At 43.8% G+C, this 72,089-nt stretch overlaps 1 long non-coding RNA gene across 1 annotated transcript; it reads left to right on the forward strand.

The window, feature by feature from the left end:
- Nucleotides 1-7,517: 7,517 nt before the first annotated feature.
- On the forward strand, nucleotides 7,518-33,930 carry LOC119655815. The gene is made up of 3 exons (XR_005249956.1): nucleotides 7,518-7,874; nucleotides 33,692-33,758; nucleotides 33,822-33,930. It is a non-coding gene; the product is annotated as an uncharacterized LOC119655815 (long non-coding RNA).
- Nucleotides 33,931-72,089: the final 38,159 nt, after the last annotated feature.

Raw genomic sequence — 72,089 nt, forward strand, 5'->3', positions numbered from 1 at the left:
GATAGTGGAGTATATTTTAAAGATGGTACTCAGCAACGTGATACCTATAATTGCTACACTGAATGATACCCCTTTTTATCCATGGGACAGATAATGCCCCGTTGCCAGTCATCAGGCATTGATTCGCTGTCCCACACCTTGAGCATCAGTTGATGAACCGTTTGGTGTAATTGGTCACCTCAATATTAAACCGATTCGGTTGTAATTCCATCGGTTCCTGGCGACTAATGGTTTTCAAGCCGATGAATTGCAAGGACTGTCTCTTTCAAGTTTGGTGGTGGCAGCTTTTCCCCGTCATCTTCAGTTGGCGGGATTTCCAACTCGCTGGTTTTTTGGTTGTTGAGAAGTTCATCAATATACTCAACCCATGGCTCTAATTTCCCCATTCAGTTTTAAATCAGATTACCCTATTTGTCTCAGCAGGATGGGCATCGACAGGTGTAAGGCTTCATCCTTCTGACTTGTTGGTAAAACTTCCGCACCTATTACGGTTTCTCCCTGTACTTTTCAAGTTCATAGATCTGTTGGTTCTTCCAGGCTTCCTTTTCTCATCAGTCAAGTCGCTTCTCAAAGTTGTAGTCTCCTATCCTTATTATTTATTGAAAATTTCTCTTATCTAGCGTCGAAAATTACAAGCGATAAAAGCTATGACGATGAAATCCACGCACTGTTGTTGGCAGCCTACAGAGCCTATTTTAGCTTACAAAAACTGTTTCTTTCGAAACGTCTCGCCATAGGGTTAAAGCTCTTAGTATATTCCTCGGAAACCTGGGTTCTTAGCAAAAAAAATTGCGTACTCATGGCCGCGTTCGAGAAAATAATCCTCCAACGAAATCTATGAGCAGTCGTGGATAAAATCTGGGTCAACTGGCTGCGGTGCGCAGGTCACTTAATCCGTGTGGAGGAGTATGATCCAGTCCGGAAAGTCTTTAAGGGCAATATCGATGGTAGAAAAGGAAGGCGAGGCAAACCCTGCCTAAGGTGGAGCGATGGCGTAGGTCAGGCAGCCAGACAGCATTTAGTGATACCAAATTGGTGGAACTCGGCACGGATACCGGTTGTTGCGCCGTTAATAATGCTGATGAAGTCGCTTTTCCGCACGACGCGTGCTCGCGTTCTTTGAGAATACAACATTACTCGGTATGCAGCATTCTTGCGTTTCGTTGCTAGCTTATATTCATCGTCCAACCAGCCGTTTCGACTTTTTTGCGACTGGGACCAAGTAAGTTTGTAGCCGTATCAATGGTAGCGTTCCTCAGGTGGTTGTGGGGATCATTTGTTGATGCTTCATCTCCAGGACCCCTATTGATGGCGCTTATTACGCATTCATTACCCCCCCTCCCCCTATTGTGTGTGAAAGGTTTGAGTGTTCGGCCGGTTTTGAAACAATGCGATAAGCGGAGGCCATTCGGAAAGCTCTCTGTCTCTGTACTTAAACAAGGAGAATAAGATGCACTTCCTTATCAAGGGCATCAGCCCGTACCCCCGCTGGCATAGAGCAGAACGGACTGCGTTATTTTCATAAGGAGATGTCTCTTGGTAGATGTAGGGTGGCAAAAATTCGCCATATGCCATAAGACTCCAGCGGCAGCCTTGTCAACTTCTGCTTTGATTTTCTCGAAGTAGTTCATCTTCGAGTCAAACATTAAACCGAGGTATTTAACCGCTGGTTTTGACCTTATAGTCAACTGCTGGTGTTGACCTTATAACCAACTCGCCGACCTTTATGGCAAACACGGCCGGGATTCTCTTTCTGGTCGCTACTTTGGTTTTTTCCAGCGCAAGGCTGAAACGATGAGGAATCATCCATCCGCTTGCCCTTCGCAACGTTGTCTGCATAACCTACCAAGCGCGATTTTTCAAGCATAATAATAATAATCGTCGGCGCAACAATCCATATTGGATCGGGCGGTCACTGTGGAGTGTGTTGGAGCACTTCATTCAAGACCGCAACGGTATACTACAGGATATCCTATAGGATGCAATGTGGTCAGCATGGCGCTTGCCTGAGATTATTACCCTGATTTGACTCAGGAACTCATTCATAGCTGAGTTGACTGGTATCCGACGTCAAATCATGATACAAATCCAATTGCCACCAGTAAAATTTGAACTGCGATCTTCCGTACGACAGTCTTCTGCTCAAACCACTTAGCTATCCGGACAAGCATATCGAGTTTTAACAGACTATCGGTGCCTTAGGATGAATTTCTGTGCTACTCCCGACGTGAACTCCATCCTCTTCTGGCCCTCTAGCGTCTCGTAGAGCAGGGAGCGGTTAGTTAGATAATCACTCAATATTCACAAACTACGAAATTGAAGGCGTTTCTGACATGAAGCGTGATAAGTATATAGCAAAGTTCTCACGGGTCCTCATTGACCTCGTTAACTAGGTTCCGCCAGCCACGAGCTTTGCTTTTATTTATCGCGCAGGGGGTCCCCTTTTTTGCTGATCTATACTCTGCCTTTATGGCACTTGTCTCTTCGCTGGCGTGTAAACGTTGTGTCGAACGACGCATAAGCTCCGAACTCCCTCCGTACGTCGGCAATTTTAGCCATCCATCAGTACACCAAAGGCTTCTCATGGCTGGGGCCCCTTTTGGGCATGGAAGCCTCACACACTGTCGTTATCAGGTTCCTCACTGAATTTACGACGGTGCCAGCTGCGACGTTACCACCTCACCTTGCCTATTCCAAGAGCATCGACGAATTTCCCGATATTCAGCCTCGCGAGGTTTAACACGTCCTAGGAGCGCCGGGTTGTAATGTCAACCACTTCGAACACGATGTACTGATGATTACTTGCCGAAAAGTCTTATAGGACTTGCCGTCGGTAATAGAGATTCTGACGCAAAACTTATATCAGGGATGCTTCCCAGTCTGGCCACCGAAACGTCGGCATGGATCGGTGTTTGAAACCACGAGCCCGGTTTCGTTGCCATTTCCAGAATCCATTTCTTTCTGGGGTCTGACTAAGGTGTGCCCCATTCAAGCGCACAAGCAGTAAAGTCATCTTCTACCGGGATTCGCCCCTCCGTGCCCGAAACGGCATCCTGCAGAACATCATGATGGTGCCGAAAGGTCACCTCACTCGACGCTAAGTGAGCACTAAAAAACGTTATCCTTTAACACTGAATTCAGACAAAGCGATTCCTTCGGCTTTGGGAAAGAACATGAAGTCGACCGCCGTTTCGAACTCAGATAGCAGCGGTCGATAAACCATGAAGCCGGGTCACTGATCCGGTATTGCTAATTTGTAGGATGCGAATTATACTAGTTGCTTTTTAGTTCCGTCCTAAAGAATGGACACCACCTCGACCCGGCAGTGTGTGCAACGCGTTCACCAGACGCGCCGCTATCCTTGCAGAGAACCCAATTTTCGTTTTCATTACAAGTGTTCGCTTGTTGACCTATCAGACCGCATCTGCAGCATGTTGTCCTCCTTTCGGATCTTTTGAAAGTTGCCGACGTGTGTCCGTAGTCCAGACACCTGCAGCACTTGGCGGGGTATATAAGCATTCGATTTTCCCGCTGTTAAAGAGTTTCCTCGCATATTGCTCGGGGACTTTTACAGATATTATATCTGTCTGGACATCGATCACCTCACACTTTAAGGGCTCCTCCACTTCGACCTTTTGTTTAAAGCAGTCAACATCTTGGATTTCTAAAAAGCACACTCCCAATAGCCCTTTGACTGTCTCGCAGAACGTACTCTTGCTAGTGGTTTTTGGGACTCCGCCACCCTTCCTTTTTCGTATAAAAAATGTTTTTGCTCAATTGTTTTCGGGTTTTACCATGTATCAGATTTCACTGCGGACTTCCGCAAATGTTTTGCCTACTGTCAGTTTGATGGGCAGATCCGGCGATCTAGATGTTCTTAACTTCCTTGTTTATTCTGTTACTGGTTTTCGGTTTGTAACCTCCTTGTCCTTGACCAGGTCGGGCTCTGGGTGTCGTAGCAAGTTCTTTTCTTCTGTCCTTTTTGTCTTCTTTTTTGGGCCCTAGAGACTACTTGAATAAAGTTTCTTTTAGGCGCGTCTTCCACTTTTAATTCAATTCACTTTGTAGTGGGCCATTTGCAATCCACTTGGCACTTACAGTATTCTCGGCCGGAAGTCCGACTGTTTCTGATTGCCGCGCATCTTGCGCTTGCATTTACGTTCAGCTGTAGAAGAAAATGCGGTTCATTAGTTCCCTCAGTTCCATCAGCCCGTTTTTGACGCCTCCGCTAACGTCCTTCTGAAGGAAAGTTGTCAACCACAAACACTTCACTACTGTCGCGTCCTGAAGAGTCTTTCTTGTTCGGCTCTAACTAGGACGATCTACCCCACTTCCACTAGGTTCATGCCCGAATCCATCTGCGCAGGACTAGTTTTCTCGACTGGGCTTTTTTCTGGAACAGGGACACTGTTGGGTATTGGAGTTGCTGTCCTCACACGGTCAGTCGCGCCACTTGGTAAGGCTTCCACTTTGTTTAGGCGTTCCGGTATCTCGTCAGGTGTTTCAGCCCTCGCTGCCTCTTTCGTTGGCCGCTGCGGTGAGTGACGGATACTGCGCCCAAACGCAGTCAGTTCTTCCTACTCTCCTCATATTTCGTCCAATTTTTTAGTTTTGCTATGTTTGTTCTCCATGTAAATTACGTCACTTGGTGCCGACTCGACTGTTCAACAGGTGCGAAGCAGACATGGTCAAGCGAATGAATGACTGCATACAGTTTGAGCCTTGTACTGAAAAAAAACGAAGTTGTGATCTTGACTAAAAGGAGGATTTCGACCCGTGCCCATCGAATAACGATTTACAGGGTCAAACCAATGGTTATGTACCTTGGATTGACGTTTGACTCGAAGATGGGTATTTTCCAACAAACCAAAGCAGTAACAAACAAGGCTGCAGCAGAAGTTTAAGGCTTAATTTGGCTAATGGCAAATGCTGGAGGCCTTACCTTTAGCAGGAGACATCTTATCATGGAGGTAAGGAGTCCGTTCTGCTCTGCGATGCGGAGGTATCAGTTGATGCATTTAGTAAGAATGCATGTCGTAGGAACTTTGCTCTGGGAGTTCTACGACGATGATGGTGAGAGTAAACCACTCACTTTCCTTGCTAACGAGCGCAAGAGCATCTATAAGCGGAAGGGGGTGGACTCAAAAAAGCTTGTCGCCTTTACGCTTGCCTTACTGGTAGGCATGTTGCTTGTGTTTCTTGTGGCCTTGACCACTACTTGTGGCGCTATTGGAATATAAGCGGTGCTACATTGATTTCTTCGATTACTAGGCAGGCACGATCTGTCCAGGATGAGTGTTAAGTTGATCTTATGCTGTTCTTGGAATCTTTAGCTTCATCGTACCATTTCAACTATCTTGTCCTGTGGAGCTGGTTTCCGAAACAGCATATATGTATTACAAAATATTTTTTAGAGTGCTACGGAAAATTCTTCCTTCATTTTTCTTCGATCTTTTTTTGGTTTATCTCTACAAGTTAAAGCATCTGTGAATTATGACTCCTAATTTATACTGGCAAATGAAATTTGTTTCAATGTCGAGGCCACTGAACCAATTTTCAAGCTTTTCTCCGCCACTAATTTTCGCTTCATTAACAAAATGAAACATTTTATAGTATTTCACTATAAAAACCATAAATGGGACTCTCTATTACACCCTCCATCGAACATCCACCGACACTGAAACCGCCATGCATTAACCTACATAAATGTTCGTATTTTATAAGTCTGCTTGCACTTAATTATCTCGTTTGCAGTAATCGGGGTAATTGAGTAAATTGGATCCGTTATTGGGGGTAACGCCTCATAAAAATTGGCATTTCATGATATTGCATCGACATCATATTAGCCAACATATAACGAGTCCTAGTGTGAGCCAGTTCCGTCAGGCGACCAAGGAGTAAGTTGCCTATTAAGCGCAACTGGAAATTTTATGGCGCTGTCAAAGCAAATCGTAAAAAAAATGCGAAAATGTTGCTCCTGGCTCAACTTCATTAGAGACGCGTCTAAAAGTTTGGTCAATTTGTCTTCGACAAATGTGAAGCACGTGAAATCGTTATATCCTTGTGCGGCGTGAGGCTACACACCGTAATCATTGAATAAATAAAGCAACAAAAGAAAATTTCTTCATTTCCCCGTCCACACTACTGCAGAAGGACAATTTTCGTTTGGAGGTGGGGGACAAATCCTGAAAGAACTTTTCACATCAGAGGAGACAACTTTCTCCGTCATTCGCGTAATGCTTTTTGCTATGCGGCAAACCATCTTTAGGGCGATAATTACGATTAAGGACCATGTCGAAATAAAGACATATCCTTAAGCACTTTTCCACAGGCGTCCTGGTAATTTTGGAATGGACTTTGACATTTTGATTCCTTTTTCCAGTTACAACCCGGAGTGAAAAAGAGCCGAAATCTATGGGTCTATAGTATAGATTTTCTAAACTTAAGACAGTATAGAGTTTCCTCTCGCCGTTTAAACCTTGTGCAACGAAAAAGAAACCATGGAAGGAGACAATTTATAAAAGGCAACATGGTGACCTTCCTTTTTCTAAAAAAATGGCTCCGAATGCAGTATTTCGGCAGCAACTGTGCCTGTTTCGAAGTTGAATTAAATAAACGCAAACAGATTTTTGTCTCGGTTCAGTTTCGCAGAGGAAGTTTGATCATAACCATGACCCTTAATCTAACTTTCAGCCTCCAATAATGACCAACCGTATCCTTAACGTACAGATAGACGACTCCTTGCATATCGTCATGGCATGTAATGGGGATTTGAACTCACCGACGCAATAGCGCAGTGGAATAAAGTGCGAGAATGGCAATCGGCAACAGCAGCATCTTTCGTGAGTCCTGGAGTGGGAAAGTGAAATCCCATGTGGTCTCATTAAATTTATTGCCAATTCATGTGCTTGAACTCTAAGAACTAAAAGATACGCTGCTCCACTGAATGTGCTGGTAACCCAAGGACTAAGCGAAGAGCTCGCCATATTATGCTTGACAGACATCTTTAGAAATTACTCCTGGCTGTACACGATCTCGACATCAGCAATAAGTAGAGTATTACCAAGAGTACCTATGTGAATACGAAAGTAGTTGCTCTGGGTTTCCCCGTTCGCAGGTTGGTAATTTCTGCGTGTCAGAAAGTATCGTGTAAATGTCGATAGCCAATTTATTGTAGTGGCCAGGAGCCATTGCAGCAACATTCTGAATGAATTTGCGCAGCGAATTAATGTTATGAGGCCAGGATGACTATTGACTGAACACAGGAGCAGTTGCGTAAACTGGGGCTTTCGGAGATGGAAGAGCAACATTACCAGTGGAAGGTAATAAAAGAAATACTTTCGGAGATTTGCGAATCCGGGCTCAGTTTGAGATGAGAGCAGCTGAAAAACTGTGGGGGTGAATTGCGTTTATTGATAAAAAGGAGCAGGCATTCTAAGTGTTCTAGGCTTACTAGGCTACAACGTAACAAAGGATTTGTTTGACTTTGGTTTTTACTATTGAAGTCCTGACACTGACAGTTCCTTGCAAAATTCCTAGATTGCCTACCGTAGTAACCTCGCTGATATATTCAAATTTCCTTCAAATCCTATTCAACATTCATCAAAAAATAATCCAATGAAGTGGTTCTGCATACACAGGGATCTGAATACAGTTTCTGTGTTTAAACCGATTGTAACTGGAGGACTTTCGAAAGTAACTGAAAGTTGCTGTTCCGAGTTTCCAATGTTAAACGTGCAACCCCCGATTACTAATGGAAGTCTGAAGAAAAAAGTCTGCAAGGAGAACACATTGTGTGTGTGTACGAAGCAACCAAAATGGTAGTCGACAAAATCGTAAAATTGTTGTCCCTGGGGAGAATTCAATATGCCCGAGTAATGACTTTGTTCACTTTGTACATTGCTGTTGCTGCTCCTGTTGTTTGAAGGAGCCTGTTTACTTTTTCATTTACTTTACTTTCTCTTCCATATGTTCTTCTTTACGACCTGAGTGCGTGGCAGATTGCAGACGCCACCTTAAAGTATTAAAGTCTGAGCTGTAAGGACATATTTTTATTCTGGCCCAGGCTATCTTTGGCTTTTCCGGGAGGGATATGTTTTTTCCTTCTTTTAGGCAAGATTAAGGATGTCATTTTCATGTGATGATGTCAAAAAGTTTGCAGCTTGGATTTTTTCATATTATATCATCTCGTCCTCATGGTTTTAAATGGCGTGAAGGTTCTTTGGTAAATTAAGTTGGATTGGATGGGATTTTCGGGAAGCTTAAAGAGAATGAACAGGTGCGAGAATATTTCAATAGATTGTTATTCCTCTGATTTTAAATGGTTGCCCCTTTGTAAAAGGATAAATTGGAATAGTTTGAGTATTACTTGCTTGCTTAGGATAATCAAGAATTTCACAAAATTACAACCCTTTATAGAGTCGTCAGACATTTAACTAAGTTCCGCACTGAAACGAAGAATCAGATAAAAATTGATCTGGAAGGCATATTGGGATATCTAGACACCACAAGAGAGGGACTTTATAAAACTATGAAATGGCTCAGTTGTGAAAACTTACATCTCTTCCTTGAGGTTACAGGTTCCGATAACTATTTTGAGGACGCCGCCGACCTCGTTTTCGTTCAATTTGCCCTCCTCTTCTAGTAGAGATAGTGCACCTCATTCACTAAAAGATGCAGATACATACATGATTCTTGCAATGATAGACACTACCTCACCTGATGATGGCCTATATGTGTTGCATACCTTTAGAATGATTGGCCGGAAGGCGAGCTTACCCTCCCTGGGCTAACAGTATTGACCAATGTTCCTGGCTAGACAAGAGCCGCATATACGTTGTAGGATGAATTTTACCATTCCTGCGGTGAGAAACCTTCGACCAAATCGACTCATTTTAGGCATTATCCTTTCTGAAGATATTTTATTGCCTCCTTTTGGGCATAATCCGAATACCAGGTACCTAAAGATCGATTTTGAAACGATCTTGTTATTAACAACCGGGATACTCCTCCCGGCTTACTCCTACGTTGAGAATTGTGCCCACCCTTCTGCTAACTGCACTAACTGCATTTCACACTTTTCGGGATTCGAGCATTCACAGAATGATCATCTGCACTTATAAGGGTCTTATCAAGTGAAGTTGAAGCTGTTCCCTCTCATTTGCAAATCGCGGATATATGAAGAGTATGTGCCCATGGTCCTTGTAAAAACCTACGGTATCCACCATGCCCAGTTAGAAACTCGGTCAAGTGATAGTGAACTCTCCATGGCTGGGCATAATCTAAAGCAGAATATTCGGAATCAGTCTCTAGGTCCACCTCCTCTTGTGAGAATTATCCTAACGTTCCTGCCACACCCTGATTTTGCGCGCTCTCTCTTCTCGTCGCCGATCTAGTCACTGTCACTTTCCAATTGTATAGGGTTCGCATCTCCTCAGCCAAAATATCAATTCCTGCAATTACGAAAGCTGCTTCGTCTGACGTTGTTCGGAGTGCACTAGCGACTTTTAACGCACTCAACCATATACTGAAGATACTGTTCTCCTATACGTCTGAACATTAAGGGCTTTTGTCCAAACGGGTGCTGCATACAGTAGAATGGATGGACGCACTTTGGCTACAAATAGCTCTCCAGGTAGTTTACCACTCTTTGGTAGCAGCAGCAACACTTGCCTTTTCCACTGAGTCGGGAAGGTGCCCTCTTTCAAGCAAGTATTCAAAATGGAAATGAACCACTCCGGTCTTGCTTTTATCACCGCATTCAACGCCACGTTCGTTTTCCATCCAACCCGGGTGCTTCCCTCTACCTTTTCGCAGGCAATGGTAAGCTCATCCTCTATTATACTTGGGATATTGAATTGACAATAAAACTGGGCACTTTATCTGCGGGGCCCTGCTTCCTTTCCATTTAGCCATTAATACTCTATAGGCTCCTTCCCAAGGGTTGATGTTGGCCTCTTCGCAGAATTCTTCAAAGGAATTCCGCTTACTTTCCCCTCTTCCGCAGCTCTCTTCGACTAGTTTTGCAACTCGCCTTTCTTTGAGCAATCTCCTGCTCATCATTTGCGCATTGGTAATTTCTTCTCGCTTGCAGGCATATGGCACGCAGTCGTCTGATTGCGTCATTCCACCATGGTTTCGGTAATCTATGAGCGTTATTTGAAACCTCGCTTTCCCACTCGGTAGACCATGCGTTGTATTCCCCAACGATAACAATAGGGGATCGTATACTTGCGTCTAACATCAGTTCATGTGACATTCGCTCATACTCTACGCTTGTTGCACCGTTAATTTTACCTCTTAGGACCCCTTATCAGGCGCTGCGGTAATTTCTTCGGACGGGTATCGTCTTGTCGCTCAAATGGCGCATTTTCCACTTTTGTCGGTGGCCCACACCGCGTTATCTTTTCCTCTTTATGGTTCGCTAATAATCGCCAAGTCCACATCGAGCTCTTGGACAAACTAGCTTAAAAGATCGTGTACGGCCTCACAATGATTGAGATTTATTTGAGTAAATCTCATTTACTTTTGGCTTCTGGTCCACTCCTAGAAAGCGGGCATATTCCGCCTCCTGCGGCGTTGCCTTTATCGTCAAAACCTGCATATTTACACAACATGTATTCAGGATCTTTCTCACAATTCCGTGCCAGGTGTCCTTTTTCGCCATACCGCCTGGACCGGTCAGACCTATCGTGCTTGCTTGCGTGGCTATGTGACCGTACTCTACACATTTAAAACACATAGTAGGAGATATTTTCTCCAGAATCTTATAGAAACCCCATGGTATCTTGGCTTTACCAGCTTTCAGGGACTTGTTTGCCCAAATAGCTGGCAAGCTGATGATTGCCGTTTGCGTGTCACCGTATGCTTTCCGAAAATTGTTTATTGCGTCAACATTGCCTTCTCGAATTTGAAATTGCCGCATGAGTTCTCTCCATATGTCCTCCTTCGTCGTGTTATCTCATGGATTAACTGCTTCACCGTAACTTCCTCACCTAAGGATCCACCAACCAAGTTCTGGTAGTTGAGCGTTCTTTCGTCCTGTATCTTCCGAAGCTCAAGAAGTAGTTCTCCCTTCTGCATTCTTCTGATCCGTGTGATGTTGTCTCCCAGGCTGCTTAACATCGGATCTCCCTTGATTCCCCGCAGAATATCAGCGTAAGAGTGGTCAACTCCGCTTTCGATAACAATCGCATCCGGACGCGATTTTCTTCTTTCTACCTGCTTTACAGTTGTCCAAGCATTTGCTCCCATTTTCTGGGATTTTATTTGTGGAGCCTATTTGAGGTCCAAACGTTGCACTCCCTCTGTTGCTGGGTCTTCGGAGCCTCGGTTTTTCTTTGGTGTTGGAAGTTTTACAGGAGTGTCCCCCATTCTTTGCCTGCTCCTCTTTACGCTCTCTACAACTTCCCACTTTGGAGTGCTTGAGTGGTGAGTGGCTCGTTCCATCCTTTTCGTAGCAATAGGAACCTGCTGCAATGGGGTCACCGTAGAAGTTTATAACTGTCCTGTATTCGGCGTGCATTGGTTCGTTGAAACTAACTCACCCATCGCATTTTCGTAGGTGCTTTCAAGATGCCGAACAACCACCTTAACATAGCGATGGACATTATGCGTCGGGCGGACAAATTCGTGGAACATGTTCAGGGTATTATCCATCTCCTTCAGGTTATTTTCCACCCTGAGTACTTTTGCTAGGACTGCATCAATCCTCTCGTCGTTGGCGTGCACCGCTTCTTCTATTCTGGGCCCGGTGCAACCTTTGCCATTGTCAATATCTGGTCGTCTAGGTGCATGGTGCTACTTGCAGTGCAGCGTGGTATTGTTGATGCCATCGCCTCTGGCCCCATCTATTTTTGGTCGCCAGATGATTTCAAGTTGGATGCGTTCTCTGATGGGGGCGGGATTGTGTCGCTTCGAGTAATGAAGCAATACTAGTCTGCGACTCACTGCACAGTCACGTGCGTGAATTGCGGGAAACGCTTGACGAGTCTTTGGTGCAACAAGGGGCGGTGAGATGTGATATCTGCCCCCGCCGTTATTTCGTAGTCGGAGCGAATGATGAAGAGGTTCATTTCCTCAGTCCAGTTCATATGCTGTATTCAGGAAGGAAGAACACCATCTGACTGGCAAGAAAGTACCATTGTTCCAATATGGAAAAAGAAGGGTAGTCCAGCGGAATGTTCAAATTACCGTCCGATCCGGTTACTTTCCCATACCATGAAGATTTTTGAACGCATTCTTGACAACCATATTCGCGAAATCGTTGAAATAACCGTGAATCAAGTCGGATTTGTCAAGAACTGCGGAACTACTGACGCAATACACGCTGCGTTGTTACTCATGGAGAAACACCCTCTTTACATTGCCTTTCTGGATCTAGAGAAAGCGTTTGACTGTGTACCACACGAACTCATCTGGTATGCTTTACGACAACACTTAGTGCCAGAAGAACTGGTGCGCTGGGTTCATTGCTCTACCATGATCCGAAAAGTAAAGTTCGAAGTATGGCGGGCGCCTCGGGGTCTCAGATCTAAAATTTACCGCAATGTCGTACGTCCAGTCTCTCTCTATGGTTCTGAGTGTTGGCCGACTAGAAAAGACAATGAACGGCGTCTTGCGGTAATGGAGACGAAGATGCTACGTTGGACTAGTTTAGATCACATCTGAAATGAGGATATCCACGATCGTTATGGGGTTGCACCGATCGTGGAAAAGTTGCGGGAGAGGCGTCTTCGATGGTATGGTCACGCAATTCGTGCCAACGAGAATTCACTTGCCAAGATTGGTCTGAACATCGAAGTCGATGGTAAACGACCAAAAGGCAGACCTAAACAACGGTGGCTTGATACGCTAGATGGGGATTTGAAAGCCTCGAGATTGCACCCAGATCAAGCATTCGATAGAGCCAAATGGCGAAACCGATCACGACGAGCCGCCCCTGCTTGTGAACGGGACAAAGGCTGAAGAAAAAGAAGGCTTCATATGCTGCTTACGCGTACCTGTTGAAGTGGTCGACGCAGATTGTGACGAAACAACTGCAGCAGCCACACCCTTGCTTCTGATCATCGTGGGTTTCGACACCGTGCTGTTCATTACGGGAGCCCGACCCAGTCACCAAGTCAGACGACTCCCCCCGGTTGTCCGTACCGGACCACAAATTTCTCCCTCTCCTCATTTTTGGGTTTGTCTTTTCTCTCTAACTACCAAGTGTGGTGATAGCTTCCTCATTGAGTTATGTGCAAGACTGCAAACTTCCTGCGCTTTCCTCACCCCCGGAGACGTTGCGGTGGCGTACATTTTTCACGGTGGATTTGCTTTTTTATGACGGTCCAGTGCTCATTGACATTCTGAAGCTTGTTGTTCAGTAGATCTGCCGTTCGATCAGTAAGGTAGCTCTCTTACTGTCGAGCGACAGCTAGATCATACAAGCAATTGATGTTGAACTTGCGGTGTCGCAGTTCCCCTATTGCGGAGCGTGAGGTGGTCGATATGATTGGTCGTACGGGGTCGATCAGTTGAAACCCAACTGACCTTATAGCAGGCTCTGTGCTCGAATAATGGCCGTCTTTGTCCTTCACAAAATCATATCTTTAAGGTCAGTTTTACACTCCTTAAGTATGTAGTTTTCACATCTCCTACACTTATTTGATTTGTTTTAGCCTTGAGCACATACTATGAATTCAAATTATCAGAAATACCGTTTGAAACGTGTTTGCTCCCTACCTCCCTCCCTCATCACTTTGGGCGCTGATAATTCGACTGTTCCAGTGCTCGGTTTTTGCAGCTCCGTAGTATTAGAAACTCCGGCTTAAATCATCTTTCTAGAGTTATTAGGATATCTTCGTTTATCACGGAGTTATCGCCAGATGTGCTATTTCTCCGTTTTTCAGCCACACTTCCATCTGTTGTCCTTGTGTATTGCACGATAGAGCAGTTCCCAAGTATTGGTCGGCTGTTTGGTCATTATGATTGCCAGTAAACTTGGAGTCACACTATTTGAGCGTGTGGGCAAAATGTGACGCCAAACGCATGCAGAAGAAGTTTTCTGCTGTATTCCCGGAAAATTTTCCCAGTTCCAGTAATAAATCTCCTTTCAAGAGTTTTGAATTCCCAAGGTGTTACCTTGAAGGTGTCTATCACCTTTGGATTGGATGTAGGTCATCTCATCTTTTTGGAGGGAATTATTTCCTTTGGCGCAATCTTAGTCTGAAGCTTCTTAGTTTCTGTTGACGTTGTGTGTTCGTTCGTAATGTTGAGATGGGTATCACTGCTTCCGCGATTGGGGTAGGTACCTCTGGTTTTCCAGCTTTCATTCCTTTAATTTAGGACGACTTGCAAGGACTTGCGTTTTACCAATTTTGGAATTTCGAAAAGGCCGGACTCGGTATTGTATTAAGAGCATTTTTCTGTTCACTCAATGACTCCGAACTGCTAACTGATGGTTCACCAAATTTTGCTCCTTCATTTGATTTTTTGCTGTGGGCCCTTTTTCCATTCCTCTATATTTATCGGTTTTCCGAGAACTCGTCTGGCGTTAATTTCCCGTTGTTTTTGACATCGAGGAGGATTTCTCTAGATCGCCGAACTTTTGTTTAGGAATGGACAACTCTAAGTTGAGTGTCATTTTTTTGCACACTACATAAAATTAGTAGTAACTTTCAGAGCTAAACTAACTGTTAATTTTAGATTTTAAGTAGTAAAACTGAATATTCTGAGGAAAATCACGAGTAAGGTACCTACATGCGAATGTGGCCTCAAAAATATTCTATTACGATGTCTTTTCAGGAAAAAACTAATTCGATTTGCGCTGCTAACTCAGGTTAAGCGAAGCGTTTTCGGCAGTGCAATGGTCATCTCCTTTGCCTAGGATATCACATCCTAATTTAACAAAGGACTCCAGCTGTGTGTATCCAGGATGGTAGTTCATCGCTTGTTTACGTTGTTGCACTTATCCCCGCCAAAGGACTAGCGTATTAGGGAAAATAGTAATAAAATCAAACGTAGCAAGCAAATCAAATATTAATGGAAAACATGGGCCGACACAGTCATTCGACTGGATTCCAGGAATGGAATAAAAAGTCTGCAACCGTCGGCGTCGTTCAAACACATGAAAACATACCTAAAATTTTCCCCTCGGGCAACATTTACTTTTCTTTGGTTGATGTTGTTCGACTTCTTCCAATATCCTTGTGTGTTACGTTTACGATTCAACATGGCAAAAGCATTTTGTCACAATCTTAGCGGAAGCATCACAAGTAATTTATTACACTAAAATATTCTGCCTTATTCTGCTCCACTCGCACCGTTTATGTGCATACACTTGTCCGGGGGTCGTAGCAATGCAATAGCCTCAAAATGAGGGTTGACTTTCATGTGTAGTCCCATTATTCTTAGCGTATTCCCTATTCACTTTGAAATGTCGACCGTGCAGGTCCTTTCCTCGCAGACTACCCTCCGCCTTCTGTCACTCAGGCGGTATTCGGTGTACAAACGTATGTGTGTGCCCATTCGTATCACTAAATTATTAAAGGACTTGTTTAGAGTTTCAGTTATAGTGTAATACACTACATCAATACCAGAGCCACTTGCATTCGCCGCCCTTATGGTAATCCGAATTCGCATTCAATTTGAAAGCGAACCGTTGCAGCAATGTCCTTTCCCCGTTTGGCCATTCTTGCACTATTATCTTGCAGGCCGCATTAGAACTGAAATAGGCAAATAATGGCAAGGCAGGGAAGCAGAGGGTGAAGTGACAGCCAAGCACGTACCCCGACATTTCAATTGCATTTCGATTCACTGCTAATGTGGAGCCAAAATGCAATTCTGTGTAGAGCACTCAATTAGTGCAATAAATTTGAAAAGTGCTAGAGGAACTAACTTTGTTGGGATACTTTCACGGTGTGCAGTTTTCCCCGAAGTGGGGGTTGTTTATGTTATATTATTGTGTCGGTGATGAACACAGAGTGCGAGGAAGGCCTTCGGCGACTACTTGCTGCAGAAAGTTCATGGAGAGAAGATCAAATCCAAATTAAATTTTATGAAAGACTTTCTCCAATATTTTTCACTGTTAAGAAAACTTTTCACGCACCCCCTGGTTATTGCAACCAATTCAACATAGTCAGCCGAAGTTCCATTCTTATCAGGAAACGCTCGTAAAGTTTAAACATTCAGTAAAGAACGTCATTAGTGCCTTCCTTCACTTGGCTAGACACATTGCACCACATGAGAAGGTGCAAGGAACTTTCAGTACTGTGGTATCCGCCAAGAAAGGGTTCCTTCGCATATATTACTTAAATTTCCTGGTTCCTGCTACACCGTGATAATTAGAAAAAGCCGCTTTTTAATGATAATTTACTGCTTAGTAATTAAGGAAGAAATTAGTCAACGAGAGGTGTCTGCCTGGTGGCGGTGGAATTCCGAATACCGGAACCGGGCAAGTGTAAGCAATGGAGAACGAATGTTCCAATTAAATGCTGTGGAAACTAATTGTATTTTCTAGTTGGCATTTAAGGTTTTAAGGAAGGTTTACTGATGTTTCAAATGAGTTGGAAGTTTGTTTCCGGTAAAATTTAAGGGTATCCGTATAATACACCCCCCTCAAGTGTTAAGAAGTCGTAGGTCTCGAATTGTTCTGGGACTTCGAGAAATTAATTCGCCGCCGCGGCACGGATTTTGAAGACCTCCGAGAGTAATCTGTGGAAATCTTCATTTCAATGGAAGGCTTGTACTTGATGCCATTGCCGTAGTCAACTAGGAAGGAGAATATAGCCACTTCCATAATGGGAGAAACCAAAACCGGTCTAGGAGCGGTCTGCTTGTGAAAAAGACACGGCGGAAGAATAAAGGAGAAGAAAGTACAGGCTGAATTTTACCTATCAAGAGAGAGCGGAAGAAATGAAAGCTGGTGATGTGGGCTCAGCTAGTCCAATACCGGAAACGAATCCATGCTGACAGGACATCGCAAGCCTAGGAAGGCTCCCAGCCGATAGCAGCTACTGGAGACGAAGGCGAAATTCCTAGGCAAAAAGAACATAGATGAAGCTACACATTAGCTGTGGCAACAACCAGAGAAATTGTACGTATGCATGAAAGTGGAATCCTCGGCGGAAGTTGTGAGATTTTTAGCTACTGAGACAACCCACGACTCCCTTGCATTCATGCTCCGTAATATCATCATAGGCGTGTTCAGCGTTGCTTTCAGTTCGTATCATATAACCGAGAGTTTTTCTTCCAGAGAGAACCAGACAATGTAGAACATCGGGTTATGATCCGTCGAGTTGGACGACCAAAAGTTGTTGCCCTAAAAATCTAGAGGCAGTTCTTCACAATCGGCGATTGTTGGTTTCGCCGAATACTTAGGTGTCCAGCACTTCTGAAGCATAAGTTCGTCGGTATCATACTGCTGGGTGGCCTGCAACTTCAGGCCATATCTTAAAATCTCCTGCTGCTAATAGCTGCGATATTGATCTTGATGATTCTTTCGATGAAGATCAGCGGCCTCTTTCCAGTGGGACAGCTCCCGGGCCACGCCGTCAACTAGGCTAAACACTGACAGCGGCCGAGGGTTTTTGCAGCCGCAAAAAAACTTTTGTGACTATCTTTTGGGGACAATTTTAGCTGATCCTGAGCGCTTTCGCCATTTTTTATACCGAACGTTCCAGAATTCCTTTAATTTAACATGGATCTATTGCGTATTTTCTAGAGTAGAGGAAATGTTTTTTTGGGGGCAGTAGTAGGGTAGGTGAATGCGTTCATGCACAGTGTTTGATTTCCGTAGCGGTGCGCGGCGAACTGCTAACTTAATACCTCCCCGTCATCAGAGAATGGGCCTGGAACCGTTTGACACAGTACTTCGGACTAGACTTTCTGCCCTTCCGGCTTAGAGAGTCTTCAAGTCAGGGAATTCATTTCATCAAAGGGAGGGAGTAGGAGGAAGGGAGCTCTTAGTTCAAGGAACTCCTTACTGACCTGCTCCACCGGTGAAGCTCGATCTTCTTCGTAACAAGAAGAATTCGAACGTAATGCGCAGCACGACTCCATCCGCCAGCGCTCTTCAGCGTCTTTCTAACAACGTTGTCTGGAGAGAGTTACTCTATGCCAACATAAAGCTGTTGACCTAACCTATACCGTCTTTTGCAAGAGACAAAGGTGTGTTTAGGGTCTTTCACCATTCCATTGCAGAACACATAGTCAAGAAATCGTGACTTCCCAGTCTTGTCCAGGTAAGATGGGAAATCTGCATGCCCACTTAGAAGTTGAGAAAGGAAGCAATCAATCTCACCATGCCCTCAGCTACGTATCTAAATTGCCGATGAGCTACGCAGTCCATATGCCTCTTCGCTAATTTAGCAAAAGAATATTGTCACTCAGTAAATGCGTTAATATACATTTACATTCTTCACGGGCAACCGCCTCTCTTAAGTCTTCGCTCTTGCGGTTATAGACGGATTTACGTTCCTCAGTAAGAAGGGCAACGGAGATCATTCCTGCGATCACCTTATGGCTAGTTCGGAAACAGGACGATAACCAGACATCACTCGCAAAGTTCTCCATCTCTGCAATTGGGGAAAGCGCTTACGATCACTTCCTTGGAAAGGGCATCATGGGCTGATGTTAAACTTCCCGCCGTAGAGGAAAACGGGTAACGAGATTTGCATAAAAATATACCTTCTAGTAGATGTCCATGGCTACTTTGATTTGCTCGATGAAGCTCATCTTCGAGTCGATCATTAAACCTTGATTTTTAACTTCTTCTTTAACCGCTATGGGACGCAGGGTTGGGGATTCTCTTTCTGGACAAGATGTCTACTTGAGTTATTTCCAGTGCCAGGTTGAATTTATGAGCAGCCATCCATTCGCTTACCTGTCGCATCAATATGCCAAGTCTGCTTTGTTCCTGTTCAACAGTGCGTCTGATAAAAAGAAACACAACGTCATCTGTATAACCGGCATGTTGAGTCTTAGCAGACTATCCTAGGAAGCATCCCTGAGGCTCGGTCTTAGAATGGATTCGTGTGCTACTCCTCGAGTGATCTCCATCCTCCTCTGCCCATCTAGTGTCATATAGAACACGGGGCGGTCTCTTAGATATTCCCTCAATATCGCAAGGGCAACTTGGCTCCTAGAATGGGTTTGTGTGTGTCCATCTTACAGAATTGAAGACATTTCTGACGTCAAGCGTTATGAGGAGCATTATCCGTCAAGGTCGGCGACTGTATGCCTTGCCTCCAGAACAGCATCCACCGTGGATCTCCCTGCTCTGAAACCGACCTTTCTTGTGAGCGGTAGCACGATTCAGCGAGTCAACTCCTCCTGATTAACTTTTCGGGTACTTTCCCGACCGTGTCTAGCATACAGAGTAGTCGGTATGTAACTCGCATACCGACTACTCTTCTCTTCCCTTGTTGATCAGCAAGTATTAGACATCCCACACAGCAAGTCTGGCCGATGGTGGAAGACCAATTTATAATTTTCCGCTGGAATACTATCAGGAACTGCCCCTACTTATTTTTCGTGGTGAGAACTATTTCTTCGAGCTCTTTCACTGTTAAAAGGAGGCAGTCCTCGACGCTTTCTCCGCTGTTGAAATAATGCCCGAACAATGCGTTCTATCTGGTCGGTACCAAGTTTACAGGGTTTCCGTAGAGCCGCAATTTTCCGGGTGACAAGTTTATAGCCTCATGGATTCCCATTTACTTCGTTGATTAGGTTCAGCCAATTGCTTTTATTTATCGCGCTGCGGAATCTCCTTTTAGATGATTCAGACTTTGCTTGTGATGCTTCCTTATCGGCTCGTAAACCTTGTGTCAATCGACAGAGCTTATGACATTCCTTGTTGACAATTTCCGCCGTCTAGCAGTACATAAAAGGCTTATTACGGCTGGGGTCCCTTCGGGCATGGAAGCTATGCAAGCTGTCGTTATCAAGTTTATCACTGAATGACAATATTTACGCTACCAACCCTGAAATGCACAACTCTGCGGTGATTCGGCCCAGATGCCCCGCCATCCCAGCAGGGAATGCAATTCCTTTTTTTGTTGTAGGTTTTGTTTTGGCGAACTTCTTGATTGAATCTACAACATGCTGTCGTGCTGACGGGTCCCTGTCAAGTTGCACACATGTGAATAGTCCAGACACCGCTAATACTTTATGGGGGGGATTTTCATTCGTACCCTACATACTACCAATCCAATTTTCATTTTCCCGCTGTTGCGGAGTTTCCTCGCATATTGCTCAGTGATTTCCACTACAGCGAGTTTTGCGCTTCGAGCATGATAAGTGATACCCATCCGCGTATTGGTAACCTCTCGGCATTCATGCTTGGCCTCCTCCTTTTCGACCTTTTCTATGAGGTAGTCAAGATGTTGGATTTTTAGAGAGCACTACTCATCGCTTTCGTGAAGCTATTACCTAGGACGCAGGCATCAAATACATTCTTTACATTTAGGATTCCCATCATGCCATATTTGCTGATACTACTCCTTTCGTGAACTACATCTTTGGCCAAGCTAGTAACTAATTAGATAGCACCAATGATTGATTTGTCTTTTCGGAACTTATACAGTCAAATTGAAAGGAATCCTTGGCTTCAAAAAATCGGAAGCATTCTATTCTGGGATACCCGGTCTAGCATATTCATTGTAGTGTCCAGAAGACATATGTGTGTTTAGGGGGACGGCTTACCTAGAGGTTTACCAATTCAACGACTACGTCCGGGCTGAATTTCATAGCGAATTTAAGGGCTTTATTCGGTATACCGCCCAGTCTCGGGGATATAATGTCACATATTTTACCGCTTATACCTAGTAGCTCCTCTTTCGGTACTGCTAGAAATGGTTCGCGTCCGCCTACGAGTAAAGCTGCTTAAAGCCTTCTCTCTTACTACGCTGGACGACTTCTTTAAAGGTGTCCTTTTTGGCATTGTTCGATCCTACCGCCTTCTAGTGGCTGGCTTGTTCTTTTTTGAATTCTTCATATTTGCCATTTGTTGACACACTCTCTCCTTTATCTTTTATGGTCTTTCGCATTAGCGGGGATCTCAAAGTTGACCAGTTTCACCTAAAATGGATCTTCCTCTTGGTCCTTGAATGCTGCTGTCGCTCCTCTTGAATAAAATCCGTGATAATTTTTACATTTTTTGTGATTAACCGATCTGGTGTCTTTTCTGGTGTTCTCGATAAGGTCATACTTCGCTGAAATATTTCTCTCTCCAAATTGAAACCACTTGAAGGATTAGATGTCACAGTGGCCAAGTTGTCTACCACCAAAGCACTCGAGGATACCACTTGTTCCCTCCCAAAAACCGCTGCTTCTGGGGCCCTGAGTCCCTGCACCGTCAGTTTGGTCCTTTCCTCCTATCCCAAGGTGATTTTATATTCTCTGTACCTTCTGCATGGACGCATATTAATACATCAATAGAAATGCTCTTCTCCGCCAACTGAAGTGGTGGCTGATGAAAGATCTTATAGCTCCCCACAGGAAAACTAAGGGATCTGGTAACGTTTGTCGGTTGAAGTGGTCTTACAGTTTTGATACGTTATGGCTGATTGGGGCAACGAAAACTAAAATAATTGATCTAGCAGTTTTTATTTCTAAAATTTTAATTTGAGATTGGCGGATGCTCGATAAAATCCGACTGTAGGACCACCCTTATTTAGAATAGCTATTACAGACGCAAATACAAAATCCTGGTAACAAACTTCAGTTCCCTAAGTGAATAAGGAATTTCTTGACGATGAAACCCCAATCAGAAACTCTGAATCACAAGCTTTTCAAGCTCTTTAAAGAGGTTTGCCCTGTTACTCGACACAGACTGGTTAAACTCCAAAGCTCTTAAAAAGAATAGTTCTACCTTCCTTTTGAAAGCCGGATGGAACATGAACTCCAGGGTTGAGTCAGTGTAGATTCCTTTCAACGTGGAAAAAAAGGTGAAGAAGTAGCGTGTAGATAATCAATGGTTTCTGCATGGTTTTAAACTACCCTAGCGCAGAGACCATTGCGTCTTGAAGTAGGTGTTGACCGCGTCCTGACGGCGAAAGCAACAAAAGCCTGGTCCAAACAAGATGTGATTGTCCCGCACTCTGATTTTTTTTTGGAAAAGGAGAACTATGGGGACCCCCGTAATTTTCATCCCGGGCTCAGTTTTTTCGCATCACCTTGGGTCCAGATTGCTTTTCTAGGGACCTGGACAATTTTTTGGAAAGAACCCTCTGTCGAAAAGTCCTGTAGATGTGAAGATGAAACAAACTGCTTCTGAAGACGGACCTTTGCTTCGACGTGCGGCCTTAGACCCCTTCCAGTAATCATTTGTCAATGATTGCTTATGCATTGACATTTTTTTTTGGGTTGAGTTGCGACAAAAGAGTTTTTACTCTAAGCTAGCCTTACTGTAAGGAACTGTCTGCCTGGGTATAACCACCACAATGACATAACATCGAGATGCATTACTCTTGGATATATACATATTTGAGGATCAGAGTCAATTGCCCACTCTCACCCGGGCAATAAAAACGACGTGTTCCATTTTAGTGCAACATGCATGTATTTTTAATATTTTACAAAAAGGGACTTACTAACCAGTTGATGCTCGGAACGGTTCTCGGTGGCCGTGTCCGTGCGCTCCGTTTGTAGATGTATCGTTGGTTCCGCCTCCAGGGCGTCGACATTCCAAGCTATTCTCCGTAGTTGGCTCCTTCTGATTTGCCCATAAAGGTCATTGTAGATGATCCTTGCGTGGCCGTCCCTATTTGCTGTTCGTCCAAGAAGAAGGGAAGAAGCGTGGGTCACAGTGCACTCGAAAGACGTGTCTTGCGTTGGCCGATGCAAGGAGGACTTACACTTGGTCTTCTCAAAAAAAGGGTTCTGGGGCAGGGGCTAAGCTTCAGATTAAACCAAGAATTGGGGACAATATACAACAATCTTCCAGGCTAAAGTGTATGCGATCCTAAGGAAAGCAACGTGGATGATTCACAAGCGATTGAAAGACGGGTGCATCACGATCCACAGGGATAATCAAGCCTCACTGAGGGTTTTGATGAGTCCTCTGTTCACCTCGAGAATCGCTCTGTAATGTAGAAATCGTGAGACACACTGGAACCGATAATGAGTGCCCCGACTATGGACGCATCATACATTACCTGCTTAGTGGTGAAGTAGTCCAGCTGCAGCGAGAATCATCACATCCACTGATGGAAATCCTGCAATATTGAAACGATTTTGGGATATTGCGTTAGATGGGGACGTCGAGTACAATCAACTTCTACGGTCTGGTGCTCAAAAGCTTTGACTTTTCCCCCGTACAAAAGTTCAACGACTTTGGCTTGCTAAAGTTCTATTGAAGGATGCAATCTCTCTTATTTTCCTATAAATCATGCAAAGGATGATTTAAGAAAATACATATGTCACCATATGGAAGTATTAAACCCCGTTCGAATCCAAATAAAAAGGAACTGTTTTATCTGGGAGTATCTATGCCTACAGGTTCCCATCTAACTTGAAAAAAAAAGTTATGTTAAAGTCCATTTGCTATCGCCCGGGCCATATCCTATTTATGGAAAATACAGTAAGGAAGGGCACCTTTGGTGAATTTGGATTTACTTTAGCTAAATAATCCGTGGGACATTTTAAGATATTGTAACCATCAGAAGAGGTATTAATCAATGAGGATTTTTCCGTCGCACTATTTTGCGAAAACTTAGTATTCTCCAGTTTCATACCAGGTCGACTTACCATTCAAGTGGCAACACGGAAATAGTGTTGAAAACTAACTAAGATACTCCTCTTTCCATTATTTTGCGCTTCTTCCATTCAGTAAGGAACTAAATGGCGGTTCTGTAGGGACAGAACCACAGAGCCAACAACAAGGGTATATAAAATGAAATTAGGATACATACAAAGAAGATTATAAATCATCCATCGGAAGGACATAAATTAACTATCCAGACCCTAAGCAACACCATTCGCTGACAGCTGCTTTATAAACTTGTTTCCTGGAGCAAGCGTCCCCCATATTATTATGGTATAATCCTCGGAGTACGTACACCAGGAATAGATTTGAACCAAATGGGAAATTTATTGGCATGAAGTTGTGCATTCTATGATACACAGTTCAGTTTAGCGGTGAAAGGGTAAGAAACAGGCTGGCATTGCAGTTAAAAACTGTCTTCCGGTGAAAGTAGCTACTTTCTTTCGTGTACCGTGAGCAAAGCCACCTTTCGGCAATATAAAAGGGACTCCAGTAGGCGATTAATCTGTCCAATAAAAAATTTATTGATAATTTCAAGTGTTGGATGGGACAGTAATTATAGCTTGGAACGATTTGTAGCCATTGAATTCTGAAAGCTTTCGTGACTCATATATCAAATTACTTCCTAAATGACCTGAGTTAAGGAAAGTTAAAGATCGTCATGGAATGGCCTTTAAAGTGCTTCGTATTTTTGGAAATATCCTTAGCCTTAAACATTACGATAAGAAAGTCATAAAAAAACTATCAACTTAGCACAGCGACACTCAATCAAAGTGTCACTTCGAGTGTGAATACATTGTTTGAAGTCTGCTTAATTAATTTGTTCTCAATTGTACCTATAAACCTCAAATATAAATAGGAATTTTCTCATCAGGGTGGAGCGACAGCTTTTCCAGGAACTTACCCTGTCCCGCTCCTTCATTGCCGTAATGCAATCTTAATTTCAAACGATATTAGAAAATAATAGTAAGCAAGTACTGGGTTGGTATACTCGTAAGTAGGGGATTTTTTATGCGTTGAAGTCTTAAAGAGAAAGAGAGTGTGACCTCTAGAAATTTGACTTTCTTAGGAGCCCAATTCGTTCAAAATTTCCTCCCAAACTTAGTCTTCGAGTAACACAAAGTTTCTGTAAGATGGAAAATGGTTGAAAACACAATAATATTATGCTGCGGAAATGCCCTTCAAATAGAGAAGTTCTTAGAGAAAGATTAGCACGTCACTGTTAATGAAATTACTTTTTCGTGGGAGAGTATTTCCGATAGATGCGTGGGAAGCGCGACTTTTCAAAGGTGTCAATTTCTCAGTTTTATTCTAATAAATCAAATACGCCGCTTTGAGGACTTTCTAGAGACCATTCGCGGGTAAGTGCGTTTGAACCAGCAGCATCAGGGTTTTTTTCAGAAGATTCAGTCCAGGAGCCTTCCGATTTTTTAAGAAAGAGCAAGTTCCTATGTTATTTGGACAGAATGCTACTGAGTCCCGAAGATTCATTGGTGCTTTCGAAGTTATGGCAATAGTCCAACCAAGATCGTTTTTATGGCCGGCTTGTACTTCTTCAGGCAGTCCTTATAAGGCTTGTGCTAATATTTGTGCCTGTAACTGATGTTAAAGATCTGCCTGGTCAATTTCCTGAGGCTGGACAGATCTGCACTCCAACACGATGGCAATGTGTTCTTGTTGTATTCAGCACGGCATGAGATTTTGAAGGCGGTTTGGCAGAGCCCGACCTTTGACTCTAGTTTATTTGTCAAGCTAGTCTTATCATTTTGCAAACTCGAGCGTTTTTTGTTAATAGCTTCACCAATCTGTTTCTAGTCAATCCTCTTGAGGTCTCTGAAATGGTTAGAGACCTATGTAACGAGATATAGACTAAGAAGAATACAACTGTTATCTGAGAAAGATATCTGGTCAGACACTCTCAAGTTATCAGCCCCATTGGCGATTAGTAGAGTGATATCGAGGACCTCTTCCAAACCATCACAGTTCTCCCCAGTTACTTACCGATAGATTTATGCTAATAATAAAATCAAAGAATGGCTTAATTTTTTGTTGATTTCCAGTTGAGCTGTCCCACAACGTCAAATTTGGCAGTTCTTCAGGCGGAGCCATGAAAGCCGAGGAAATATACAGATTCTCTGCTCTCCAATCTGACCAGCATTATTAGCATTATCAGCTCGTTAGTCCCCACCGTTGACCTTCATCTGCTTTAACAGCTGGTTGTCGGCGTCGACTGATTACAGGTTGTCATCCGATTTTGCGGAGCGGAACAGTTTCACCTTTGCTTTCCTAATTTCTGCCATTTGTAGTGCATCCAGACACTCTCCACTTAAACGGAGTAGAAAATGTTGACTGTTTGCCTGAGGTTCTTCTTCCTTGATAACGACCTAGTTTTCCATGGAAATTCTGCAATTTTGATGTCGCAGGAATTGGGCGGGGTTCCCTTAATCCTGCGGATCTTCGGTAAACAGATGCAAGCAAACCGTTCTCCTGGTATCATTTTGGATGACTGCAGTGGATGGAGAGCTTCGCTCCGCCATGCTATTAACATAGTATGCTGGTCCCAAGCCCAGGTAAAGGAGGAGGGTTTGAGGCAACGTACTCTGTACTATCCTCAGTAAAACAAAAATAAAATGCTGAGATCAGGGAAAGAGATAAATAGAGTATAGTTGGAGTTATTCTACTATGCTAAATCCTAACTGATCTCTCTTGGTGACAGACCCCGCGACAGGTCGACCAAGAAAATGCATAGAATGTCGTTACAAACATGATGATGCTAGGGCGTCCACCTCAGTCGACGCGGCAGGATGGGCCCCGGTCCTGTCGAGAAATGGGCAAGGGTTCTTGACGCATGGACGGCGTCAGGACGTAAGCAAGTTAGTCCGCACACAACGAACAAAACAAATACGTGTCTGCACGCTAAATGTTGGTACCCTAACTGGAAAGACCGAGGAACTCGCAAGAGCCCTTCGGAAAAGGTGCATTGACATCTGCGCTCTGCAAGAAACCCGATGGTCTGGTGCCAAAAGCTGCGACATTGAACGCGAACGCGGTAATAATGGCTACAACCTTCTCTATTTTGGTAACCCACACGCTCAATATGGTGTTGGCATTGTCATCTCAGAGGGTTTCCGTGATGCCATCAAAGAAGTCGAACGATTTGATGATCGGCTGATGAAGCTCACCATTATATCAGCTGATCGCACTATTCACTTCTTCACCGCGTATGCACCACAAACAGGTCGACCTGATGCCGAGAAAGATGCCTTCTGCCAACTTCTCGATGAAAAGACTTGTCACGTGCCTGCTGACGATTACATAATCATTGCCGGCGACCTTAATGGTCATGTGGGTGAAAAGGCAGACGGTAACAGGTGCCATGGGGGACAGGGGTTCGGAGCGCGCAATGAAGGTGGCGAGCGTATAATCGATTTTGCAGACACCCATGACCTTGTACTTATGAATATATGGTTCATCAAACGATTGTCTCATCTTCCCACATTTTATGGTGGGAACAATAAAACGCAAATCCACTATATTCTCATAAGACGCCAATATTTTACCACTGTCACTGATTGCAAAGTCGTTCCCTATGAGACCATCGCACCTCAACATCGGCCGTTGATTGCCGTCCTGCGAATTAAGCCACCGATAAAACAGCGTGAGGAACGCACTGGCCCGCCGCGCATTAAATGGTGGCGATTTGCTGAGGAGAAAGAAGAAACGGTCTCACTCATACGATTGCCAACCATTACGAATGTGGAAGAATCATGGAACCAAATGAAAGCCACGATCCACAAAGCGGCCTCTGCAACCCTCGGGGTCACCAAGCCGGGTAAGCGGTACATCAACCGAGATATTTGGCTTTGGAATGATGATGTTGAAATGAAGGTCCGTAAAAAGAAACGCCTCTACCACAAATTTCTCGACGATAAAACGCCTGCTAATTGGCAAATTTATAAGAATGCCAACCGGGAAGCAAAGAAAGCGGTCGCTGTCACCCGAGCGAACCATTTCAAAAATCTTTACGATAAACTGGACACTCGGGATGGCGAGAGAGATCTGTATCGACTTGCTAAAAGCCGTGATGAACGCACACAGGATATCGAACACTTCTATTGTGTTAATGACAAGAACGGTACTTTGCTTACCAACCGTCGAGCCGCAACGGATAGATGGCGAGAATACTTCGAGCAAATTTCAACTGAAGAATTTGCTCATCCTCCACTTCCACAATCATTGCCGACATTTGGAGCAGTTCCACCAGTCAGCGCAACTGAAGTCGAGGTAAAATCGGGAAGGCAATAAAATGAATGAAATCGGGGAAAGCAACAGGACCTGACGACATCGCATCTGAGCTCTGGAAAGCGAAGAGCTGGGACCCAACACTGTGGCTCAGTGAATTCTTTAACCGGGTTATTCAGGAAGGAAGAACACCATCTGACTGGCTAGAAAGTACCACTGTTCCAATATGGAAAAAGAAAGGTAGCCCAGCAGAATGTTCAAATTACCGTCCGATCCGGTTACTTTCCCATACCCAATCTTGACAACCGTATTCGAGAAATCGTTGAAATAACCGTGAATCAAGCCGGATTTGTCAAGAACTGTGGAACTACTGACGCAATACACGCTGCGCGGTTACTCATGGAGAAACACCGTGAGAAGCATCGCCATCTTTACATTGCCTTTCTGGATCTAGAGAAAGCGTTTGACCGTGTACCACACGAACTCATCTGGTATGCTCTACGACAATACTTCGTGCCAGAAGAACTCGTGCGCTGGGTTCAATTGCTCTACCACGATACGAAAAGTAAAGTTCGAAGTATGGCGGGTGTATCAAAACCGCTTCGTGTCTCTGTTGGAGTTCATCAAGGAAGTGCCCTCTCACCACTCCTCTTTGTCCTTGTTATGGACACCGTCACACGGGATATCCAACGTCCAGCGCCCTACACACTGCTTTATGCAGATGATGTTTTCCTAGCATCTGATAGCAAAAATGATCTCGAGCAACTTGTTCAAAAATGGAATGATCGCCTCATGCAACACGGTCTCAGATTGAATTTAAACAAAACTGAATTTTTGACGACCGATCCCCATGAAACAGGCACAATCACTGTCAGCGGCAGTGATCTGCCCAGATCTGAGCGATTTAAATACCTCGGGTCAACGCTATCAGCCAATGGAGAACTGCGTTATGAAATTGCTTCACGCATTAACGCAACCTGGATGAAGTGGCGTTCCACAACTGGTGTCCTTTGTGATCGACGTATCAACGAACGTCTCAAATCTAAAATTTACCGCAATGTCGTCCGTCCAGTCGCTCTCTATGGTTCGGAGTGTTGGCCGACCATAAAAGACAATGAACGGCGTCTTGCGGTAATGGAGACGAAGATGCAACGTTGGACTAGTGGCGTCACACGTTTAGATCACATCCGAAATGAGGATATCCGTGATCGTTATGGGGTTGCACAGATCGTGAAAAAGTTGCGAGAGAGGCGTCTTCGATGGTATGGTCACGCAATTCGTGCAAACGAGAATTCACTTACCAAGATTGGTCTGAACATCGAAGTCGATGGTAAACGACCAAAAGGCAGACCTAAGCAACGGTGGCTTGATACGCTGGGTGGGGATTTGAAAGCCTCGAGATTGCACCCAGATCAGGCATTCGATAGAGCCAAATGGCGAAGCCGATCACGACGAGCCGACCCCGCTTGTGAACGGGACAAAGGCTGAAGAAAAAGAAGAAGAGTGGATGGAGAGCTTCACACTCTTCCATACATGATTGATCTTAATAACTCACCAACCAAGAAAATCCGTAGAGTGTTGGTTTTTGCATTCCATAACGTACAACCCATGGACCTCTTGAAAGGAATAGATGCAAGGGGTGAATCCCTTGTGTTCGCCTTTGTCATTCAAAAGAAGCTCAGTGACCATATCCGACAGCATGACCTCAACACTGGTCCACACCTCCCGGGCTAGTTTGCCGTTACCGGAATTGTCATCCGCTATCCGCCACCGGAATTGTTATCAGCAGGAGTCCGCAGTTTATTACTCGTCAGCTAGCTGTTGCTGCTTATCTGTCTGCGGTCTCCTTTGCTTAAGTTTTTGTTCAACTTCTTTTTGAGGTTGATTGCTATCAAATGTGGTGCGCTTCGCTTTCCGCTCGTTTCCCAGGTGTTTGCTGCTATATTCTTCAATAATCCTGCTAACTGCTTTCATCCCGCTTATCTACAGTACCGGCTTCCTCATATTTCGCAATCTTTCTTAGAATATGTATGGTCCTCTGGTACTTGCATTTGAGTAACGCTCAAGTAGATCTCCGCCTCTTATCAGATTTTGCTGATATTATTGTCAGCATTTCTCCAATCTAGGGTCGAAAATCACAGCCGATAACAGTTACGATGATGAAATCTGCGCACGGATGTTGTCAGCCAACAGAGCTTATTTCAGCTTACAAAAACTGTTCCGCTCGAAACGTCTCACCATAGGGTCAAAGCTCTTACTGTACAAGACAATGATCTTGCCAGTCCTTATGTATTCGTCGGAGACTTGGGTTCTTAGCAAGAAGAATTGCGAACACTTGGTCGCGTTCGAGAGAAAAATCCTCCGAAGAATTTTTGGCCCCTTACATGAGGATGGACGATTCCGTAGCCTACATAACGATGAAATCTATGAGCGATACCATGACCGTCCGGTTGTGGGCAAAATCCTGCTCAATAGGTTACGGTGGGCGGGTCACTTAATCCGTATGGACAAGGATGATGCAGCTCGGAAAGTCTGTAAAGGCAATATCTATGGTAGAAAAAGAAGACGAGGCAGACCCTACCTAAGATGGAGCGATGGTGTAGGTAAGGATGGCAGACAGCTTTTAGGGATATCGAATTGGCGGACCTCGGCGCAAAACCGGGATGTCTGGAGTTCCTTATTAAGGCAGGCCTAGACCGGATACCAGTTGTTGCGCCGTTGATGGTGGTGAAAAGAACGCTGTGCTAGTTTTCGACTCCAAGTGTTTTTGTTGGTTTTCCCATGAACATTATGACTGTAATGTACAGTGAACGGCGTCAGGACAGCCGTAGCGATATACCCGCAGTATTTGTGATTTTTCACCTGAAAATCCAACCGAAAACTAACCTTTTTTACAACCCTCGCCTTGAAACTGCGCGAATATTCAATCAGTATTTGACTCGTCCATCCTTCCAATTTCTGCCCGGCACATCGATTAGAACAACCGAGGCGTTTCCGGATATTATAAATTTTATTTCCCTTTCGATTTTATGATTTATTATTCATTTTTAGGATTATCATTTCTAATTCTCTTATTTGAATTCACTTATACTTTTAATTTTATTATTTACTATTTAACCTTGGATTCCCCTTTCAAGAATTGGCGGGTTTTCTGTTTTCTTTTCTTGTTGCTTCTCTGAATTTATATATATATATTATTTCCATTATCCATGGTTGTAAGGGCACTAGCATTTTACCACATACCATGCATTTTTGATAATTTCTTTCATTTGAGAAATTCCTTCTTTTCTCCTCCTCGTTGACCCCGAAACTTCGTACACATTAGGGAGATCCTCCAAATAATGGCCTGAGAATGGCGAGGAAATTAGGAAATCTCAGGGGCCGCGTCTCATTGAAAATCTGAGACAGAGGAAGCAGTGATTCAGGCTGTGATCCGTCGTGTATCTAGGTATTGTTGGTTCTTCCAATAATGGAGGCGAAACTGAAGTCAGTCGACGCACACAAAATCTGCTTTCACTATTTTTTAAATTTTATTAAATCGGTTTACTGTCTGTCTGTCTGTCAAACCCATTTTTCTCCAAAACCGCTACCCTGATTCAAACGAAGTTAAGTGGACATACATAAGATTTAAGTAAATGAAATTTGTCAAGCAAATCAACTTACGACGTCGCAAGCATTCCGCCCATTCTTTGAATATTTACAAATCCGTAGCAACATAAAAAAGGTATGTAGAATAACACAATTCTGGATCGTTTGAGCCAGACTGTCGTAGGTCATAGAGGGAAGCCATACGGGATCATTTTTCCTAAGCTTCTTAAAAGCAGTTTGTCCGGGATGCAACGCATATTTGACAACTGTTAGCAAATGGAAATCGACGAACGATTGCTAGAGTTAGATCAATTGTTGACTATGCATTGGTTATACTTCCACTCGTCTCTGGTCCATTCAACTCTCTTTGAGAAATTCAGTTTTGTGATTTGCAGTGTTTGCAGTGTTAACGTCAGATTCATATATCTGCAGATTGGCTTGCGGAACTTAATTGTATTGTCATTCTTTATATTTCTAATTATTCTGTGGAGAGTTGCCGAATCACCCATTACGAGCCTAGATGAGACCAAATGTTCACCCGTACATAAAAATTGGCTATAGGAAGGATACCCAGAATATAAACCAAATATTGAGGAGTAGGGAAAAGAAAGTTTTCTTTTACGGTTCAGAAATCCAGTGCCAGTGGAGAAGCCAAGTAGGCCTCGGCCGTTGAAATCCAAAGACCGCCGTGCCTCAGCAGACATGCAATGCTTCAAGAAATGGTAGTGTATTCAAAACGAGGCTCATACGGATCCTTTTTGTAGGAGTTCGAATGTTACAAGGGCAACGTTGCCCTTGACAGTTAAGATTCGTCTCGACATTATAAAAGGAGTAAGTGACAGTCAAAGGCCGGTGTACTGCGGATTTTGTGGAGAAGGCATTTATTGCGCTTCTAGAAGAACATTATGTTGAAAAAGGTGGGTCAGTTGTGTCATCGTGTAACTGAGACATGTAAAGCTACAATATTGTGGCAGCTTTGAAACGTGTAGGAATCCAAACTTTGTTTGTGAGCGGAGCTACTTTTGCAAAAAGCATGAGGGAAAACGGAACATTCGGGGCTAGACTTAGAAAAAGACATACAGGGAAGCATATAGAAAGGCTATACGTAGTTGTGACCTGAGACAAACACGAACCCGATAATTCTTTCCTTCAAGGTTGTCATGATAACTGAGGAGGAACTATGAGAAATCTGTGACCGTGTTGGGGATAATAAGGCCTCGGAATAGAACGCCGTTCCAAACAAAACTCTCGAATTGAATGTCAAAATCAGGCCCAAGTTGTTCATAAGCGTATTTGAGTTGTGCTCGATGGAAAGAGTGTTTTATGCTGAATGGGAAAGGCGGAAATTGATTCTGTTACCAATATCCCAAAAACCACTCGTATTCTCCTATCTATTTGCGCAAAATGCAAAGAAAATTGTCAGAAGATAAAATACTGAAGCAGGGGAGAGTTGGTCCCCGAAATACGTATTTGTATACATTACAAAATATTTTTAGTCAATAAAAAGGAAAATTTCTTCAAAGGCAAAGCTTTCAGTTGAGCTTCTTGGATATTCTAGCGACTGAGTCCCGATACTCCTTTCAAAAAAGGAGGGCAAATCAAAACGAGATGACGGCATACTTCGAAAAAGCTCTAAGGAAGGATCTGTGGAGTTGGTGGTGGTGGTTGGTGATGATAGTGACATAATTTCGAGAATGGCCGTTTGACCCATTTACTGATCCATGAAACCACTTTTACCGTGAAGACCTGTCGCTGACTAGGAAACCACTCACTATGAAATCATCGCGTCTACGTCAGCCTAATTTTGGTTTACCCCAGGTATCTGATTTCTTCAATACCAAGCATATTTAGGTGGCATCTCTCAATTCGGCACCTGGGGAGGCTCGTTGAGAGATTAAGAGTCCCTCAAGTGACTTTTTTAATTATTATTATTTCCTATTTTTATATTTAGTACTAATATTTTTAGATATCTTTTCACGCTTTACTAGTATTCTAGCAAATACCATTCAGTACAAAAAGGCTTTCCCCAATTCACCATAGATTGCCATGAAGAAAACATTTTTCAGTAAAAAGAAAATGTATTCACTAACCTTGCAAATGTACAAAACTTTTCAGGGAAAATATGGCATTGAAATGAGAATTTCTGGTTTTCCAATATGTTCCCGACAAACTTTTAAAAGCGGTGAGAACATAAGAAGTATAAGTGGGCTTATGGGAAAATACTCATCGCAAGTATTGTTTTCAGGAGCAATGGAAGCCTTCATAAATAAGTAGCGCTCGATCCTGTCACTTGGAATACAACTTTATCGATTTCTAATAACTATCAAGAGACAAATTTATTTTTAACGTTGGGGACAAATATTTGTAGCTTCTGATTTCAATGCAATTTTATGTTGATTTTTCTCATCGGGACAGCAATCTAGGACGGTATTATGAATGGATTATGAATTATTTAATGATACTAAGTGATGAACAATTAGATTTATGTTATATTATGTTCCAATAGCTCAATTCATGTAAGTTTTTGTGCTAGCCATGGGCCATTTGGTGACTTTGGTGATATCGTTCCCGCCGCCGAAGAAACTCCGCTCCTCGTCACGGTTCTAAATCCAGGTATTCCATCTACTCGTCCCGGTAGTTCCGGGTTAAAGGTAGCCCCTCCAAAACAGTTGTTTGTCTCCAGGCTAGGTTTCCTCTTTCAGCTAAACTAACAAAAGTCAACAACCCTGACTGAGTCATTGCTTCCTCCAAGGCCGCTTATCCCCACGAATTCGAATCAACCGCCAATCCTTCTTTTTGTCTGAAGCTGTGTTCCTCAAACCGTACAAGCGCACCAACTCAGGCGGGTGCCTACCACGCCGGTCAATGTAAATAGTTCCGTGTTTACTCCCCGTTTGTTGTTTTACTAAAATGTTAGAGGTTCAAGAAACAAGTTGGGGGTTTTCAATTTATCCGCGCTGGTTCAGCAACATTATACCATCTGTATTTCCGAAACCTGGCTTGATGAAAAACTATTAAACTCCGAGCTTCTCGAAGGATTTTCCATTTGTCGCTGCAACAAGGGGCAAACTGCATCACGTAACTTCACTGGCAGTGGGGTCGTAATTGCAATAAAACTTTCACTCCCCGAACTGGTCTTCTTCTTCTCTGACCCTCCTTGCGATTGTGTCTGACGTAACTTTTTCCCTACCCGCCCAACCCATTCCGGTTCTTTATATATTGTATACACACCCCCTGTGCTTCTTCTTCTCACCGTTCTGAAGAATTTTTCAACAGTTTGTCTGAACTCCTTACTGTCAGGTTCTTTGCCTCCCTTGTTCTGCACTGCAATTGAACACCCGTAACCCCGCCCAATATTTCCCTTCTTCCACCAATTTCGTTGACTTCACTGCCAACTCCTCACAACAATCCTGCGACCTACTCTGGTCTTATTTCTCTTCCATGTTTACTTCGTCGTACACGATGCCTTCTACACCTCTTCTATGTGCATACTGTTCTCGAAATTCCGCTTTTCACCCCTACTTGAGTTCCTCATTGGTAACCATGACACTAATGTCGGATCTTGTCCTGATGGGCTTTTTAACCCCTTCTTTGTTAACTATAAACAATGCATTTTCATCCATCTGAGTATAATCTTCAATAAAAAATAATAATGATAATCGTTGGCGCAACAATCCATATTAGATCAGGGCCTTGAAGTGTGTTAGAGTATTTCATTCAAGACCGTTATGGTACACTACAGCATTTCAGAACCCTGTAGGAGGCAATGTGATGAGCATTGCGCTCGCCCGCGATTATTACCCTGATTTGGCTCAGGCACTCATTGACAGTTGAGTCGACTGGTATCCGACGTCAAATCACGATAAAAATTCCTCGCGCACTTCAGTTAACTTACAGTGAAAAAGCATGGTTGAGTAAAGCATCGATCTACTGCTTCAAACCTTTTCGACCTTACTAACTTCGTTGCTAAATGTCTCAATGATGTAAGGTATACGCTATTTACATGGATTTCTCGAAAGCCTTTGATATCATTGACCACAATGTTCTCCTCTCTACTCAACTTCCCTCCTCAATCATCTCATAGCTCTCCTCCTATCGATCAAACCGCTCCTGTAGAATTTTTCGCGGGAGGGGATCCCGTCAATGGTGTTACCGGGCGAACTTGGCGCTTCCCGCTTTGTTGGTGCGTCCCCCTGTTCGGCGAAGGGTTTCAGTTTCGACAAGGAGACCAATTTGGGTCCGCCCCGTAAATTGAACTTATAGGAGTGTTCCCCTCGCTCCAGGACTTTAAAGAAGCCCTCACATACTGCTTACAGTGGCTTCCGAAAAGCGTCCACTCTAACGAAGACTCGTGAGCATGTCTCGATGTTCTTTGGAGTGTGGACCTCCGGGGTTGTATGCCAGGAAGGTGGAGGCGACCGCACTTTCAAAATCGCGACCTTGAGCTAACGCAGCATACTGAAGCCACTTGGCTCAGGTATCCAGTATAGGATTCGCAAATTCTCCCCGTACAGCATCTCATTGGGGCTGGCCGCAAATATTCCTCTGGTTTGGCTGTCTGTAGGCCGAAGAGGACGAAAAGCAAGGACTGCACCACGATGGATGGATGGGTGGATGGCTGTCTGGGGGTAGAAGAGGACAAAAGGCAAGGACTGCGACCACGATGATCGTCGCGAGGTGTTAAGGGGGCCTTCAGCGTCTGGCGCCAATGCTTTTGAAACCCAGGAGCTTACCTAACTCTGAGAAAAGGGTAGACACAAACTGTATTCCCTGTTCCCTGGTAACGGCTGGTACACCAAAGCGCGGGATGATTTCGGTGCATGATTTTGCAGTAATGTCAGTCAGAGGTATTGCTTCAGGCAAGCGTGTAAATGATTGTGAGGCATTGTAATCGTCTGAGTCTCGCAAAAGGCTAACGATGTCGATCGAGGGAATATGTCTACTTGCTTTTTACCTACTTGTAATTTTACAGTTCTGGCACGCGAAGCACTGTCTGCCCCAACATGTTACGTCCATGTTCATGGAGGGCTAGAAGTACTTTTCAGTAACTAACTGGTTGGCCTAAATCCTGCATTGCGCGGAATACTTCCCTGCGACATTCAGCCGGAGTGAATGGCTTAGGCCCCTTCCGAAGTCTCACAGAATAAGTAGGAATTTGTGCCGAAGATAGGAAACTCCTTGAACTTGTATTTGGGGTTTGCCCTCAAGCTCTGAAGCTCAGCGTCGTCTTTCTACGTGTTTTCACAACGGCGTCGACTTTTCTAGGCACGTGTTGGATGTCGGAAATAACTGACAGATGAAGCTCATTGTCGAAGATGGCCAGGAGACGCCTTGTCGGGCTTTTGTTTAAACGCGAACATAAGGGGCCTGTGGTCCGTGAACACTGTGAAAGACTTGCCCTCAAGGGAGAAACGAAAGTATTGAATGAAGAGGTACGCAGGGAGTAGCTCACAATCGTAGGCGTTGTAGTTGCGTTGAGCTCGGTTTAATTGCTTCGAAAAGATACACAACGGTTGCTAGGTATAGTTTACCCAGTTGGTGAGCGTCTGAGGTATCGACGAACACGGCTAGAGGTGTTGTGTTTGACGGCTTCGAACGCCCGGACGGCCTCTGTAGATCATGCAACGTCACGAGAGTCCTTTGTTTTGAGCCCAGACAAGCAAGAGTTAAGGATCCTTTGACTGTGAGCAGCTTTGTACAGGAAACGACGGTAAAAGTTTAGCATGACCTAGAACCTTTACAGTGGTTAGCAAGCGAAAGTTTTTGATCCTTTCAATCTTGTCAGGGTCTGGTTGAATTCCGTCAGGGGTGACCATGTCGCCGAAAAATTTCACCTACTTTTCTAGGAATTTGCACTTTTCAAGGTGACCAACGCAGCATCCATGTACACGAAACCAAAGCACAAGTTTCGCAGGACAGAGTGGATGAATCTGAGGGATGTCTGCGCTGCATTACACAGCCAAATGTCTTCCGGGTGAACTCGAAAAGTGCGCAAATAGCCATTTTCGGAATATCTTCAGGAGGATTTGGTGATACGCCTTGGCTGGATCCAAGGTGGAAAAAACACGCCAGTTTGTCAAGAAATGAGCAAATCATGGATGAATGGAATAGGATGTCGGTCAGGAACTGTCTGGGCATTTAGACGCTTGTAAACTCCGCAGGCCTACATTTGCCGTTTGAGTTAGGGACCATATGGAGTGGAGATATTGAAAAGATCTTCAAACCCGTTCTTCGCGACAGCCAGCTTCTGGCAGGCAATGTGGGACTGCCCTTGGGGCAGCCAACGCCAAGGCACCCAGCGAGCCTATTTTTTTTGTTTGAAAGTGCACACGCTGGTATATTCAGTTCCTTTGTCTTCAAATTTACGGTGATACCAGCAAATTGTCAGGCCTGCTTAGGGCCCCGGGAAGCGAATACTCAAACGACCAGTTCGAGAAGCAGACCTCGATATTGGCTGTTATCGAGATCTACCTCCCGAACGGAAAGTACTCATAGTCGCTGTCAATTTTGAAACTCCGGCCGCCAATGAAGCAACCGTTTGTTTTACGTCGTCGATCTGTTGCCTTGCGTCCCTGGATGCTTCTGCGACCACGAGGTGTGCGTACACCTCGTGGATTTTGTCAGTGATGGCGGACAGCACCTCCAGCGACCCCGAGTCAGCGCAGGCCAAGATAGTGCGGGTACTCTCCGGAAGTTGTTGCATCCAAAGCGATCCAACAGCTCTGCGCCAAGTTTATTCCCACCGAGATGCCTAACTTTTTTATGCAGCTGGCTGGCGGTACGGCCGCTCAACGTTAGCTCGTTCAGCAAGTGGTTCAGCTTAACCTCCTCACTCATTGATAGCCGGCGTATGACCTCTTCCTTGAGTCGCACATAGAAGTAGTCTTCCAAACGGTCCCGGTGCTCAAAAACTTCATACCGGCTCTTGCATATAACATTGTGTAGAAAACTTCTATGTGATTTTTACAGCAGAAAGTATGGTTGTAGCAGCAATAGTTGGCATCAAGTCGATAGGTAATTTCCCTTCTTGAGAAACTCCTTGCGATGGAAGCAATTATATTTTCTTCGGATTTAATAATCAGTTGTATTGCGCGTAGAAAGATGTTGATGAATAGCCTTTTCGGCAGCTTTTATTAAATCGGCAGCGGCGGTCTGCCTCCTATCACGAATGGCGAATCGACCCAATAGAGGGAAGTCCTGGAGGTACTCGAGGCGTTAAGGTTTGGTTGGGGCTAGGATGTCGATGTCGGACTTGCCAGCAACGTAGCGACGACGCCATTCTTTGTAGGATTTTGAATACCTCCTTTTAGACTCCTTTTGTACCAGTTTTCACTTCCTTCACTGCACGTGGTTCCCACTTGTTCAAGATAATAGGAATCTGCCCCCAAATTGCCGTAGACGCTGAAATGATCAGAAAATTCCCGTTGTAAAAAATTTCAAGTGTAGAAAATCGCTTTCGTATTTAGCGCTTCCTCGAGAACGGAGCAAACGGTGGGGGTTTTCCTCGTTTTAATTCCCACTTCGTTGACACCATTAATCTCGCTTTCAACATGTCTGATTTTATCATACGTTCCTCCTCCAACTCAATTCAGTTCCCCTTAACACTTTTCAACTCCCCAGTCAGGAACGCCCTTCAATATTGCTGTGTGGTCTGGTTACTCTTTCCCAACTGTGACTATCGCGCTTTTGAAAACGTACGAAGCAAATTCACCCGGATCCTCTTTTTCAAAAAGAACTTCACTGATGTAGATCATCCTTTCCTGCTTCATACTCTCGGGGCCGACACGAGAGTTTTGCTAACGCTCACTGGGAAAGCCACGAAATGGCACGACGAGTTTCTCTGCAACAAACACCTTTGTGCCTATCTCACGCACCAAACAGACACTTGTCAAACAAATGACTGAGCCGGCATCAGGTATCAAACAGACAAACTTCTACGTCAGATAAATGTTAGTTTCAGACAAAAGCTTTGTCTGCCGCAGACATATATTTGTGTCTGTCTCACACACCAGTCGGACAAATGTCTGCGACAAATATCTCAGTCAGTGTCAGACATCAGTAGTCATGTTTTTGCGTGAGGCAAATGTGTGATTCAGACAAAATCTTTTTCTGCATCAGACAAATGTTTGTATCTGTTTTACATATCAGACAGACATCAATCAGGCAAACGCCTGAGAGTGGGTCAGACAGCAGTCTGACAACTTTTTATGTCTGTCTTAGACAAATGTCCTCTTTGGCCAAACGTCTGTCTGTTTCTGTTTCAGACAAACTTCTGGACGTGGCTCAGATATCAAACATATGTCAGTCTGCTGTCTGCTGCAGAAAAAGATTTTATCTGATGCAGATATTTGTCTGTCTAATGTTTGACGCTGGATCAGACGTTTGCCTGACAAGTGTCGTGTCATTCCCAGTGGGCGTTAACAAATTTATCGTGTCGTGTCGTTCCCACTGGACGTTAGCAAAACTGTCCTTTCGGTCCCAGTGGGCGCGCTCCTTTAGTCTCCCTTCCCTGCATCAACGACGCGTCTTCCTTGATATATTTACCCTTTTAAACTCTGTAAGTGCCTGATAGATTGCTTGCTAACTCCGATGTATTCCACATTTTTCTGCGTAGTACATGTGGTGCGGACATTTTTGAAGTTTCCTTCGTGGAGTTTGACATCTACTTTCACTGTCCGATCCGGAGATGATGCCGGTTCTACATCGCCCTACAGCTCGGGTCCCTTAGCCTTGTCTCCCTCCTTTGTTTTAAGAGTAAGTTAAGCCTTTTACTTGCTCCTTCTACCGAGGACAATATGTAATTATAAATTTACTTTTCTGTGTATTATTCATTAAATAGATAAACGTCCCTGACAGTATCTTCAAAACCAATTAGGTAAAATACAGCCTCCTAGTAGTGGCACCCGAAAATACTAACCAAGACGAGAATATTCCGACCCTGAAACGTCATACCTGAGGATGATAATAAATCGGATACACTGTTAGTGATTTCTTAATTCCTCAGTTGGTTACCTGTTTTCTCAACGAATTCCAATTTATTTTGAATTGAAGCTAAAATTGGGGACTGATCCTTGCATTGAAGTTTTCAGCCAACCCATTTTTTAAGCTCTTTAATATTTGTGCACCATTTGGGGTATCGTAAATCAGTTTCATTACTTCAGACGAATCCCGAGTGTCTAGCCTGGCTGGCAGACAACATAAACAATTTAAATTGATTTATTTGACAAAATCATGTGCACGCGTTATAATCTAACATTTTATGTTATCATCCCCTGATGACGCGCTTTCTGGCTGAGTAATCACTGCTGCATATCTTGCAGACTATGTAACACTCGCATTCTTAGAAGTTATTAAGCGGAAGGACATATCCAAGCTCCTCGACCTTTTGCACCACCTCAACTTGGCGACATTGAAACAATGTGTAAAACAAATCGACCATTACACCTTCAACTCCACCGTTGTAATCTGGCATCTTTTCAAAAAGATACTTTTCTCATGACAAAGTCAACTTGAGGGCAATAACAGAAAGTTGTGTGAAAAAAGGAAACTTTCCCTTCTGGATCTCATTTTGGTACAAACAGGGGCTAACTCGGGTTTCCTGCTGTATCGTTTTGAGTTTAATATTGTTGTCGGGGGTTGTGAAATCCAACGATTCGTAGCGGCAGCGAAAGTGAGACATTTATTAAATAAAACATTACGAGAACATCAAATTTATTTCTTTCGTAAAGTCTTCGTTATATTTTTTTTTGGTTTTCCAGCGATGAAAGGTGTACGCGTATCAGATTCTCTATATTGTGTAGTTATAGCGTACGTGGTTGTATCTTTGATATCTTAGAGCATGAAAGGGCGATATCTTTTTTGTGCTTTTCTCAGACCTGATATCCGCACAAATAAACAGGTGAAATTTTTATTGAAGTTTTCATAATGGAACGAAGATGTTTTCTGATTGGTTCCTTTATGTAGCAATTACGTCGTTTTTATATCTTCAGTTTTATGTTTAGTATGAGTTTTTGTCTTGGAATGATGTTTTTGTATTAAATATTTAGCAACTTGCGCTGAAGATTTTCAGGAGCTCCTAAGATTTTATTGGATTTGCCATACAAATGGGTCGAAAAATTGGTTATTATAGAATAGCCCGTTCTTACCTATCTGAAAGTAAGTCGAAAAAGTCCGAAAAATTAAGGTTTTAAGTTTGAAAAAACAGACCTAACATCTCTGGTGGGGTCCATAGGGTAATCTAACGGCATCCGTGGTAGTAAAAGATGGAGTATTCTATATTTTGAATTACCAACTTAGAATAAGTAACCTTTGCTCGTTGTACGGGTGAATCTGAAAAGAAGTCGAATCAGCCAGCAACGACATTTAGGTATTGAAATCGAGGGCACCAATCCATTATTTAAAATATCTGATTTATGCTGCTGTACTCACATGTAATAAGCGCCAGGACTGAACACATTTGGCTTTGGCCATCTGCCTTTAGATATGAAACTTCTTCATCTTCTTCTCTAGCCTTTGTCTTCAGAAAGGGTGTTGGTTCATCTTGACCAATTGTGCCATTTTCCACAGTTAAGGGCGTACTTTGGATGGAGTAGAGAAGCCCTCAAATCACCATGCAGCATATCAACCCTCGTTGTTTCATTCGGCTTTTTGGCCATTTACTATCGATCTCAATGCTCACAACAATTTAAAAAAAATCAGTTTTCATCAGCCCGAATTACTTGTCTATACCATCGAAGGGGTAACAGTGAACCTCTCGAAATTTTTCCACGATCGTTTCAAACTCATATGGATGCCCTCATTTCAGATCTACTACGCTACTGGTTCAACCCAACATTTTCGCTTCAATTAGCGCGAGGTGCAGTTCATTGTCTTTTATAGTCACCTAGCACTCTGGACCGTTCAGGGTAACATGGCATTCCATACAGTTATAAAGTTATTAAAGTCTCGCTGCAAATTCTTATAAGTTAGCGATAAACCATTTTTAGCCATGGAATTGTCGATAACCATACTATAGGAGCGGGGAGCAGATCTTTTGAGCCTTATAAGCTCCCTAGAGGCCAATAGCGCATTTCTGAACTTATTGGGGGTTTGACTTAGTTGAACCCAAGCATCTTTTCAACTGAGATCCCACAATCGTGGCTACTCTGTTGTCCAGGTATTTGGGCATCAAAAGCGTGGAGGTGGCAGCATAATCAAACACTGGTCTCACAATAGTCCTAAACAGTTTTTTTTAGTTTTTAATCCTCGTGAGAAACCTGTGGCAAAGTTTGCTACCCGAAGCCCATTTCGTCATTATGATTGTATTATTGACGTGATCTTTCAGGGATAGGGATTTCGTAATTGTCCTGCCCAGAAATGTTATCTCCGATAGCTATTTTAGAGGCTTGCCATTATTTCTCCTAAAAGCTATCTCTTTCCTTGAAAGTTTGAAGGGGTTATATTTATTCACAAAAAGGTCAACCTGCTTTTGTAGTAGCCAGGAGCAGGATAGTAAGGATGATAAAGTCATTTGCGTATTGGTAGATGTCAGTTAATTCATTGAGCTTGGAGTGAAGGGAGGTTGTGTACAGATTGAAAAGTCATCATCAACGACGCAACAACCGGTATCCAGTATAGGCCTGCCTTAACAAGGAACTCCAGACATCCCCGTTTTGGGCCGACGTCCACCAATTCGATATCCCAAAAAGCTGCCAGGCATCCTGGCCTACGCCATCCTTCCATCTCAGGCAAGGTTTGCTTCGTCTTCTTTTTCTACTATAGATATTGTCCTTCTAGACCTTCCGGATCATTCTCATCCATGCGAATTAAGTGACCCGCCCACCGCAGCCTGTTGACCCGAATTTTATCCACAACCTGATGGTTATGGTATCGCTCATTATCAACGGTCTCAAAGTTGTAGTCTCTTATTTTTATTATTTTCGTTTGACTAGCGCGACTCGATGTCGCTGGTTGGTTGGTTTTTGGCATTGACATTGCCACCACACTACGTCTTGCCTTCATTAATGTGCAGCCCGAGATTTCGCGCCAAACTCCACCTGCTCGATCTGGATGAAGGTAGGCTGTATATTTCGGGTTGTTCTTCCCATAATGTCAATATCGTAGCTCATTAGTTGGGTGGACTTCAAGCCTCTTGCATAGCATAGCCTTTCGCTTATCTTTTCAAAGCCGGTAAAAGCACGTTTCATTTTTGGCTGACTAACAAACCACTGCGAGGTCATGGCTTACAGGATGGCCATTATAATTTATGGTGCAGTGGCTCTTCTCGAGAAAACCGGTCCCTTTCCAGCGCTTTCCCAGCAACGCTGTTACATCAGGTCTATATTGAGACAAGGTATCGGCTAGCTACCCAATCCCCAACCTGGAGGGCCAGTTTACAATTTGTCCCGTTTTTAGGCGCGGGAGACTCACCTCCATCCTTCTCCGTCTGCAGCTTTTCCTTAAGAAAGAATTCCCAGCGGCCACCACGTCGAGGTGGAGATAGGGTTTAGTAGTAGAGCTGTTGGTTTTGGTTCAGCAGGCGTTTCCCAGGTTTTATGCTCCATCGTGGGTATCAATCCACGTTTCGCCCTGGGACCTACACTATCCTTTGACCACCATTATATTTCCATGTTTGTGAAAAATTCGCTTCAGGTTCCTGCGCCATATTTGTCTGACTTTCGTGTGGAACATGGTAATAATGGGGTAGAGAATTACATTCAAACTCATCCAGTGTTATTAGCTTTGTATTTCTGCTTGTAGCAGTGGTGATGGCGTCAGTGGCTACAATTATTGCTTCGTCGATTTCTTTATCTGACAAATTCCGGGTTTTAATGTCTTTTTTCAATTTCAGATTAGGTGCTAAGTCTGACTTGAATTGTCAAAGGATCTGATGGTTGTTAAAACTCGCTTTTACAGTGGAGACGAGGGGAAAAGTTGGAGTTCAATTGCAATATGGTCGGACATGCCCGGTGATGTTTTTCAGGATTTCACCACAAAACTTTGTTTGGTTTCATCAGACGGCAGGAAGTAGTCGAGCAAACACTGACTACTAGATCTTGTCGGTGTATCTGGTAAAACCGTCTCAATCCTGGTGAGTCAAATGAGTTGTGGATCCATTTTAGAAGGGTTTCCCCATTTATATTGACTGCTTTGTCGCCCCAGGAAGTGTGTCTCAAGTTGAAATCGCCTCCGAGAAGATGGTATTTTGACTTTAACTGGAGATTGCCCAAGACTTGCCGATCATGGCCCAGTCGCTCAGTTTTAGAATTACATTTAATGGAGACGGAGACTTCCAGGATCCGACTCCCATTGGTAATTTTAACTATTGCCACCGTAGCGGAACAAGTTTGCAAGCTATCGATGGCGCCTTCCTCAAAAATATAGTCCTTTCGGACGAGGAGGGTAGTGCCTGAATTGTTATTGTTCCGAATAATGTTATGTCCGGTGAAGTTAACGTTATGCTTGCTGGTGAGTCTCCGAAATGCAGTAGAAATCTGATTTCAGCGTGTCGATTAGTAATTGGGCGGTAGCACGTTGGGCGTGTAAGATCGGAACGTGGAGTTGAATGTGAAAATATTTAATTCCATAAGTTAAGGTTAAGTTTAATTGCGGCAAATTGACGTAGAAGTGAAAGCTTCAACAAGTTCTCGGAAACCCTTGTTTAGTTGCTTGACCTCTGCTGAATTCGCTGCTTTGGGAAGGAATTCTTAGCAGCTTACGCGTATGACATTCCTGGGCTGGTTAAGCTCTTTGAAAGTTAAGACGCTATTTGCTTGACTGAAGATTTCTCAGTTGCCTTCCAGGTTTTATCAGCCTCCCGTTTGGGTACAATCTTCTTATGAGCTGGACATCCACGCTAGCTTGCAGGGTACCCAGTTTGGTCGTAGTTGTAGCAGTACGGAACTTCCGTCGTGTCTCTTGATCATGTAGACTCTGCAAAAATGGGTGTTCAATCACCCCTCACGCTTTTTAGGGTTGATTTAGGCCCTTGCTCTTTAGTAGTTTTAGTAGCTGCGGAACATTAAATTATAATTGGAGATATTTACTCCTTTTGGGGTTTGAGGCATTAATACTTGGCACATGGGGTGCACTTACACCTTTGGCCATCACCTGTTGCTTTTTGAGGCTTTTGCCGTCTACAGACGAAGCTGAAAAGGTCTTCTTGCTGCTCACGACCTCAAGGCACATCTTTTCTACTTCGGGTCCCTTCTTTGGCTCCTCCCGTATTAGACGGGATGACAAAGCCGCTGCTTGACATGGCTCGCGCAGTGAAAGATAGTAAGCTAGTGCTTCTATTGGGTTAGTCAGGGCAGCAGCATAGTTTCCCACGTTCATTGCGGAAAATACTGTCGCCAGCATAGATTACAGGGATTTGACTGTGTCCCTAAGTTCGCTGATCGTTTCGTCAGCGGCTCGATTTGGGTATGCACAGGTGCAGGTTGGTGGCAGTCTACTTTCTTGAGCCTGTAAATAAAGATGCAGAGTGAAGACGAATTTTCTCTCAGTAGTTGAGATAATATTGACGGGATGTTAGAACAATAAATAAATTCATAGAGTATTTGCATTACAAATTTGCAAGACCAATAAATTAACACTAGCAAAGAGGAAAAACAAGTTTTTGTTATTTGAAATATTCCAAAAGGTTTACAGGAGGATTTGGCTGTTATCATAGCGGAAACCCGTCAAAATATTCAGAAAATTTAGTGAGTTCAGATCGGCGTCATTGCCAGAGAGAAGAAAGTACAAGATGAAACGATTTGAGGTTCTATTTGTCAGAATCAAGGGCTCGAAATAGGCTGGAGTGCAACCAGGGGTCTATTCAATACGAACCAGGCTAGCCAGAGAGTATGAGCATAATTCTTGTATTGTATAAGTTTCGTATTGATGTTTGTTCTTATTTTCGTTTTTATCATTTTTACATAGATACAATTTGGTGGTTATGCAACAATCTATCTCCCGAATATCCATCATAAGTGCTCCTTTCGTTCTACTATTCTCTGAAAATTTTGAAAATTTATGCAAATCCCACCAGAATATCCAACAGAATATTTGCCTGAAAATCTCGCCAGAAGTTCTACATAAACGTTGGTTAATAATAATTTTATCAATTCCCATAATTAGTTATCATAATATTCAACAAATTAGAGACTCTTTCAAGCGGATCTGAATAACTTTCTCCAGACTGAAATTGAATGCATAAATTTATGAATAAATATCATTTAAATGCAAATTTGATAGCCGTGAGGGTGACGACAAGTACGAGTGCTGTTTCTCATTATTTACTTGTCATTCGAAATGCGAACAGATATCAGGAGTCGCTATCACTCACCTCCTTGGTCCTTCAGAGCGCTGAAGTCATGCAACAACGTCGTATTGCAATGGCACTGAAAAGGATGCGTAATGTTTCTTAATAATGTTGACGAAAGAACGCTCGGCAGAATGGAGGAACAAGGGAAGCAATTGAAGTGGCACAGGCTTCGATTGGAAAGGGAGTCAGCAGGTTATATATATCCCAAATTACATTAAAATGTCGTTAAATTCTCCAACAAAGCCAATACTATTTTCAAATGAAATTCAATGGATCCAAACTCAATCTATTAGGACTTTGGGTTATCCTTTTGTGAAATTTCTTCTTTTAGTCATCTGTACAAACTTTACCTCAATTATTTATCAAATTTCTAGAAAAACTTACTCAATTATAAAAGACAATAGTAATAAACTGCACATTGCAACTATGCAATTTTAATAAAAACCTAACCCAATGCTTGCATCCTTGATTTTGCCGCCCCCATAATCCTATTATCGTTTGTCTGATTCACTTTACATTTACACTCCGACTGATGAACTCACGGACTAGAACGTAACGAAATCAGGAAAAAAGATTGAATAATTTTTCATATAAATTGTTTGATTTCAAGTGTCAAATTAATTCAATGTAAATTAAGGATGCAAACTGGGTTGTGCCGAGGATATTTTTTTGGTACTTGAACATTTGAAGACCTACAGAAGGCAAGGATTGACTTTGGTGATAGTTATTGCTCAATAGATCCATATAAAGATAAGATATAGAATAGGAAAAGACTGGAAATGAGTGCTTTTAAATTATTGCGAGCTCTTTAACTTAGGGTTTACCTGACCAACTTTTCAATCACTTCTCAATAATCTCAAGGAGATGCGTTATTCGACCACTGAATCGGATATTTTTATGTTGAAGACCTTTTTAATGATGTACCGTCATATATTGCGCACGGTTTTATGTAAAATCTTCTGCCAGAAGATGGTATTAAATCAGTTTTGAATAACAGTAAGTATCTATTAAAATATTTTCATATAGATTTTATGTCAGGAAAATACGAGCATGAGTATCATAGATATACGAGTAGCAAATTGATTTCCTCTGCCTATCAAGAAGTTTTCGATTATCTCAAAGCTACAATTTTGAAATAGTCAAAGTTAGCTTGAAGCGCGTGAATTTGTCCACTTCACTTTAGGGATGTATAACTACAACCCTTACTTCTTAATCGGCGATCTAAAGCTAACGAAACTACTTGAAGAGTTGTATAGAAAAAGTTGTAGAAAATGTGAAATTGTACAAGAAGTCTGCCTTAATACGCATTATTATGACGTTTCCCTTACATCCTTAGAAACTTGGCCTTCGTTGCTGCTGTCTACTGCCCTGATCAATCCTTCGATACCCATGACATCCGTCCAATATCAACTTATCCCCCTTCAGCCCTGCCCTTCCTAGCTTTAATAAAGGAGATTACTATTCCTACATTGACCACTTCCCAATCAGCAGCAATCTAACCCTCGAACCCAATCCCAATTCTTATCCCTTCCCAGTCCTCGGTATCAGTGATCAAGATGCCAAGGTTTTAGATATCTCACTCACCAACAAAGCTATTCGGCTCTCTCCAAGCTTTGCGCCTAACTTGCAGAAGGCGAACTAGAAACCCATAGATCGAACCCTCAAATCCAAACTTGAACCGTTCTTCCTCTCTTCCAATGAAACAGTTTCCAACGATACTATAGATTTGACAGTTCGTCAATACACAGAAATAATTCAGCAAGTATGCGATGAACTGATACCATCTCGTTCCATAAACTACAGCAACATAATTTCTCCGCCTAGTGATATCCTTCGCAGTCAAAGGGTAGTATAGGTCCTAGGGCGAAACGTGGATTGGTACCCACAATGGAGCATAAAACCTGAAAAACGTCTGCGTAGCCAACACCAACGCCTCCACTACCAAACCCCATCTCCATCTCCATGTGGCTCCCTACGCCCAGAATATCATTGGCCCATAGCAAAGAGACTTCACTCCAGGGAAATCAGCAACAGATCAGATTATCTCTGTGCGGCAAGCGATGGGAAAACTGCCAGAATATGGCCATCAGTTGCACCATCTTTTCATCGACTTCAAGGCCACCAGTTAGAGTAAAACTACGTACGGTCATGAGAGAATTCTTTATCCCGACGAAATTGATAAGGCTGACTAGGATGACCCTGACCAATGTGCGAGGCAAGCAAAAGCAGCAGGATTACTCCCGAGAACGTTTCACATTAACAACGGTCAAAAAGAATGGGGTGCTCTATTATGAGTCCTCTTTAACCTGGCCCTGGAGAAAGTGATTCGCGTGATGCCAATGATAGAGGTACCATCCTCTTCAAGTCCACCCAACTACCGGCTTACGCTAACGACATTGATATTATGGGAAGGACAACCCGAGATTTACAGTCTACCGTCATCCAAATCGAGCAGACGGCGCAAGATCTTGGGCTGCCCATTAATGAAGGCAAGACGAAGTACATAGTGGCAACATCAGCATAAAAAAACCAAACCAAAAAACATCAAACCGCACTGGTTAAACGGGAAGAATAAAGATAGGAGACTACAACTTTGAGACCGTTGAAAATTTCTCAAAAACCACAACCGATAACAGCTACGATGATGAAATCCGCGCACGGTTGTTGGCAGCCAACAGAACTTATTTTAGCTTGCGAAAACTGCTCCGGTCGAAACATCTAACCATAGGGTCAAAGCTCTTATTTTACAAGACAATGATCTTGCCAGTCCTTATATATTCCTCGGAAACCTGGGTTCTTAGCGAAAAAAATTGCGAACTCTTGGCCGCGTTCGAGAGGAGAATCGTCCGATGAATTTTTGCCCCCTATACGAGAATGGACGATTCCGTAGCCTACATAATGACAAAATCTATGAGCGATACCATGACCGTCAGGTTGTGGATAAAATCCGGCTCAATAGGTTAGGTGGGCGGGTCACTTAATCCGTATGGATGAGGATGATCCCACCCGGAAAGTTTGCAATACCTATGGTAGAAAAAGAAAATGAGACAGACTCTGCCTAAGATGGAGCGATGGCGTAGGTCAGGACGCCATACAGCTTTTAGAGATACCGAATTGGTGCGCTTCGGCGGAAAACCGGGATGTTTCTTATTAAGGCAGACCTAGACCGGATATCGGTTGTTGCGCCGTTGATGATGAAGATGATACCATCAAATCCCTGTAGACATTTCGAAAACCGCAATATGCGGACCTTTCGGACTATTCGAGTTCACTGGTGTGACTAGGATGGGGTAAGGAATTCCTATAATTGCAAGTGAGATTCCTCGACTACCTGATTACCCCTCCAACCGGACCTAGTCAAAGTGGAAGCGATTTCGAGTTTCCCGCTTCCAAAAACCATTTAGGGTCTCGGAAGTTTCTTGGATATATTAAACTTCTATCGTTGTTTTTTGCCCAAGGCCACCCATCATCAACCGACACCTTCTTGTGTGGGCCTAAAACCAAAGGCTCCAGTCTGATTGTGTGGTTTCCCGAGGCTGTCCAGCCTTTTAAGACCACCAGGCAACATCTGGTGGGTTCTACATTTCTGGAATTCCTTCAGTAAAATGTACCCCTAGCAGCATTCGTAGATGTCTCAGACATTGCCGTAGGTGCTGCTCTTCACAGAAAAGTGAATCAAATCTGGCAGCCATTCAGCTTCTTCCCTAAACAGCTTCATCCCGCTCAACAGAACTGCAGCACCTATGATCGTGAGTTACTCGCCGCGTACCTCGCAATTGAATACTTCGGGTACTCTTTGAGGGCAGGCCGTTTTCATTGTTCACGGACCATAAACCACTCGCTTTTGCTTTGAAACAAAAGCCCGATAAAGCGTCCTTTCACCAGCTTCAGGACTTGAGTTTGATTAGCCAGATCACTTCACTGCCACCGTTGATTTTGCAGCAATCGCTGAGGCGCGGAAGGACGACGCAGTTCTTCAGAGCTTGAGGACCAACTCTAAATACACATTTAAGGAGTTTCCTATCTTCGGCTCAACATCCAGGATATAATCCGAGAGCTCAGACAAGGGACCAAGGCCATATATTCCGGCCAATTTCCGAAAGGAAAGTATCTGACGCACCCAGGTATTCAGATAGCAAATCGGTTAGTCACCGCGAAGTATTTTTGGCCGTCCATGGACATTAACTCTTGGGCCAGACAGTGCATCTCGTGCCAGAAGTGCAAGAGTACAGGAGAAAGGAGGTAGGAGTGTTTCCTCGGTTCACCAAGCGTTTCCACACAATCCACCTCGACATCATTAGCTCTTTGCGAGACTCGCACGGTTTCAGGTATTGCCTCACACTCATCGATAGGTTCAGGCGGCGACGCGTCCGTTTTGACTTGCAGCCGGGTTTAGGGAGCCATGTCTCTGGTTCCTCGCTGACACCCTCTTTGGTTTTAGCTAAGGGTGGGGTGTTGTGGCGCACCTAACAACTTGCGTGTCGGATGCAAGTGTGAATTGTCGGGGCCATGACATCAAAAAACAATTTTTTGAAAACGAAAATTGCTTTTCGATGTCAATGCGGGTAAGGCGTCCGGGCAGGGTGGAAAGTTGTCGCGCTAGTTATTGTTTTGATTGTATTTAACACAAAATATAGTTAATTAGTTAAAAGTCGTCAATTTCATTTCAAACATTGCTGATGTAATAGCGAATTCAAATTAATCCGTGCTGATTAACCAAAACATCTATAATGACCATGTCCGAATGGCTCAAGAGGTTAGCGCGCTGAGCTATAAATTTTGGAACTTTATTGTTGCTGAAACATCAACAACGCCCCGCACAGGGACTGACCTTACGGTGAAGACCTTTGGCTATCGAAAAAGGCCTATAATTGGTTTCTGGAATGGGCGTACGCTCTTTGACAACGACAGCGAGGGCCTTCAGAATGACCAATTTCTTCGAATGAAAATTCCAACAGTATCAGATGGATATTCTGGGCCTGAGTGAAGTAAAATGGTGGGACCCTGGAGAGTACTTCTCTAACTGTTCCCATACTAGTGGCGCTGTGCTTTTGTACTTTGAGAAGCCGAATGGTAGCGGCCGTCAATCGGTCGGGTTGCTTCTGGCGGCCACCGCAATCCGATTTTTCATGGAATTCTGACCTCATGATTCCGGTCTAGGCACCAAGGAAGACTTCCGATGGCGAAACACGGAAGTGCGTAACAAGAGAAGCCACCATTAAAAATGCTCTTTCATCTGGTACTACACAAGTTGCTTGCCACGTCGTGAAATGGCATCATAAGATCCGACTAGCGGCGGAATCGTTGAAGTGGATGGATGAACGGAAGGGGTTGAAGGCTGTTAGGCGCTGCGAGTGATGGTGAGCGTGGTGCACTCGAATTTTGATACCGAGACAAATTCCTCTAAGTTCATCATAGTAGCAGTGGATAGGTCACGCATTAAGGGACAACAATTGGACTGCTGGCTACACCATGCGGTAGAATCCACCCTCCAGAGATGGCCGACGGGTGGTCGCCACAAAAGCACTCGACGTAGAACAGAAGGGAAGGAGTCCAGGTATCTTAGGAAGTAGTGGGGGTAGCTGAAGTGCATTTCAGATAACTGCGAGTAATGACGCATATTTGTAAATGATGGGTAAATGCCAGCCGTTTATTTGAGTCCTGGGGCTAGAGAAAAAATTATATGGAAAAATTAGGGTCGCATACTGGCTAAGTGCTGCTCGATGAAGCAACATGTGTGATATTAGATATAGTCTCTCTGACATCTTTGCTTGGCAATCGGCGATGTTCATGCATAACTGGAGGGACTAAAAGAATGGACGACTCACGACGATTCAATTGAGAGGGTTATCTCAGATGTTCTAAAGTATATTGTATCTGAAACAGACCTGGAGGGTGTCGCATAAACCAAACCGTAAAAATCAAGCGACTAATGTTTGACTGTCACTTACAGTTACGCTGGATGGATCAAAATAGGATATAACTGCCGAGATTGTCTTTAGGCTCGAACGCTTAACAGAACTATTATTCCATTACAAAAGGATCATTTTGAAAGAAAAGGTCGGCAGAAAGACTATCTACTCTCTTTTGGGCTGTATACATACGGATTTATAACTGCCACTGTTTAGCAAAGGCAGAGATGTGTCAACAGCTTCCCCCTTGAAGTAACTTTTCCACTCATTTCCTAAACATAACCTACATACCTCATTGACATATATTCCTTTCCGCTGCGACCTAAGCAACTTGATAAGCTTATACAAACCACTTTTTTCCTTAACAAGATAAAACTCTAATGCGCTTAAAACTTTTTAAGTACTCGGGAATTTTGCGGTGGAATGGGGGCAGAATTCGTCGCGCGATACTTTTACGGAAGACATCAAAGTTGTACAGGTGATGAGCCAGAGGAGCCAACATACAAAGTCACTGGGAAAGCCAAGTTGGTACGCGGAGAACATACACCTCGAGCATATTGTCAAAACTTTTCCATCGAAAAGACAAACTTTAATTTGCTTGATTCGCTGGTGTCAACTGAACAGTGGCTAAGCAACTTTCAGGGCTGCCGAATTTGTTGTTTTAGTTTGAAGGTGGTGGGGTTGGAGTTGACTATTTGAATTATGGCTGTGGGGGATAGTTTTTCCCCGTTTATGCTGCTTTTGATATCTTTTCATCAAGGTCAGTATGTTAAGGAAACTCAATTCGCATACAGATATCATCGGCAGTACAAGTGCGACTCAGTGAAACTTAAGTAAATGAGGCTTGTCATGAAAGTCATCTGATAACACTTTAGCATGAACCACCAACGGGTAAGAAGATACTTCCCTTCTTTTCAGTAGAGCAGAAAGCAATAAATTATACACATAGGTAAAAGATACATGCCCATAAGTGTAATGTGTCGAAAGGACTCGTACAAAGTTATTAACATTTCCGAGGATGTATCCCAACATAACTTTCAAAAGGGGCTTTCCTACAATTTGTTGCCAAAAGTCATCAATCTTTTCACTGAAACAATTGGAAACACTCTTCCGCGTGCCTTTGTCGCATCCCATTCAAGTTCATTTTCTTAAGATTTAGCTTTCAAGGATAAAAGGCATTTTCGCCTATTTCTTTTCTCTATCTTCCCACACAGGAGCACACTGAAACGGCAGAAGAATATCTTATATTCCATGTGATCTTGTTAAAAGCGTACGAAATGTAGTCCTTCCTAGAACGTGGTTTCCATCTTTCGACTGCCATCTGAGGATGTATGAGTGTGTTCCACAACTTTTTGACAATAATGCGTTTTATTTAAAGTTTCTTTCGGCGGAACGAATTTCCTTGAATTTTACTGCTTGATGGTTTTCCCATTTGAAAAGTGCCAATGATGTCCTTGTCGTCACACGTACAACTCACAAGCCGCGTCTCTCTTGTTCCGTGAGGGACGAAACTGAGACGTGACAACGAAGGAAAATGTTTTTTTCTGTGTTATTATCAGTTTGGAATGTAAAGAGGGATATGTTCTCCAGGAAAATTTAGGCTTACCATATATATATATACATGTAAATATATGTTTGCCATGAGGCTGGGGGAAGGGGAGGCAATTGGAAGTACTCACGTCTTTGTTTTTTTTGCTCATTTTAGAAGACTGGGAAACGTAAAACATAAACTCTCAAAAATTGTTTAAATATGGGAAAAGATATCTGATAAGCATTATCCTGTATTTGGCTTCCATTAACTCTGTATTACTCTTGAAGGAATGACGGAAGGAAATCCTAAAAGAGTTAGGTAAAGAATTTCGAGAAAAGCAACGAAGGGAACCTTTGCATATTCAACGATATTCATGAAATTTTTACTCAACATTAGAAGGATTGAAAATTTCGCGATATACGTATAACCGGTTTTATTTGATTAGTCATTGAATTGTTAACTCGAAGTTAAAAACCATCCAGGCTGCTTAATTTGGTAAGCAACACTAAAGGGCCTCATCCTTTTCACGCCCCTTCTCCTTATATCAATCAGCGGAGCAAGGAACTGTTTGAAAGCATGTGGTCAAACGTGAGTACTCGTCATGTTGACCTAACCCCACGGTCCTCTTTGGGATAACGACCACAATCAAGCCCCGCTGGGACCAGCAACAAGAGTACCGGCTTATAGTGTTGGCTTAGTATTCATACCATTGCATCTACCTTAAGCCTTTACGGTGAACTGGGGAAAAACGAGAAGAGGAAGGGACCTCTGAAGAAGACTTCACTCAGGTACTCTCCAGGGTTTAAAAGAAGAAGGCGAAGAGGAACAAGAGACAAAAACACGTCAGCTCCATCAGAAAAACCTCCGCTCAAAATTAAGGTAAACACGAAGGACGAAGCACCAAAAGAAAAGGTTGCTACACGAAGGAGGACTAGACCGCCAGCCCTGCTTATTAAGCCGAGGAAAGGCAAAACTTTTGCGGAAGTCCTCAGTGAAATCCGTTAAAAGATTAAACCCGAAGATAACGAAGCAGAAGTGTCTTTCATTCGTAAAACGAAAGGTGGTGGAGTCCTTGTCGAACATGGCCCGAATACAATAAGTAAAGTTACGTTCTGTGAAGCAGTGAAGGGGCTTCTGGGAGAAAAAGCTTCGGTTTCCAAACTGGAACCCACGTGTTATCTGGAAATCCGAGACCTTTACTACCTCACAGAAAATAACGAGGTAAAAGACGCCATCAAACGAGCATGTCCGGAGGTAATCAATGCCCGGATTGGTATCACCTCTGCGAACTCCCGAGGCCAAAAACTCGCTGTCGAGGAAGTTACCAGTCGACAACCACTTGCTGTTGGACCGGACCAAATGGGGAGCAACTTACTATCACGTCTTTTTGGTCCACGGATCCCTCGTTTGAATGTTTTCATTGCCCATTTGGTGTTAACTCAGCGATAGATTTGTTACTTGAGCACGTGCTTAAAAATGCGGTAGGATAGTACGAGCCATAGCTTTGGTCATCTTCGCTCTGAAGCACAGTTTCACAGCAAGTTTGTTGCATTGCTATCTGGCATTTCTACAAATTAGATACAACAATTGCAGTGAAAATTCGAGAGGCAGCTGACAGTTTCTTCCAAGCCAGACGCAGATGGTGTCTGATTTCTGCCCTGGCATTTGCGTTATGAAAAGGACCCTGTCTAACCCAACCTCCGCTTAAAACCACCCTCCGACTCTTGCCCCTTCCCATGTGATTACTGGAAAGTAGTAAAACGCGAGGTGGACTTACACTACTTTTCCTCCTATTCGCCAATTACTTTCGCAAATGTGCACTTCTCCTTTATTTGACTGATACCAAGTCGCTCCAATGAGTCAGGTTACCGTGCTTTCCGTGGCAATCACATGAGTGGAGAGATTAAAGACGGCAATGGTAACAGCAAACAAGCCGGATCCCATACTGCATACAAACTGGTGTATCAAGCGGAGGCACATTTGCCTAATACACACAAATAGGTGATAACTCCCAAGAATGGGTGGAGTGCCAAACTTGCCACTGTGAATGAGTACCTAAGTCAAATCAGGATAATAATCTCAGGGCAGCGTAATGCTGATCACATTGCCCCCTGTAGGGTACTGTAATCCGTTAGTGCACCCTTACGGTCTTGAATGAAATGCTCTAACACAACCTGGTCCAACTGGATTGTTGCGCCAACGATTATAATAATTATTATTAAAATAAGGACAGAATTGAAGTAAAGTACAAACGCAGGGGGAATATGACTGATCCCTGAGGGCAATCAATGTATGTACACGGAAAACGAATCGGACGGAAAGTCCACCTATATCCTTAGAGTAATCGTGGAGGTTATGGACGCTGAACAGACGAAATCGGGCAAGAAGGCGAACCTGTTGTTTATTGAAAAGGAGGGGCTGGTCGATCAAGATACTAGGGCTCAAGAAGGGTAGCGAGTCACACTGTAGTACCATGTCAGAGGAGTAGGACGATACCCCGGTTAATAGAGCTAATGCGCAGCACTAAAATAGCGCAAGTAAACCCCAAACATACAGATACTGCATCTGCAATAATTCGAGGGCAATGACATTGGAATGGAACCCCGTGCGTACCGAGGGCAGATTTGTGGTTTGCGAGGAGGAAGTGTGTAGTTAATTTGGGATCTAATGAAAAATCAAGAGGTTCAAACATTCTTGTATCCAAATTCAACATACTATGTATAACTTTCAGAGATTCAAGCCGAACATCTGGTGGCTATTCAAGTTCCATTGATAGTCGCCCAACTCATTCGAAAGGCTTCAGTGGCATCAGTCTACCTTCCAGGAGACAACATTCAGATGCCATCGGTTAGTTAGACCGGTGAAGGTCTGCGAGGCAAAGACGCTACTGCTTCTCCTCGGCTGTGACACCAACACACATTACGAAAAGCAGCCTCTCGCATAGGGCCAATGATGTTGAGGTGGATGGTGTGGAAGCGCTTGGTCAACCGAGCGAGTATGCCTACTTCCTTTCTTACGTGCTCGTTGATTTTGCACTTTTGGCACGCGATGCACTGTCTGGCCTAAGAGTTTACGTCCTTATTCATGGACGGCCAGAAGTATTTTCCACTGATTATCCTGTTTGTCGCCTTGATGCCCGTGTGCGCAAGAACATGTACTACCTGATATACTTTCTTGCGAAAATCGGCCGGAATGAATGGCCTATGTTCCCTGTCTCAGGTGTCGAAGAGGAAGTCCGAAGTTTGAGCCGAAGATAGGAAACTCCTTGAACTTGTATTTGGAGTTTGTCTTCAGGTTTTGCAGCTCTACGTTGTCTGTCGTCTTCCTGCGCCTCGGTGATTGCCGTATAATCGACCGTATTTTGCAACCACGTGTTGGATGTCGGAAGTAAACCGGCTGATAAAACTCAGTTGCCGAAGTTGGCAAGAAGACGTTTTATCGGGCTTTTGTTTAAGCGCGAAAGTAAGCGGCTTGTAGTTCGTGAACGGCCTAACCTCAAGAGAGAAACGAAAGTATTTAATGAAGCAGTGCGTCGCGGAGAGCTCAAGATCGTAGGCGCTGTAGTTACGCTGAGCTGAGTTGAGTTGTTTCGAAAAGAAGCTCAACGATTGCCAGGTTTGATTCATCCGTTGGCTTGGTGATGAGTACGACAATAGAAGTTTAAGATGTCCAAAAATCTCCGCAGATCCTTCGCCGTGGTTGGAAGGGGAAAGTTATTTCAACCTTCTCTAGGACTGGTGGAATTCCGTTAAGGTTAATCAAGAAAAGCCAAGAAATTTCACCAGGTTCTGTAGGAATTTGCATTTTTCAACGTTTAGAGCGAGCCCGGCCTCAAGGAGACGTTGAAAACTGCACTCGAGATGGTCCAAATGTTCAGATTCGGAAGAAGACCAGAACAACATCCATGTAAAGGAAACAGAAGTTTAAGTTTCTTAGGGTAGGGTCGATGAATCTCTGAAATGTCTGCGCAGCATTGCATAAGCCAAAAGCCATCTTGATGCACTCGAAGAGTCCAAAATGTGTGCAGATAGTCGCTTGCGGTGTGCCCTCGGGACCAACAGGCAAGTGGTGATATGCCTTGGCCACATTCAAATAGGATACCGGTCGGGATTGTCTGAGCATTCAGACGCCTGTAATCTCCGCAAGGCCTCTATTCGGCGTTAGGCTTGGGGACCTACTGGAGTGGAGATGACTAACAGCTACTGGAAGCTCTGCAGATACCCTGTTTCATTAAGTCATCAAACACTTTCTTCGCAATAGCAAACTTCTGTGGTGAAAGTGGGCGCACCTTTGAGAAGATTCGATAGCCGTTAGTGTTGATGTGGTGCTATACATCGTGCTTAACTGGCAAGGAGAGACTACTTTCAGTAGTGATGTTGCGATATTTTCGGAGGATTTCGCGAATGCGACGGCCGACAACGTCCTCGAAAATAATGGAAAGAGTATCGTTTGCGCAGGTGGAAATTTTTCCTGTCCCTAATAATAAGGTGCTAATGTTCGTCAAAACGAATGGCCACGAAAATGATCAGCGCAGCCTGAGACTCACGTTCACCTGCCTACAGCCAGAAGTGCGGATGGGAGAGAAGATCGTGCAGCTAGTCGCTGTGTCAACGTCTTTGGACAGAGCACGAGGAGAACTGACACCTCAGTGCTTGTGTCGACTAGGAAACAACCCTTGTTGAGAGGGGCGAAGATTGTAAGGCGTGGTGGTACTGCGCTTCAGGTAACCGTCGCTGAGGCACCCTGCGAGCCTTGTTTTTTGTTGCATTGAAATAGCATCCGGTGGTACACTTAGTTGCTTGAACTCCGAATTTACGGTGGTACCAGCAAATTGCCGGGGCCGATAGGGTTCCCGTCGTGCGGCTACCCGTACGCCTTTTTTAGATAGCAAACTTCAATTGCGATCGAGATCTACCTCGGGAAAGCAAAGTACCTACAGCCGTCGTAAGTTTGGACACGGTGTCCGCAAGTGTCAGCTTTTAGGCCTTCCACTTTCCAACGTCTGCCTCTAGAGACTACCACGACCACGAGGCGGGGGATTCACCACTGGCAATGTAGTCGTGGTTCATGCCTCCGATGTGCCGCCACACAATCTTGCAGGCTGTGTCTGATATAATCGGGTTGTCACTGTCTGTTTCCCGCCTTGACCCTTGCATTTGGTGAGTCCTGGAGCTTATATATGGTATTTCCGCATTATATGACACCTTGTCTACCTCCTTGATACGATACTATGATTTTAAGTAAGTACAAGTAATCTCCTTCAAGTAAAGTTTTTAGCTGGCTGAGAAAGGTGTTGGCCTTCTTTTTCTCGGGCAGCCTCACTTTCAATATAGCATTTCGATTTTAGCTGTTTCTGAAACTGATAACATTTCTTGTCCACTCTTTCAGACGAAAATTAACTCACGGCTTGTGCTCCTGCATTATAGGAGATTTCATAATCAACGATCTTTTCCTGAATGGATGCAATTCTCATGGGGTTGGGTTGATTTCTGTGTCGCTCATCGTTCTCCCTTTGTCATCCCCTCTCACGTTTTTGTAGTTACTCTTTTGTTGAGTCGCATATTATGCCGACCAAGCTAGCCGTTAGCTTGCTGACTAACAGAACCTACCTTTCGGCCTATATTCCAAGCTTTGCAATAGGCAAACACTAGGGACGTATAGAGAAAATTCAATTCCGAAGTGAAGATTATGTGAAAAAATCGGGCTCGGGGTGAAAATTATATGGGGATATGATGAAAATTATGTCGGGCCCCATATTATCCTTTTTTTTTCCTTGGGAAGTTCTATTCCGGGCCCCCGATAAAAGTCCGGACTCAGGGGGAATCTCTCTCTTTCTATTCCCTCTCACCAAGCTCATTTCCTTTGATTGTATCAGACTGAGTAACAATTTCCATTACCTAGAAGTTTTCCCAACCACTTAGCAATTTAAGTTACTACAATTCCAACAAACAATTTATCTTTATTTAATTTAGCAACTTTGTGACGGAAACATGATATGTAGCGAAAACCTGCATCTCGGAATTTCAGCAATTCTTAAAATCCTGCAGTGACTCCATGCAGGACGACTTTTTTTTTAGTTCCATTTCATAAAATATCCATGAAAGCCTTTTCGTTGCATATCAACACGACAGTGGAATATCATCACGGAAAGCCAGAATTAAATTTGAAATGCACTCTTTCGGTTTCATTTTAGTAATAGTAGACGAGTAACAGTAAAGGTAGAATTGCATAAAGCTACAAAGGGAGCTTCCTGTGAATTCCAATGATTTTCTACAAAGAATTTTCCTTTGGGACGTTGCTTTTATAGAGAAATACTTATGGGTCTTTTGTGGCTTCTACAGAAGCGTAAATTGGAACTGTAGGAAAAGTTTGAAAGGATGATTTTTAAAGGTGAATTTAAAGGGATGTATCGACAGAAAATTTTAGGACAGGCAGGATTGTGAGCTTGAGATAGGTATTTCAAAGGAAGCGAATGATAGCAAGTTCGACTGGAGGTTGGAGCGCTTTTATGGTTGTGAATTTTATTTAATAGGAGAAGCGAAATTAAAGCAAGACCTTGACATCGCTTCTTTTATATATGAATCGGTTTGCTTACTGAGCCCTTTACATTTTACTGGCAATTGTTGCCTTTGTTTTTCCTGGAAACTTCGACACTGTCAACGTGCATGTTCTCCATGAGCAATTTGAAACCAGCCACACGTAATTTCGTAAGTGACAGGGTAGAGATTGAAACTTTGCATAGCCCCAAGACTGTGGTTAGCATTAGTGGTCCTCATCTTCCTCTTTGGTTTTTGATCTTTTGGAAGACGGTGACAATACAGCCTAATCTTCATTGTAGCAATATTGTCGAAATGTCCTTTTTTAGCTGGGGATGTTGAATGTGAACTTTTAACGGTTTAGCATCGCACGCTGTGTATGAAGCCTTCAAAACTTCTTATTTCTTGCTGTTATGGTCCGGAGGCAGCACATCACAATGTGGATAGTATGAGGCTTCTGTTCACTTGTTTGATGTAGGAGATTTCAAATTATGTGTCCGAGAAACGAGAAACTTCTTAAAAATGTTAAAACCTTTTTCGTAGCCAGAATTTTTGCACAGACAATGACCGCGTGACGGCCATTTCGGTATTACGTTGCGGAGCAGGATCAAGTACGAACTGCGCTTCGTGGCGTTATTTGTAACTTTCTTCCGAAGTTCTTCCCTCCTCAGCAGATTGTGGATCGCCTTCATTAAGTTTTCCACCGCCCTCCAAGATGTTTTAGAGGCTAACATGTAGTCCACATTGTCAATTCCCGCCTCCGCTTTGTGTACGGCGAATCGCGGGCAGTTAAAAACAACACGTTCCGCATCTTCCGGCATCACACATGTCGGGCAAAACGAGGAGTCGTTACGCACGAAGCGATATAGGTATGCACGCTACTCTCTGTGTCCGCTTCGGAATTTAGTTAGGTGGTAATAAACCTCACCGTGCCGTCTTTTGATCCATTTAGAGACATCTGGAATAATCCTGTGTGTCCAACATCCTTTAGGTGAATCATACTATCTTTTTTGCTATTCCAAAATAGATTCACTTCGTGCCAGTTGCCCACGACAGATATAAGACTCGCCGATTGCATATGATGGGTCATAGAGGCGTCGACCCTCGTTCGCCAAGATATTGTTGGGGACCATGCCTACTATCAAACAAGTTGCTTTGTCTGATGCTGGACGATAACCGCACGACGTTCGTATGCACTCAATCGGTATGAGGCTGCGATTTTTCTTCTATTTGCTTCCAACTTGAAAGACGGTACACAGACTGGGGCTGTAAGAAGCAAGATGGAACTGACAACTCTCGGGAGCCGAAGCTTTGCCTAGGACAAAGTAACAATTTGGCCAACAATGTAGCCGCCCCGGTAGCTTTTCAAAATGGGCCTTGATGGATTGGAGATGCGTTGGATAGGCGCCGGTTTACTGGAGAAGAGCCACTACACCATATATTATAGTGACCATCCAGTAAATTATGTGCTTGGAGTAGGTTACTTGGCCAGCCAAAATATGAAACCTGTTGTTATCGGCTTTGAAAACATAAGCGAACGGCTACGCACTTTGTGCTTGCGAGGCAAATTTAGAAATGTAAGCCTCATTAACGTTCACGCCCCTACAGAGGAGACTGCAGAGTCGGAGCAGGATATCTTCTACGAGACAGTAGAACGAACTTTCGAAACCTTTCCCAGGTATGATATAAAAAAAATACTTGGGGATTTTAACAGCCAAATAGGGACGGAACCCGTATTCAGGTGATATGTTGGCTCCCATAGCTTACATCAAAATATAAATGATAACCGACTGCGGATTATTCAATTAGCAGTGTCACACGAAATGGTTGTTCGAAGTACCTTCTTTGCGCGGAAAGCGGTCCACAAACATACGTGGGCCTCTCTAGATGGGACCATTTTCGACCAAATTGACACCGTGTTGATCGAACGCCGCCACCTCTCACCCTCGATGAATGTCAAAACATATAGGCGGGCCAATGTAGACACGGCATGGTGCTCCGAGCTCGAATAACAACACCACCCAGAATCACCTCTGTCAATCAGGTGAGAGTTAACACTGACGTCATCAAGAATACAGCCCTCCGCAACACCTATAAGAGGGAAATGGATGCCGCAATAACCGGAGTCAACAGAGATCCCGGAGATGAAGCATCAACAAATGCTCTCCACAACCACCTGAAGAACGTTATCATAAATAGGGCCACAAACATACTTGGCACCAGCCACAAAAAGAGTCGGAACGGCTGGTTTGACGATGAATGTAAGTTAGCAACGAAACGGAAGAATGCTGCATACCTAGTAATGTTGGATTCTCAAAGAACGCGGACACCCGCAGAGACTTATCACGAACTCCGTCGGGCGGAGAAGCGACTTCACAGACGGAAAAAGAAAGCCTGGGAGAACCAACAGGTCTGTGAACTATGAAAGTAGGGAAAGCAACCGCACCAGAAGCGGAAGTTTTAGCAGCAAGTCAGCAGTATGAACCTTACACACCTCGATGTGCATCCTGCCGAGACAAAGAGGGAAATCTGATTTCCGACAGATGGGCCTATTGAAGCGATGGTGTGAGTACTTTGGTGAACTTCTGAACAACCAGAACATCGGGGAGTTGGAGGTCCCGCCAGCTGAAGACGACGGGCAAATACTGCCACCACGAAGCATAAGAGAAACAGTCCGTGGAATTCGTCGGCTAAAAAATCGTCGTCAGGAGCCGATTTAATTACAGCTGAATTGGTTAAATATGGAGGCGACCAATTACACCAAGTGGTTCATCGACTTGTGTTCAAGGTATGGGACAGTGAATCAATGCCTGACGATTGGCAAAGAGGCATTATCTGTCTCATACATAAAAAGGGAGATATCACGCAGTGCACCAATTAAAGAGGTATCACGTTCCTGAGTACCATTTATAAGATATTCTCCGCCATCTTGCTAGGGTGGATAGCCCCATACGCCCAGATCATCATTGGCTCATACCAAAGAGGCTTCACTCCAGGCAAATCAGCAACAGATCAGATTTTGTCTCTACGACAAGCGATGGAAAAACTTTGGAATATGGACAGCAGTTGCACCATCTTTTCATCGAATTTAAAGCCACCATTAATAGCATAGCCAGGGTAAACCTGTACACTGCCATGAGAGAATTCGGTATCCCGTCGAAATTGAAAAGACTGGCTAGGTTGACCCCGACCAATGTGCGAGGCCAGATCAAATCAACAGGATCACTCTCAACACCATTCGACATCAACAACGGTCTACGACAAGGGGATGCCCTATCTTGGGTCCTCTTTAACCTGACCCTGGAAAAAGTGATCCGTGATGCTGAGGTAAATGCAAGAGGTACGATCCTCTTAAATTCCACTCAACTACTGGCCTATGTTCACGATATCCATTTCATGGGAGGAACGACCCGAGATATACAAACTGCCTTTATCCACATCGAGCGGCGGCGATTGGCGCAAGATCCTGGTCTGTACATCAATGAAGGCAAGATGAAGTATATGGTGGAAACGTCAGCACCGAAAACCAACCAACCAACAACATCAAACCGCACCGGTCAAACGAGAAGAATGAAGATAGGAGAATAAGACGGTTGATAATTTCTCCTATCTAGGGTCTAAAATCACAACCGATAATAGCTACGATGATGAAATCCTCCCGATTGTTGTCAGCCAACAGAGCCTATTTTAGCTTACAAAAACTATTCCGCTCGAAACGTCTCACCATGCAGTCAAAGCTCTTACTGTACGAGGCAGTGGTCTTGCCAGTCCTCATGTATTCCTCGCAGACTTGGGTTCTTACCAGGAAAAATTGCGAACTCTTGGCCGCGTTCGAGAGAAGAATCCTCCGAAGAATTTTTGGCCCCCTACATGAGGATGGACGATTCCGTAGCCTACATAACGACGAAATCTATGAGCAATACCATGACCGTCCGGTTGTGGATAAAATCCGGCTCAATAGGTTACGGTGGGCGAGTCACTTAATCTGTATGGATAAGGATGAGCCAGCCCGGAAAGTCTATAAGGCCAATATCTATGGTAGGAAAAGAAGACGAGGCAGATCCTGCTTAAGATGGAGCAATGGCGTAGGTCAGGACTTAAAGGCAGCTTTAGGGATATTGAATTGGTGGACCTCGGCGCAAAACCGGGATGTTTGGAGTTCCTTATTAAGGCAGGCCTAGCCCGGATACCGGTTGTTGCGCCGCTGCTGATGATGATGATGAGCGCACGTGCCATGAGAAAATACGCAAATCGTTATTCCGTTGTCGTTGCCGGGTTCGTCGTTGTGCTGTCAATGCAGGCCGAGGCTCCTTTCGTTTCAAATTGGGCTCCTTCGTTTCAAATTGTTTTCCATATAAGGTTGTCAGTCCTCCCCAACCCCAAACCTGGTGGACCAGCTAGTACAATTTGTCTCGAAGCTCGATCTGCAGCTTTTTGTTAAAAAAAAAGTTCCCAGCGACCACCACTTGGAGAGGGAGGTGGAGATAGAGTTTGGTAGTAGAGTTGTCGGTTCGGCAGGCATTTCGTAAGTTTTACGCCAATCCACGTTTCGCCCTGACACCTATTCTACCCTTTAACCGCTTAATGCTTAGCTACTAATAAACAACTCGAAATGACAGTCAATTAGTAACTGCGGTAATCAGAAAATTGCTCAGGGATTACTGCTTGCGTACTTTACAAAGGTTGCTTGAACTTTGCGAGAGAAGTTATGGACATTACTCAGTGCTTCTAATCGAAATTCAATACACTAACATCCTTCCGTACCAACCTAGGCACATCCAATCAGAAAGGACTGTTATGTATCTTACAACCATGGATTGGAAAGCAAACTACATTTTGATAGCGAAACTATTAAAAAATATTTTACTTTTACTTCACGGGATAAGGATATGGTAAACATTACGATACATTATGCAACTTCGTTTTGAATCGATTTGTATGCATCTTCCAAGGCAATTCATTCCAGCTGCGGCTTCCATTTATCTTAGTTGAAAATCTTGTTTCAAGCTCTACTTCTACAAATCGAAGTTACGTTACAACGAAGGTAGGTACTCATGCTGTGAAGGTAGTTTAGTTTCTTACTTCGGAGAAAAAATGAGGATTATACTCGTAGCTACACAAAATTCATGAAATTTGTTACAAAAGAATCTAGTTTGAGTCAGGAACAAAATTAAGATTCGATGCTAGCGAAGGATAATCTAAGTAAATGATGCAATCTCATTGTATTCATTAGCATACAAAAGATGATTGTCACGATGTGCAAGGAAGGTGGAGTGCCCAGGGACAACTACTTATTAGTATTTTGTAAATCCACAATGTTTTCTACTCAGGGAATATGCAGTTCAGTACTAACACTCGGATATCTATAGTTCAAAAGATGCAGGTTTAAAGCCAACTTTCGTCTTACTTGACATTGCAACTGCAGGATCTCTTTGAAGCTTAGTCCTGATGTTCTACAGCTGTACATCGGTATAAGAAAAGAATCCTCAAAATAATTCGTACAGCAGAAATGGAGCGAGGATATGGATTGGTGGTTTCAATGCAATATACATACTCCAGCAGTAATAAAGAACGCGTACATAAGGCGTGGAATACGAATTTACCTGTATGAATACAGAGAATACAAAATATGATATTTATTGAGGCAACATATGCTGCAGATGGATGGTCCACGATGCCTTCGAAATACTCCTAGCATCAAACCACTAAATGCCACAGAGAAGGAAGAGCGGAAAGTAAAAACATATGTGTCCTTCGAAAAGTTCAGTACCCGGTACCGTCACCGGGTTCAGCTTTAGATTCCGACGCATTGTCTGACATTACTCAAAGAATGGCTGATCGAACAGATACGAATGGTATAATGGATATAAATTTGCTCAGAAATAAGAAATGCAGACATAGACAGGATTATTAGGGATAACTTCAGGGTGGATTTGGCTAGAGATGGGAGAGTTTAACGAAAAGCATGAGGAATGATTTGTAGCCAGAATGCGTATACATCAGAAATACGGGAAATATACTTTTCATGTTGTATCTGTGTTTGGAAAAATGGAAAATTCTGTATAATACACGAGTACTGGACATTCTTAGAGAGCAAGCAAAAAGATTTAACTATGATATTAACCTTTTGCAGGTACACATGTTATGATAAATAGCCTTCCTTACGGCAAAGCTTCCTCTCAGACACTGGACAAACACGTGCTTTCTTCCTACGTAGGGCAGAAGGAGCGTAAACCTTGTTCAAAGAATTCAGTAGTATTTCAGTGGAACGCGGATGCGGCAGATAAGATCCGTACTGGAAATACATGCTGACGTGTGTAGGAGTAAATACTAGCTTCCTTCGTATTCCTTTCACGCTGGAAGACCTTTTTGCTTTCTAGAAATTAACTTTCAGAAATGTTTCATTTGTCGTTTTTGCTTTTCATTCTCGCTTTATCTATTCAAGTTGACTAGCAGATCTAGTGAGGAAAGAAGTCAAGCGTTCTTTCTTGGAATGTCAACTTTTCTATTTAATGAAACCCTAACAAAAACATTGTTATGATATAGGGAATGCGGTTGAGAGAGGATGCTTTTAGATACGAAAGAGAAATATCTCAAGTGATTTTGAATGTCTTGTTAATCTTATAAAAGTTTCATTAAATACTGGTGCCCATTTTTTTCCTTTCCAGTCATAAGATAGTATGGCTTAATTTTATACAGAAAATTAGCTATCACCGACCATCACAGTAGAAGTGACTTTCTTTGTAACCCAACGGTTCAGTTAGATAGTCAAAGGGTAATACAGGTCCTAAGGCGAAACGTGGACTGGTAACCGGGATGGAGCATAGGGCCTGGGAAAAGCCTGCTGAACCAACACCAACAGCTCTGCTACCAAACCCAGTCTTTACTTTCACATTGCTGGGATTTTTTTCAATGTATAACTACTGGCGGAGAATAATGGAGCCGAGTCTACATCCCATCCTAATCGAACGCCCCTACTTTTCCGTCACGATTAATGGTAGAACATATGGGGTGGCAGGGGGGGGGGGAGATATTGTCTCCAATATCTGGTAGCAACACTGGAGCCATTCACAACAAAGTCATGGTCGGTAGATAGGTATCAGTGGTTGCTCCGACGAATCCAAGTAGCGTTGTTTTGATGCCACAATTTCCTTAGACCGTAACTGCTGTCATGAGAGCAGAGAGGCAGAGTCTAGCCGGCTCGGATCCTCAGAGTCAGCCCATAACATTTATGAAGGAAAACAGCTCTTCCACCCTGCAGCCAGAAATCTCTCTGAGGTCCCCAAAGAATTGTTTACCCAGTGTCCGTAGCCTGACTCTAGCTAGATCTGGGCAATTGCAGGCAAACTGCATGAGGGTTTCCCTTCCTTCTCCGCAGCTTCGGCAATGAGAATTGTAGGGTATGACGAGCCTGGTGGCATGGTCCCCTATGGGCCTGTGCTCCGTGCAGACCGCCGTAGTCTTGAATGCATTCACGCGCGTCTGGCTCTCGTGATCGGGTTACGTTATAAGCGGGCCAAATCCTCCTTGACTTGACACAGCTCGTAAGTCTTCGCCATCTAAGCCCCACAGCTGCCAGGTAGTACGAGTAGACTCCGCCCCTGACAGCCGCGAACGAAACACCGACTATATTCATGGAAGGGCTGCCAAGAACAGAGCACAGCCTGGCCAATCCGTCGGGTCGCTCATTGGCCTCTATGTTCCTATGCCCGGGAACCCAGAGGAGGGTGATCTTGAGCGTGCCGACCAGATTGTTCAGCGCGTTTCTGCACTGTCCCACCCGCCTGGAGGATGTCGCCGCTGAGTACAAGGCCTTGATGGCTGCTTGGCTGCCGGTCAGAATGGCTATGTTACGCTTGGGGCTCGTACCCTTGCTCCAGCCATTGGCCAATTTCCAATATCGCCAGTACTTCCGCTTGCAATACTCTGACGAAACCTGGGAGACCATACTACATGTATACACTGTGTGTACTTGAGAAAACCCCCGCGCCGACTCCGCAGGCCATCTTTGATTCATCGGTAAAGACTACTGAGTCATAACCCTGCAACACGCCGCCGGTCTTCCACCTTGCCCTGGTTGGAAAGTTCACAGCAAAGTTTCCCGTGAAGTTCAGCTTGCGTGTGGCATAGCCATTGAGGAATTCCCAGATTTCCCGAGGTACTTCCGTCTAGGATGTTATTGTGGCCGCAGGACTTCGCTGCCCAGCACTCGGACTCACATAGTCTTAAAGCACTGCAACGTATTTAAGGTGGAGGTCTAAGGGGAGGAGATATAGAAGTACATTGAGAGCATCTCCCGGGCAGGACTGCAGAGCCCTTATTAAGCTTCATCCTATTGATTTTTTGTAAAAGCCTGCAACCATACAATAGAGCAGTACGTTAGAATCGGACACACTACAGCGGTGTATATCCAGAGAACCATCTTCGACAGGAGACCCCATTTCTTTGCAAAGGTTCTCTTGTAGAAACAGAAGGCTGTACACGGCTTCTTAATCCACAGTTCTACGTTCAATCTCCAATTTAGCTTTGGATCCAGGATTACACCCCGATACTTTACATTAGAAGAAAGAACCAATCTTTGTTCATTCAGCCGTGGTAGATGGAATTCAGGTATCCTTGTCTTGGTGGTGAATAACATCAGTTCCGTTTTGGTTGGGTTTATGCCAAGTCCGCATCTTGCGGCCCACGGGCACACCTTTCGCAACGCTTCTTCCATGATGTCCATAATGGACGGAAACATCCCTGGCACTAATATCTCCAAGTCGTCGGTATACGCCACCATCTTCACCCCCCTGCTGTCCATCACTATTAACGAGAGCACCGGAGAGATAGTGCCACCCCGGGGCGTGCCTCTGTTCACAGCTCTGGTCAAGTGGTTGCCTCCCAGATCCGACTGGGTTGTCCTGGTACTTAGCATGGATATAATCCAATGTGTGAGATACCCCTCCAATCCAATGCTGGTCAAGGCCTCCTGATTGTTGGTACTAACTTTATTGAATGCTCCCTTTATACCTAAGAAGGCACTTAGGGTATACTGCTTGTACTGCAGCGGCCGCTCAATCGTGCCATTTACCTGGTGGAGGGCGGTTTCGGTGGATTTCCCTTTGAGGTAGGCATGCTGGGACTAAGAGAAAGTTGTTCTCCCCATAATCATCCTTTAGTGGATGTCCAGGACTCGCTCGAGGGTCTTCAGCTCGAAAGAGGTCAGGCTGATTAGTCGAAAGTCCTTCGCGGATTCATGACCGCACCTCCCCGCTTTTGGTATCAAAACCACGCGTGCACGTCTCCAAGACTGTGGTACGTATCGTAAAGAGATACAGCTCCGGTTAATCTCAACAAGCCACGGCACAACCCTTCCCTGTTGCTTCTGTAGTATGACTGGCATTATGCCATCTGGCCCTGGGGATTTATATGCAGAGAAGCTGTTTATAGCCCAGTCGATATTATCCTGGGTATTTACCGATTTGATAGTCTCGTACAGCAGGGCAGCGAGCAAACCCTCCAAGCAAGGTTTTGACTCATAGTCCTCCTCGCTGGCGGCTGACAATTTTTCTGTTTGTTAGTTTGTATTTCAGAAGGACGTGTTTCTACTTGTTCTTAGCAAGTGATAAGGGGGAAAACAGCATCATTTACCCAGAATGTGTTCGGGCACCTTCCTGTATGCATGCCTGCTTTTGGGCCATATTTAAGTGAATTTCTATATCAAGACCACGTTTTGTCTCATTTAATGAGTAATATTTCTAAATTTTCCATAATTAAGCCCATCATTTTCACAAATTACGTTCCAAATCAGGCAGCTTTTATCAACTTTGCAGATTTGTTAGTTAAAAGTACCGTTGCACATTGGCATTTAGACAAAAATTTTGAATTTTGAAATTTAATGAAAATTGACACAGTTACATCTTCGAAGTGACTTTCGCAATTAAAAAGATTTCCATTTATAAGAAATCTTATGTAGTTTTCGAAAATGGTATTGAATCTGGTATTAAATGATTGATTGGCGGTCAAAGGGTAGTGTAGATCCCTAGACGAAACGTGGACTGCTATTCACGATGGGATATAAAACCTGGAAAACGCCCACTGAATCAAAACTAACCAATCTACTACCAGACCTTATCTACACCTTCACGTAGTGATCGCTGGGAGTTTCTTCTTAATCAAACACTACAGACAGAGAAGGAGGAAGGCGAGTCTGTCACGCCTTAAAACCGGACAAATTGTATCAACTAGCACTCCAGGTTAAGGGTTGAACAGGGCAAACAACCCGACATAGAAAACCGCACTTTCGAAGCCACGGAAGGAGTCTCGGACAGGATGGATTTCAAAACGACAAACCTGGGAACGAAAATGGAATAAATCATTTTCTCGTGGAATTTGCGCTCCCTGCCAGCCGATACCCTGTCCCAATATAAGGCTAATGTAACTACGTTTCGAGAGACGGGACCGTTTTCCTAGAGCGGAGCCACTATACCATAAATTATAACGGCCATCCAGTAAACCATGTGCTCGGAGTAGGTTTCTTAGTCAACCGGAGAGGAGGGAGGAGGCCATTATGGACTCGGATCCCCATCCCGTTGATGTAGTGCTCCGGGTTCGAATTACAATACCGCCTAGAATCCCCTCTGACAATCAGGTGGGAGCAAATACTGAAGCCATCCACAACATAGCCCTCCGTAACACCTATAAAGGGAAATAGATGCAGAAATAATCGCAGTCAACAGATGTCCTGGAGATGAAGCATCTACGAATGATATTTACAACCATCTGAAAAACGTTATCATTGATACGGCGACGAACATACTTGGCCCCAGCCGCAAAAGGAGTTCGACGATGAATTTAAACTAGCAACGGAACGGGAGAATGCCGCATACCAAGTGATGTTGCATCTTCAAAGGATGCGGGCACGCGTGGAGACTTATCACGAACTCCGGCGAGCGGAGAAACGACTTCACAGACGGAAAAAGGAAGGTTGGGAGAACCATCACTTCTACAAACTCGAAAAGTACAGGTGCAACCGCACCAGACGCGGAGGTTTTACCAATAATCCTGCAGAGATAAAGAGAGAAATATGATTTCCGACAAAATGGGGATATTGGAGCGATGGTTTGAGTATTTTGATGAACAGCTGAACAATCAGAATATCGGCGATCTGGTGGTCCCCCCAATTGAAGGCAACGGACAAATCCTGCCACCACCAAGCATGCAAGAAACAGATCGAGCAAACTATCGCCTTAAAAATCATAAGTCA

This window comes from Hermetia illucens, chromosome 4, assembly GCF_905115235.1.
Source record: "Hermetia illucens chromosome 4, iHerIll2.2.curated.20191125, whole genome shotgun sequence".
Lineage (NCBI taxonomy): Eukaryota > Metazoa > Arthropoda > Insecta > Diptera > Stratiomyidae > Hermetia > Hermetia illucens.